Here is a 72089-nt window from a genome sequence, read left to right as displayed (position 1 = left end):
GGACTGAGATCTCTTGTCTTTAGAGTTTTATTTTTTATCATCCCACTTCTTTTTATAAGAAGTAGGTGTCTGCTTAGAAGTGTCCTTTTCGGGACTGCCCATTAGTTGAGGTTTTAAAGCTTTTCCCCCCAAACTATCCCTGCCTAATTCTGCATATGCAGTTTCAATTATTTTAGGTAGTTCATTCACCTGTTCTAGTGGAGAGAACTCCCATAGGCGTTGGCGGATTGACACTGATGCTGCTTCCCCTTTAATGTTAGATAGTATTATGGCTGATACCTGGTCGTAGTTATTTAATTACTTCATCCCTAAGTTTAGGGCAGGCTCTGCTTTGTACTCATTTTGTATTTGTCTTAATACATCTGGTATTACTGATAATGAAGGAATACCATGAGTTCTGGTATATATGGCAGCAAAGATTTTACCCCAAGAGGTACAATCCTCTAACTGTGGTGTAATTCCCATGGGCAAGCAGATTGTTAACATTCTGTGTTTTTCAAATGGTGTTATATTTGGGAATACTGCCTCTAACTGGGTTACTTTCTGAGCTACCCAAAAAGGAATTTGTTCACTTTTTGTGGGCAATTTACCCATTACCACGTGTAATGTTTGTGGAGTAATTTTAGTAGCTGTGCTCTGTGTAGGAGCTGCATTTGGTGGATTACTGTTAGTTGGACCGCTAGTGTCCTCAAGACGAAGTGTGTCATGTTTCTGTAAAGTTTTATCAACTCTTTGTGTTGAACAAGCAGTTCATCACGTGGCATTGTGTCAATGTCAGGATGTGGTGCATAGGTCGCTAATATCGGCCATGTTGCTTCTGGTCTTCCTAAAGGACCATGCCTTGCTCTTGTTCGTATGTGGGGTAGGGCGCCATTAAACCAGAAAATATGTTCCTGGTAGGTAAGCGGAATCTCAGTCTCCTCTACCGGAGTGTAGACCGCTGGAACTTCTTCATGTGAGTAATAATGAAAAGTTTTTGTTACAGCATTTGCTGCTGGGAATGTAACCCAGGAATAGAATACCTCTGTTTGGAAATCTTCGTGTGCCTCTATCACGAATATTACTACACCTTCTCTGGGTGGTAACCCATGTTTGATGAGTCTAACTGTCAGAGTGTGTCGTACTTTGGCTTCAATTTCTATTGCATTGGCATCGTCTTCTTCAGACTGATTAAGTGCCTGTGCCAGATGGTCTATTTGGTTTAATGCTCCTTCTTCGTTAGCCATTGTGTATAGAACACAGACTATCTGTCCAAGGAAATGAAGATAAGGTTCTATGCACAATTTTGGGAAAATGTCCTTCAAGCTTGATTAACCAACAGCCAATCAATAGGATATTTTGCCTACTCACCTGTGGTGGAGTTTTTGTGCCCACGCACTCCAGACGTCTCTGGTTTTTGTGAGTAGGGGTCTCTGAAAATAAGCACGACTGAGCTACTCAGATTCTACTGTTAAATAAGTACCGAACCAAACGTTGGTGGCGCCATGTATTGTAGTTCCTATAGTACCCTCATGCAGGACCTGCGCTTTTGGACAACATACACTGTGGGTCGGGTGGTAGACTGACTCTGTGCACCCCCACCTCATATGTTAGCCTAATTTGCATTAGCTAGCTCACAGTGCCACTAGAATCTCCTTTTATCAGAGAGATTAGTTTTTGGCAACCTCAGAACACAACAAACCCTGATTCCTCAGACTCGTGGAAACAATATACTACTTTTCACCCAGTCACTCGTGCTTGCTCATTTTGTCTCAGAGAGATACACAGAAGAAACAGTCGAGCGTGTTTACAATAAGAATTTATTGTACCGTTGTTCTTCTAGTGTGAAATATATGCAGTGCTACAACTGTTACACAGTAGCAGAGATATAGGATCAGCAGTACAGTGAATAAAACGGAATAGTACAGTTCTACCATTTTGCAATAGTCATGAACATATCCATGAATATAAAATGCATTTGTAAAATAAAGCACATACTACGAAGATGCCGGTCTAGATCTACCTAAATGTACCTAACATGTGAGTAGCTGTGAAAGAGCTAATAAGCCTAAGAGCCAAGAATCCTGCTAGGATTTAGACGAACCACATTACCTGAATAATGAGAGTGTGGGACCTCATCCTGGTCTCGAGTTGGACACCCCGCAAGGGATGTTCAGACCACTGTCAGCTGGAGCCACTGCATGCAGGAGTATCAGCGTCTCTGGTCAGTGTGTCGGCCTTGAAGTCTTGATTCCCTCCTGACTACTGATAGCAAGAGGTGCTGTATTTATACAGTCCATGTGTGTGTGTTAGCTATTGTTTCATATGAGGGTGATGTTGGGGATTAAACCTTGTGCGTAGATAGGAGAGGTGAAGTATACCCCCCCGGATAGTGTTCTCATAAATTATTCATATGTGCTAAGGATGACGTCTTAGCAATATTGATTGGGAAAAACCCTCCCTCTGCATGGAACTAGGTGAAAGGTTTAGTCCATAAAAGGCGTCAGTCCTTATAAGACATTCTGTACTTGTTAGGAGTGCTGTCCTTATAAGGCCCGTTCATATGAAATGAAGGGGAGATGATGTGGGGAAAGTGTACGATGTTCCCTGGACCCATATTAGGGTACCGATATGAAATATAACATCAGTTACACGTTGATCGTGAACAAAACAAAAGCACGAGGGCAAATGCCTTGAAAGCAAAGTAAGACAATGTTTGCCATTTTGCACTACATGGAACTTGCTCCTTTGGAGGCATGTTGTGGCATTTTTGTGCTATTAATACTTACCTAGGCTCGTGAAAATAGCACACAACTAAGGAATCTACCACATTTTGGCATTCAGCTGCAATGCATTATGGATATTGAAGTCCAAAAATTTTACAAATACAGACCACAAGCTAGTAACACGAATACTATCAGAGTTAAAATGCACCAGCACTATATTTTAAGGAGTACTAGACTAAAAACTGCGATCTGGTCTTATGGGCTGATGGAAATCAGGCATAGCGCTTGAACAAGGAGCATGTACTCTGTAGTCCTTCGTTTGTGATGGCAACCTACATATATATCATCCAGAATTGAAACGCGTTATGCTGCATTTGCTTTGCTGCCTGGAATACATTTCTTACTTGAAAGGTTTGGCTCAAGTGGCTTGCTTTCACACCTGTGATACTGCATGATTTTAATTTGGAAAATATATATATATATACAATAGAAAGTTTTTTATTATATAGAATCTGTAAACCATATAAATCGGAATAATGGTACTCATTATTGTAAACTTGACAGCAGTCATATTACATTATAAAAATATGAAGGATTTTACATCACGCATCGCTACTAGTTGTAATAAATGAGTCTAACCCTTACCTATCCTGGGACATTTTAAGGATTTTGGGGGCTGTGGGCTAAACTTATTTTGCAGAGCCCTGTTCAGAACAGCTCTAAATTTATGATACAGTTTCAGCTCTTTCATGCCCTCTTTGGCCAGTGCACAGGCGCACTCTTCCAAATTCTGAATGTGTTGACATCTAATATTCAGGGATAGTGATCTGTGTTTTCAATATTGTAACACAGCAGCAGCTCACTAACTTTACTGTAAATAGTCTCTATGACACCCTCACATTTCTCATATGGGAGGTCCTGTTTGATCTAAAATAAAGTTTCTTTTATGGATGTTGCATGAAACAAACACTACAGGCCCGTTTCACAAAGGCAATCTGAGACAAAAGTCTAACTTTACGACTTTTGGTATTCACAGAGGTAATTTATGAGTCGTACCTTTACGTCCGCAGTCGGGCCAGAATCTCCGGCTCAAGCCGTACTCTCAAGCTCGGGCCAGATGAAGTGTAATCAATCAGCCGGAACTCAATTTTTACAGAATTCAACATTAGGAACGTGAGATAAATGGTAGAGGAGGTCATGAAATCAGTTTGGGCAAGGAAAAGGGTGTGGCCAGACATCACATCTCAGAAAAGTTTGCTTCTTTGCATAATGGTACATGCAGTCTACAATTTGCGCTCCCCTCAGTGTTGACTGTAGTGGTACACCAAACTTTGATGTAACACTAAAGTCAACATTTACAAAAACAATTACAAAAAAACAAACATATATACATTTATATATATATATATATATTCACTGAAAAAAAACATAGGTTTCAGAGACGTTATAGTTAGAAATTAGCATTTAAAAAACCTTAGAAATTCACAGAAAAAACCATACTAGTGTATGATGTGGTGTATCGGATTGTCAAGTGGATGATGTCATCAGTGATGTCATTTGATATGTCATCAGTGATGTCATCAGTGATGTCACTGACCATGTCATGAATGATGCAATATGTGACATCATCAGCAGTGCATTGCGGGCGCGTGAGTTATAGTTAGCAGAACTAACTATAACGGAGGAATTTCTATGGTTTTGTACGAGTGAAATGGGCAGCTAACTATAACACCCCTGAAACCTATGGTTTTTTCTGTGAATTTCTAAGGTTTTTTAAATGCTAATTTCTAACTGTAACGTCTCTGAAACCTATGTTTTTTTTCAGTGAATTTCAAAGGTTTTTTAATAGCTAACTTTTAAGTGTGATAGTAGTTACATCGATTTTTTGTACTGATTTTCTACAGTTTTTTAACTGTTTATTTATAAATATTTTATTCATTAAATAACATTATATATTTTTCTGAAAATTGCAAAAAAACATTTTTTAATTAAAACTGAAATATTGATTAATTTTCTTGTTTTCATTTTTTATTTTAATATATTTATATCATTTTCTTTAAAAAAAAAAAAATCCATTTTTTTCGCAGTCGCGCACTCAAAGTGTACACATCACGATGGGTGCGCGCATTCTAGCCGCCATTTTAGAAAGGTCATGAAGGATCCGTGTATGGTGTGTGACGGCTGCGTGTTTTTAAGTTACATCATATACATTTAATATCACGTGATATGCGCGATTGGTATGCGACCAGTCTGCGACTCCTGCTCCTGCGCATTCGCGACACATGCGCATTACGGTACGAGATGTTTGCACGCTTGCGGGTCCCGCGTGACATCATATACGTGCTGGGGCGCGCTGGGTGCGCGACTCCCACAAAAAAAATGTATGTTCCAAAATGATATGTATGTGTCTTTAATATACATATTAAGGCAAGAGATTATGTAAGATATTCATCAAAATAATATATTTGTACTTATAAGAAACTTATATTATTTTTAAATATATTTTCGCGAAGTCGGGTGCGTGCGTCGTGAGTGCAGAAAACCAGGTCAGCAGAGCTGCTGTAGAGCCAGAGAACCAGGTCAGCAGAGCTGCTCTAGAGCCTAAGAACTAGGTCAGCAGAGCTGCTCTAGAGTCAGAGAACCAGGTCAGCAGAGCTGCTGTAGAGCCAGAGAAACCAGGTCAGCAGAGCTGCTTTAGAGGGAGAGAACCAGGTCAGCAGAGCTGCTTTAGAGCCAGAGAACCAGGCCAGCAGAGCTGCTTTAGAGCCAGAGAACCAGGTTAGCAGAGCTGCTTTAGAGGGAGAGAACCAGGTCAGCAGAGCTACTCTAGAGCCAGAGAACCAAATCAGCAGAGCTGCTTTAGAGCCATAGAACCAGGTCAGCAGAGCTGCTTTAGAGCCAGAGAACCAGGTCAGTAGAGCTTGTCTAGAGCCTAAGAACCAGGTCAACAGAGCTGCTCTAGAGCCAGAGAACCAGGTCAGCAGAGCTGCTGCAGAGCCAGAGAAACCAGGTCAGTAGAGCTGCTTTAGAGGGAGAGAACCAGGTCAGCAGAGCTTCTATAGAGCCAGTGAACCATGTCAGCAGAACTGCTTCAGAGCCATAGAACTGGGTCAACGGAGCTGCTTTAGAGCCAGAGAACCAGGTCTGCAGAGCTGTTGCAGAACCAGAGAACTAGATCAGCAGAGCTGCTCTGTAGCATAAGAACTAGGTCAGCAGAGCTGCTCTAGAGCCAGAGAACCAGGTCAGCAGACCTGCTGTAGAGCCAGAGAAACCAGGTCAGCAGAGCTGTTTTAGAGCCAGAGAACCAGGTCAGCAGAGCTGCTCTAGCTGACACTGACTGACTGACACTGACTGACTGACACTGACTGATTGACACTGACTGACACTGATTGACACTGACTGACACTGACTGACTGACACTGATTGACTGACACTGACTGACTGACACTGATTGACTGACACTGACAGACTGACTGACACTGACTGACTGACATTGACTGACATTGACTGACACTGACTGACTACTCTCTACTACTCTACTACTGACTCTCTACCACTCTACTACTCTCTCTCTACTACTCACTCTCTACTACTCACTCTCTACTACTCTCTACTACTCACTCTCTACTACTCTACTACTCTCTACTACTCACTCTCGCCTACTCACTCTCAACTACTCACTCTCTACTACTCTACTACTCACTCTCTACTACTCACTCGCTACTACTCTCTACTACTCACTCTCTACTACTCACTCTCTACTACTCACGCTCTACTACTCTCTACTACTCACTCTCTACTACTCTCTACTATTCACTCTCTACTACTCACTCTCTACTACTCACTCTACTACTTTCTACTACTCTCTACCACTCACTCTCTACTACTCTACTACTCACTCTCTACTACTCTCTACTACTCACTCGCTACTACTCTCTACTACTCACTCTCTACTACACTTTCTACTACTCTCTCTCTACTACTCACTCTCTACTATTCACTCTCTTCTACTCACTCTCTACTACTCTCTACTACTCACTCTACTACTCTCTGCTGCTCTCTAGCACTCACTCTCTACTACTCTACTACTCTCTCTCTACTACTCACTCTCTACTACTCTCTCTCTACTACTCTCTACTACTCTCTACTACTCTCTACTACTCACTCTCTACTACTCACTCTACTACTTTCTACTACTCACTCTCTACAACTCTCTCTCTACTACTCACTCTCTACTATTCACTCTCTACTACTCACTCTCTACTACTCGCTCTCTACTACTCACTCTCCACTACTCACTCTCTACTACTCGCTCTCTACTACTCTCTACTACTCACTCTCTGCTACTCACTTTCTACTACTCACTCTCTACTACTCTACTACTCTCTACTACTCGCTCTACTACTCACTCTCTACTATTCTCTACTACTCACTCTACTACTCTCTCCTACTCTCTACCACTCACTCTCTACTACTCTACTACTCACTCTCTACTACTCTCTCTCTACTACTTACTCTCTACTACTCACTCTACTACTCTATACTACTCACTCTGTACTGCTCTCTACTACTCACTCTGTACTACTCACTCTGTACTACTCACTCTCTACTACTCTCTACTGCTCACTCTCCAATACTGATTCTCTACTACTCGCTCTCAACTACTCTCTACTACTCACTCTCTACTACTCTACTACTCTCTCTACTTCTCACTCTCTACTACTCTCTCTACTACTCACTCTCTACTACTCACTCTCTACTACACACTCTCTACTACTTGCTCTCTGCTACTCGCTCTCTACTACTCTCTAGTACTCACTCTAATACTCACTCTCTACTACTCTCTCTACCACTCTCTACTACTCACTCTCTACTACTCTCTACTACTCACTCTCTACTACTCTCTCTCTACTACTCGCTCTACTACTCACTCTGCTACTCACTCTCTACTACTCTCTACTACTCACTCTCTACTACTCACTCTCCACTACTCTCTACTACTCACTCTCTACTACTCTCTACTACTTTCTACTACTCACTCTACTACTCACTCTCTACTACTCTCAACTACTCACTCTCTAATACTCACTCTCTACCACTCACTCTCTACTACTCACTCTACTACTCTCTACTACTCACTCTCTGATACTTTCTCTACTACTCTCTACTACTCACTCTCTACTCTCTATTACTCGCTCTCTACTCTCTACCTCTCTACCTCTCTCTCTACTACTCTCTACCTCTCTACCTCTACCTCTCTACCTCTACACCTCTACCTATACACCTCTACCTCTCTACCTCTCTGTACATGCACACATATGCACATATATATATGCATATGCATTTATATATATGTATGTGTATATATATATATATATACATATATAAACATATAAATATAATCTGCATATCTATATAAATATAAATTCATGCAAACATATACATATACATATATGCATACATATGCATGGTATGTATATGAAAGTTTGAAAAACTCTAATACAAGCAAAGCTAAAAAGCCACCTAATTACAAACAGAATTGCTTTAACTTAAACGAGGGCGAGACCTATTGCATTTTCAATGCTTGTTTACTTTGATTCCATCAAGAAGGCATTCAGATGTGTCACACATTTTCCATAAATTCTGAATGGTAGCACTCTAGTTGCTCATTCGATCACTGTAGTAAAGCTACTGCTCACCAGGGAAGTCTGCTGCTGGTATTGAAATTGCATGTTTCAGTCTGCATGGCAGAATTTTTTAATGAAATAGAACAGGATTTGAGAAGTCATTCAAAATGTGCCCTAATTTTTCTTTTTTCCTCACTAATCATAATTTCTATGGCAAAATGAACCTCCTCATTGTGTTCCTTTTAAATTAAACTACTCACTCTCTACTACTCACTCGCTACTACTTTCTACTACTCTCTCTCTACTACTCACTTTCTACGTCTCTCTAGTACTCTACTACTCTCTACTACTACTCTCTACTACTCACTCTCTACTACTCACTCTCTACTACTCACTCTACTACTCTCTACTACTCACCTACTCTCTACTACTCTCTACTACTCACTCTCTACTATTCACTCTCAACTACTCACTCTACTACTCTCTCTACTACTCACTCTCTACTACTCTCCACTACGCACTCTACTACTCTCTACCACTCACTCTCTACTACTCTCTCTCTCTACTACTCACTCTTTACTACTCACTCTACTACTCTCTACTACTCTCTCTGCTACTCACTCTCTACTACTCTCTACTACTCACTCTCTACTACTCACTCTCTACTACTCTACTACTCTCTACTACTCTCTCTACTACTCACTCTCTACTACTCACTCTCTACTACTCTCTCTCTATTACACACTCTCTACTACTTGCTCTCTACTACTCACTCTACTACTCACTCTCTACTACTCCCTACTTCTCACTCTAATACTCACTCTCTACTACCCTCTACTACTCACTCTCTACTACTCCACTACTCTCTACTAATCACTCTCTACTACTCACTCTGTACTACTCTCTACTACTCACTCTCTACTACTCTCTACTACTCACTCTCTACTACTCACTCTCTACTACTCACTCTCTACTACTCTCTCTCTACTACTCTATACTACTCACTCTCTACTACTCTCTATTACTCACTCTCTACTACTCTCCCTACTACTCTCTACTACTCGCTCTACTACTCATTCTCTACTACACATTCTCTACTACTCTCTCTCTGCTACTCAGTCTCCACTACTCACTCTCTACTACTCTCTACTACTCACACTCCAATACTTACTCTCTACTACTCTCTACTACTCACTCTCTACTACTCTCTACTACTCCCTCTACTACTCACTCTCTACTACTCTCTACTACTCTCTGCTTCTCACTCTCTACTACTCTCTACTACTCACTCTCTACTACTCACTCTAACACTCTCTCCTACTCACTCTCTGCTACTCTCTCTACTACTCTCTACTACTCTCTCTCTACTCTCTATTACTCATCCTCTACTCTCTACCTCTCTACCTTTCTCTACCTCTCTCTCTACTACTCTCTTCCTCTCTACCTCTACCTCTCTACCTCTACGTCTCTACCTCTACACCTCTACCTCTCTACCTCTCTCTACCTCTCTCTACACGCACACATATGCACATATATGCATATGCATTTATATATATGTATGTGTATATATATATACATACATATATAAACATATATATAATCTGCATATCTATATAAATACAAATATAAATGCATGCATACATATACATATATGCATGTTATGTACATGAAATTTTGAAAAACACTAATAAAAGCAAAGCTAAAAAGCCACCTAATTACAAACAGAATTGCTTTAACTTAAACGAGGGCGAGACCTATTGCATTTTCAATGCTTGTTTACTTTGGTTCCATCAAGAAGGCATTCAAATGTGACACATTTGCCATAAATTCTGAATGGTAGCACTCTAGTTCCTCATTAGATCACTGTAACAAAGCTACTGTTCACCAGGGAAGTCTGCTGCTGGTATTCAAAGTGCATGTTTCAGTCTGCATGTCAGAACTTTTTAATGAAATAGAAGAGGATTTGAGAAGTCAAAATGTGCCCTAAGTTTTCTTTCTGCAGCACTAATCATAATTTCTATGGCAAAATGAACCCCCTCATTTTGTTCCTTAGCAAATTAAATGTTTTAAATGTTACCACTTTATTCCAATCAAGATGGCTTCAGGTGTGCCATACCTTTGTCATAAGTAAGACTGTTAGCGCTTTAGTTGTTCTTTAAAACACTCTGGGATTTCTGTCATTGGGCTATACTTGGGCTACATCTCGGTGATATTTGTGCTACATTTGGGCTCTTTTGTCTCTGGTGGCCATCTTAGGAGACTTGTTATGAAGTTTCCTAATTTCCTCATTTACTGCAGTCTCCTCAGTAGGCATACTGTCAGTTTTTTACTTTGATTCAATGAAGAAGGCATTCAGATGTGTCACACATTTGCCATAAATTCAGAATGTTAGCACTCTAGTTGCTCATTAGATCACTGTAGTAAAGCTACTGCTCACCAGGGAAGTCTGCTGCTGGTATTGAAAGTGCATGTTTCAGTCTGCATGTCAGAATTCTTTAATGAAATAGAAGAGGATTTGAGAAGTCACTCAAAATGTGCCCTAATTTTTCTTTCTGCAGCACTAATCATACATTCTATGGCAAAATGAACCCTCTCATTTTGTTCCTTTTTAAATTAAATGTTTTAAATGTTACCACTTTATTCCAATCAAGATGACTTCAGGTGTGCCATACCTTTGTCATAAGTAAGACTGTTAGCGCTCTAGCTGTTCTTTGGAACACTCTGGGAAGCTGCAGTAGAACACAAAGGAATCAACTGACAGTCTCTGCCCTTGTTGGATGTACATGTTTTACTGAGAATGTCAGACTTCATTCTCACATGACTGAGAAAGATAATGTGAATTTACAGAAAATATGCTCTCAGTTTAGCTTATAGATCACCTTCCAAACCTCTGTGTGAAAAGCATGTGAAAATAGTTTTCTCTCAAAGATGATTCATGATATCCCAGCAGAAGGCTTTTTCACATGGTAAAATCACCTTAGAACATACCACAATTCCTAAAATGAGTATGGTACCATCAACAAATGATTTATAATGTAACTAAAGTCTTAAAACCTTCTATTAACTGCAATGCTTTTTAGGTGCTATCATGTATATTGGTCCCAAGATGGCTGCCAACACTTCTTGGATGAAGTGCTGACAGCCAATCAGATCTCACAATGAGATGTGTGGTTAAGCTCCGCCCAGATATGTATATGATTTTACTTTTGATTTTCTCAGGAACTACTGAACGGATTTACACCATATATGCAAAAGGCACATGCCTGACCTGAGGACTTACCTCTTTGCCAAATTTCAAGTAATTCTAAAGGTCCTATGGGAAAATGCATGGGGAAAACGTGTTTTGGGACCCCCTTTTTTCTCAGCCCCCGCTTGACGAATCACCCCGAGACTTTCAGGGTAGGAGCTGAGCGTAGCGCCCCATTAGTTTTGAAAATTTCACGAACATAAGTCCACTGGCGCCAAAGTTATTCAAAATAGAATTTTCAGATTTCCTATGGGAACTCGGTCCTAACTATAACTATCTACTGGCGACCGCCAGTAGATAATATATATATATATATATGTATATATATATATATATATATATATATATATATGTATATATATATTACCTACTGGCGGTTGCCAGTAGGTAGTTATAGTTAGGACCTATTTTCCATAGGAAATCCGCAACATTCTATTCCCAATAAGTCTGGCACCGGTTGACGAATCTTCGCAAAATTTTCGAAACTTTTGGCCAGCTCCGGTCCGCTCCTATCCTGAAAGTTTCGTGGTGATTCATCAAGCGGGGGCTGAGAAAAAAGGGGGGTCCCAAATCGTGTTTTCCCCATGCAATTTCCCATAGGACCTGTTGACGCAGCTACAGTCCGAACTGCTGAACGGAATTACAAGAGATTTGGCAAAGAGGTAGTCCTCAGTTCAGACTCGTGCCTTTTGCATAAATGGTGTAAATCCGTTCAGTAGTTCATGAGAAAATTAGAGTTATAAGTATAGATATATCTATGGCCTCGGAGGATCCGCGCACCCTATGCGCACCCTATGCGAACCGTGCGTGCACCCTCCCGATCACGCACTGAATGCTAATTGGCTGTCAAGTGTCTGTCTACATTCGAAACCAGGAATTGTTGGCAGCCATTTTGTGCCTCGGTAGAAGCGAGGCTGATTAAGTAAGGGAAAAAGATGTAAATGGGGCAGGGAAGAAATACTCTGACCCTCTAGTGTTGCTTAAGGGGTCCCAGAAGGACCCCCCGGCCCCCCTTTTTTTTTTTTTTTAAACGGCAAAATGCACGCAGGGTGCGCGGATCCGGCCGGAAAAACAAAAAATCCGAAGCGCAGGCTTCCGCGCTTCCTTAATAATTAGCCCCCGGGGGGGCCAAATCCCGGGGCAAAATCTGTAAAAATTAAAGGGGGGCTCAGGGGGCCCCCCCAGCCCCGGGGACCGCTACCCCCGGGGCTAGAAAATAGATAGGATGGGGGGGCTGAATGGCCCCCCCAAGCCCCGGGGACCACCACCCTCGGGGCTTTATTGTTTGGGGGTGGGGGCTGCGTGGCCCCTCTCCTGGAGCCCTTGATAGCCCTGGGGACCACCACCCCCCAGGGCTGGCTCCTACACTGTCCTGGGGTGCCCACCCCCAGGACACTGTTGTTTGCTATGAGAGGGCGGGAGTCTCCCACCCTCCATAGCAAACTTTGTTTGGATTTTGAAAGAGAGAGCAGGGAAACCTGCTCTCTCTTTCAAAATCTAAACAATATCTCTATTCCACACGGGGAGCTGCATGTCAGCAGCTCCCCATGTGGAAAAGCAATGCCCGCTCCCGAAGGACGCGGGGAGCCGGCTCGGACCGTGGGGCGTTGGGGCTCCCCCCACCGTCCCCAACGTGTTTTAATAAACCCCGGGGGATGGGGTCCCCGGGGATAATAAAAATTAGTGATAGGGGCTATTTTTTTTTTTTAAAGTAAAATTAGGAGTCGCCCATCCTAACGCGTTGGGCGCACGATTTCTCTCGCATAGGGTGCGCGGTTCCTAACGCGTTGGGTGCGCAACTCCAAGGGAAAAAAACTGAAATTTTTTGGAGATAAACATCAAGCTTAAGTGTTTTGTTCTTGAGTGGCTCTAAAAAGAGCCGTTGTGTTCATTGAGAGTTTTTGGTACTTATAAGTAAGTACCTATACAGAGTCTAAAGTTGTTGAGGAAGACTCTGTTTCCTTCATCAGTAAAGTGTACTCCATCTCTCCTATACATCTCTTGCATATGAAAGCGCAGATTTTTATTGTAAATGAACCCCATTCTATAGTCTCGGAGAAAGGCAGAAACAGATTTATTCACATGTTTCCTAGCTTTCTCAATCTGTGGACAAAAATGATTGGACCAGTTCCATTTCTGCCTTTGGCATATGTTAGAATACACAAAGGCAGTTTTGAGAAAAAGTTAAATCAATTCTGCAAAGGTGTCCTTCATAAGCATTTCCATACCTACCCCAGTCAAAGTGCCTAGGTCATTGCCACCACAGTGCACTATTATGAGGTCAGGGTGTTGGAGATGCATAAAGGATTTTACCAATGGCATCAATTGGTGCCACTTTAACCCTCTCTGTCCAATAAATTTAATGTCTACATTTGGCAAACCTAGGTCTTTGTGAATGCCTTTGTTTTCTGCATACCTTTGGCTCCAGAAAATATAGCTGTGTTCCACAATCCACACTCAAAGCATCTTGAAGGGAGGTCTGGATGCACTCAGATGGTCTCTGTAATTGAAATGGCAGTTTGAAAAGTAAGATTTTTCTAAAATGGTGGCTAAAATGCAGTTTTCAAAAAAGACAAAAAATCATTGGTTGTTTGACAACCTTCTATACTGAAAACTAGGGTGCATGTTTCTGTTTTTTAAACGAATGATTCTTATTGGTTAACAAAAACTGATTGAAAGGAACATTATATATGATAAGCTGATATGTTGAAAAGTCAAGCACACTTGCTATTTTGATTAGCAACATTGTGTGCTGAACTTGTGACCTGTGTGCTTAGTTAAGTGTTCCATTACCTGTTTCTATGGTAACAGGCAGAAGGCAGATTAGGGGTAGGGTTCAAATTTATGTCATTTGGAAAGGGTTTAGCAAACAAAAGAAGGAGTATGCCCTCTGAGGTCAAATGATACCTCCTAGTTTAAGAGAGGTGTACTGAAAGGGACAATCCTTTTGTTAAAGACCCCTCACTCACCAACCTAGTTGGTGACATGCTTCATCATCGGGGTCCCACCCAGAGGCCGAGTGCCATCTGGGTGTGCTGCGACACCTGATTACAGTGGAGCTGGTGTTATTTGTGTGTGCAAGTGATTGTAGTGTTTTAAAATTTGGTCAAGTATTTAACTCTGTAAAAAATATTTAATCATAGAGCACTTGATCAATGTTAAAAGAGTAAATGGGGATACCCTATAGGGTTAAATTGGCCCGTGGTATCTAGTAATAAAGTGTGAAGTGAGTGAGAAAAATATATATATATATGTAGTTGGTCATATATATAAAAAGGTTGACATGTTTAACCAATAGAAATGTGTGTTAGCTTTTGTATTAATGTGGGAAGGAATGTGATTTGATGTTTACATGTATATGTGTGCAAAATGAGAGGGAAACTTTGCCATTCTTTGGTTTTGCTGACAGGTGCACAGTGCAGAGATTCTGTATAAGAAAATCTGGTGTGTGACTAACATACTTCTTAATCTACAAAACAACTTGAAAGGTGAGTTATTTAATTGTGAGGGGATGTATGTGGTCTATTTTGATTTTAATCAGACTGATGTATTTCTCCTGCTAAAGTGCAGGGAGTACTTTTTTTTGCCTACAATCTTATTGACAGTGTGTGTGCATGTTGAAACCATTCCGTAATAAGCATTTGTGTTTTTCATGTGTTTGCAGACAGATAAGTGTGCTGTTTTTATGATTTGGTAGAATTAGAAACCAGTCATTGTTTATGTATTTGCAAAATGAGTCATGTTTCTACACTAAAATGTAGTACTTCTTCTAGATTAAGAAATGTGTTTTGGTACAGTGCAAGGGATAGTGTTGTTTGTCTAGAATCACACAGTGAGTCTGTGTGGATTTAGGAATCATTTTGAGAGAAACATTTTGGTACTAATGTGTAGTAGAACATTTTCTGCAATGTGTGCAGTCACCTTACATCTTGTAGACTAGTGAATGTATTTTGTATAAGGGATAGTTGGTTGTCTACAATCACACTGTGAGTCTGTGTGCATTTGGCCAACCATTGTGAGAGAAGCATTTGGTTATATTGTGTATTTGCTGACAGATAACTGTTTTAAAACCTGTCATGTTGTGAAGTTTTAGTAGCATTAGAAGCCAGTCATTGCTTATGAAGTCAGGCTTTGATACTAAAGTAAAGTACTGAAATATGTAGATTGTGTGCAGTCCCCTTACCACTTCCAGAGTAGTGAATGAGTTTTGGTAAGCTCCTAGGGATAGTGTTGCTTGTCTAGAATCACACTGTGAGTCTGTGTGCATTTGGGTAACCATTGTGAGAGAAGCATTTGGTAACATCATGTATTTGCTGACAGATAACTGTTTTAAAACTTGTCATGTTGTCATGTTTTAGTAGCATTAGAAGCCAGTCATTGCTTATGCATTGATAAAATGAGTCAGGTTTTGACACTAAAGTGCAGTACTGAAATATGTAGATGGTGTGCAGTCCCCTTACCCCTTCCAGAGTAGTGAATGTGTTTTGGTAAAGTCCAAGGAATAGTGCTGCTTGTCTAGAATCACACCGTGAGTCTGTGTGCATTTGGGTAACCATTGTGAGAGAAGCGTTTGGTAACATCATGTATTTGCTGACAGATAACTGTTTTAAAACCTGTCATGTTGTCAAGTTTTAGTAGCATTAGAAGCCAGTCATTGCTTATGCATTGATAAAATGAGTCAGGTTTAGACACTAAAGTGCAGTACTGATATATGTAGATTGTATGCAGTTCCCTTAATCCTTCCAGAGTAGTGAATGAGTTTTGGTAAAGTCCAAGGGATAGTGTTGCTTGTCTAGAATCACACTGTGAGTCTGTGTGCATTTGGGAACCATTGTGAGAGAAACATTTGGGTATTTCATACCTTTGCATACACATAACTGCTTAAAACCCTTTCCTGTCCTCAAGTTTTGGTAGAATTAGAAGCTAGTCATTGCTTATGTATTCACCCAGGAACTCTCCTTGCAATACTGTAAACATTCAGTTAATATCCAAGTAGTAATGGAGTGAGGCAGGCCTTAGCACATGGATTGATTCAATCGCCTATACACTATGTATGCAGTCCTTTAACCTTCTACACACTTGTCTTTCACACCTTCAATTCCCCAGTCAATATCCATACACTTCCAGGAAACACCCTGTCACTGCCCTTGCACTACTCTACTGATCCATTCAGCACCATGTACTGATCCATTCACTGTGCGAAAACCCAACCACTTATAAATTCATCCAGGCACTGTCCTTGCAATACTCTAATTATTCAGTCAGTACCCAAGTACTCATTCAGTGACCAGACCTTAGCACATGGACTACTTCAAACATCTATCCACTATGCATGCTTGCCTCTAATCACCTACACAATTGTCTTTCACACCTTCAGCTGCCCACTCAGTATCTATATACTCCAATAAACACCCTGTCACTCCCCTTGCACACCTCCAGTGATTGATCCAGCACCATGTACTAATCTATTCACTGCGCCAAAACCCAAAAACTTAAAAGATTCATCCAGGCACTCTCCTTGCAGTACTCTAATGATTCGGTCAGTACATGCAGTGACCCAGGCCTTAGATAATCGACTGCTTCAAACGCCTATCCACTATGCATGCAGTCCTCTAACCACCAACACACTTGTCTTTCACACCTTCAATTCCCCAGTTAGTATGCATATACTTCCAGCAAACACCCTGTCACTCCCCTTACACTTCTCCAGTGACCCATTCAGCACCATATACTAATCCATTTACTGCACCAAAAGCCAAACACTTATAAATTCACCGAGGCACTCTCCTTGTAGTTCTCTAATGATTCAGTCAGTACCCAGGTACTTATGTAGTGAACCCGGCTGTAGTACATGGACTACTTCAAATGTCTATCCACTGTGCATGCAGGCCTCTAACCACCTACACAATTGTCTTTCACATCTTCATTTGCCCAATCAGTATCTATATACTCCAATAAACACCCTGTCACTCCCCTTGCACACCTCCAGTGACTCATTCAGCAGCATGTACTAATCTATTCACTGCGCCAAAACCCCAAATCTTAAGATTCATCCAGGCACTCTCCTTGCAGTACTCTAATGATTCAGTCAGTACCCAGGTACTCATGCAGTGACCCACGCCTTAGCCCATGGAGAGCTTCAAAGGTCTGTCCAGTATGCATGCAGGCCTCTAGTCACCTACACACCTGTCTTTCACTTCTTCAATTAACTAGTCAGTATCTATAAACTCCAGTAAACACTCTTTCAGTCCACTTGCACACCACTACTGACTCATCTGGCACTATGTAGTAATCTATTCACTACACCAAAACACAAAAACTTAAAAAGATTAACCCAGGCACTCTCCTTGCAGTAGTGTAATGATTCAGTCAGTACCCAGGTAATCATGCAGTGTATGAGGTCTTAGCTCATGGACTGTTTAAACGTCTATTCACTATGCATGCACGCATCTAGTCACCTACACACTTGTCTTTCACTTCTTCAATTAACTAGTCAGTATCTATATACTTCAATAAACACCCTGTCACTCATCTTGCACTCCTCCAATGACTGATCCAGTACCATGTACTAATCTATTCACTGCGCCAAAACCGAAAAACTTAAAAGTTTCACCCTGGCAGTCTCCTAGCAGTAGTTTAATGATTCAGTCAGTACGCAGGTACTCATGCAGTGAACCATGCATTACCACATGGACTGCTTCGAAGGTCTATCCAGTATGCATGCAGGCTTCTAACCTACTATACACTTGTCTTTAACAGCTTAAATTCCCCAGTCAGTATCCATGTACTTCCAGCAAACACCCTGTCAGTCCCCTTGCACTCTTCCAGTGACTTATTCAGCACCATGTAGTAATGCATTCACTGCGCCAAAACTGAAACACTTATAAATTCACCCAGGCACTCTTCTTGCAATAGTATAATCATTCAGTCAGTACCTAAGTACTAATGGAGTGAGGCAGGCCTTAGCACTTGGATTGATTCAAACGTGTTTCTACTATGCAAGGACCAACACAATTGTCTTTCAGACCTTCAATTTCCCAGTCAGTATCTATAAACTCCAATAAACACTCTGTCACTTCAATTGCACACCTCCACTGACTCATTTGGCACCATGTACTAATCTATTCACTGCGCCAAAAAACAACTACTTATAAATTCATCCTGGCACTCTCCTTGCAATACTCAAAACATTCAGTCAGTATCCAAGTACTATTGGAGTGAGACTGGCCTTAACATATGGATTGATACAAACACGTATCCACTATGCATGTAGGTCTCTAATCACCTACACACTTGTCTTTCACACCATCAATATCCCAGTCAGTATCCATACACTTCTAGCAAACAGCCTGTCACTCACCCAGTGTCTCTCCTTATAGTACTGTAATCATTCAGTCAGTAAGCATGTAATCTTTGAGTGAGGCAGGCTTTAGGGCATGAACTGCTTCAAAGTAGTATGCACTATGCATGTAGTGTTTTAACCATCGTCACAGTTGTGCTTCAGGGCTATAGTTTCTTAGTCAGTATTTATATAAAATGTGTTTGTACAGTAATAGAAAAGTATACATTTTAAAGCTATTAATATACATTTATTTGTGATTATTTTTTTACAGATACTGTTTTTCACCAATAAAATAGAGAAATCATGCCAGTAAAAAAAAGAAAAAGAAAAGAACAGAGAAAGGAGAGTTACTTGAAGAAAAATCAACCACAAGTATTGAATGAACAACATAATGTGGCTAAAAAGAAAAAATCTTCTGATAAGATCACAAAGCATTGTATTAAAAATGTTTGTAGGACCAGACAGAATGTACAGAATGCTGAAACCTCTGAGAATGCTTCAACTAGAAACAAAATTCTAAATAATAGGAAAAGCAAAAAAGCAAATGGACAGTCAAAGGAGACGAAGTATGGTAAAAGAAGGCAAAATCAGTATAAGGAAAGTACATAATTTGCTGAAAGATGTGAAGAAATATAAAAAGAGAGCTCTATTTTATAAAAAGAAGAAGCATTTTGAAACCATTGTTGAAAAGGCTTTTGAAGTAAAAAGGAAACTATTTATTTTAGTATTAAACAGAATTCGATCACTAGATAAACCAATCCATTTAATAAAGGCCAAAAGTAGGAGGAAAAGAGTAATTAATAGAACACATTTTTGTGATTTTTTTGGGGAGAATGGAAATACAGTTCCAGTTCAGAGCCTTTCTTTAATGAGGAGAGTTATTTACAGAGCAATCATTTATTGCATGCAGTTGACACCAGTGGTCGAGGTTATGAGGTTATAGATGGTTTTCCAATTGACAAAGAGAAAATGGTTGAAAGAAATGCAGAAGAAGTGATAGCTGATGAAGTTCTAGGGAGACGTCCTAAACACCCTGTGTATACTTGGGATTGCAGTAGTATTTGTAGTGTACGAGAAGAATCTATTGATAAATTATGTAGTTTTTTACGAGCATATAGTAAAAAAGTGTTAAACGAAAGATTAAGGTGTTGCAAGGACTAGACCCTTGCAGAGTGAGAAAAAATACTGGTTTGCAAGGTCATTCTCTGGCTTGTCTTTCTAGGAAAGTTTGTCAAAGTGTTTTTCACCATTTCAGGATGTTGGCAGTACATCATACTCAAATGCGGAAGTTAGTGAGAAGATTGTATTATGCAAAAAGTCCAGCACTAAAGTTAAATAAGTTGAACAGTGCTCTTTTGCGTGGATCAGTATCAGATGTGAAGAAGGTTTGTGATGATATTGAGTTTTGTTACTTTGGTCCTCAGCATGAGAGTGCAGAAACTTACACATTAGTAGAACAAAATGTTGAAGACAATGTAGAACCCGTGATTACAAAAAATTTTGAAGATCAAATCACAAAGTTTAAGGTAATTTCAGGTGAAAGACCAAATGTTTTTTGTATTTGTTGTCGGCGAAGTCACTATAAAAATCAGACTAGGAGTGTTAATCTGTATTTAAAAAGTGAAACAGAAAATAATGATAAGTGGAAGGAATTTGCAACTTATTTGTTGGTAGAGGATTGTTTTGATTTGGGATCTGAGCAGCGTATTTGCAAATATTGCTATAACAAATTAGATGAGAATAAAATGCCTGCTAGAGCTGTTCATAATAATCTAGAGTTTGTTGCTATTCCTCCAGAGCTGATAGATTTAAATACGTATGAGTCTATTCTCATTCATTGTGTGCACCCGTTTCAGGCTATTGTTCGTATGGAGCCTAAAACAGGTAAATTACCTCCATCAGAGTTACAAATGGGATTGAAAGGAAGAGTTGTGTATTTACCGTTAGATTTAAAGAAAAAACATTGAAACTATTGGTGTAGACCATGCAGAAAATGAACCACTAGTCATTCTAGTTAATGGTGTTCCTACTAAGAATAATGTTATGTTATGTTATGTTATTTATATTTTTATTGCGCACAGCTGCCCCAGCAAAGGGGCGTCCTGGCGCTATGACAGACACTATAACATAACACACAATAAAAGAAAAAGAAATTAAACAGACACGGGAAACAGGAAAGTTTTAATCGCCTGCCTGAAGGCGAGCAGGTCTTCAAGAGCTCGGATGTGTACCGGAAGCGAGTTCCATAAACCTGCCGCGAGCACCCTAAAGGAGCGGCCACCCATTCTGCTCAATTTAAAGCGTGGACAGACAGCCAGGTGAAGCCCCTCCGATCTCAAGGATCTCAAAGGAGTATAGGGCGTGAGTAGGTTGGCAAGTGCCGGCGGCGAAGAAGATTTCAAAATTTTAAAGGTCAGGCACAGCGCTTTGAACTGGATTCGCTGTCTGACCGGGAGCCAGTGTAAGGCCGTGATGGTACCAGACACTGAGCAATGTCTAGGGAGGCCCACAATGGCCCGTGCCGCGGCATTTTGTACCATTTGGAGCCTAGAGGCCTCTGCTTGATTCACCCCTAACAGCAGTGAACTGCCGTAGTCCAGCCGAGATAGTATAGAGGCCTGGACCACAAGCTGTCTGGTAGGGGGATCAAAATACTTTAAAACCGGCCTTATTCCCCGCAGAATGCCATAGCACGTGGCAGCCACCTTCTTAGTGTGGTCCCTGAAGGTGAGCGCAGAGTCCAACCAGATGCCTAAATTTCTCACTCCAGAAGCTGGAATGGGAATGACACCCAACTCTGAAGGCCACCACTGGTTACCCCATAGCTCAGCGTGCTTCCCTAGTACCAACACCTCTGTTTTGGTGGCATTTAACTGAAGGCAGTTGGTGCGAAGCCAGCTTGCTACTGCCATCAGACCCGCTCGGAATCTGGGGGCCTCCACCTCAGGGTCTCCACTAAGTGTCACCGCTAGCTGTGTGTCGTCCGCATATGAGGCCATCGTAAGACCCCACTGTTTGACGACACCAGCCAACGGTTTCACATAGAGGTTGAACATTGTAGGGCTCAACGAGGATCCCTGTGGTACCCCCAGCTCCAGGGGATAAGTGGCGGATTGGCCAGGTGGTATAGCCACTTTAAAGGATCGATCCGATAAAAAAGACCGAAACCACTGGAGGGCGAGATCAGTCACTCCCGCCTCCTGTAAGCGTTGGATCAGTATATGGTGGGACACAGTATCGAAGGCAGCGCTTAGATCTAATAGTAAAAGCGCTGCAGTACGGCCTGAGTCCAGTACCTGGCGAAGATGTTCCGTGATGTAGAGTAATGCCGTCTCGGTACTGTGTCCCGACCGGAAGCCGTTCTGACTGGGATCCAATATCTGGTTGCGAGCCAGATGCTCAGACAGAACAGAGTTGACGTGGGCTTCTGTGACTTTGGCAATCCAAGGCAACAGGGATATGGGTCTATAATTTTCTGGCAACCGGGGGTCAGAGTTGGCTTTTTTTAGTATAGGAGTGACCACTGCCTGTTTCCATGCCGTGGGTACTGTTCCGTTGGACAATGACATATTGATAAGATTCAATAAGGGGTCACGGCACAGTGGGGAAAGTGTGTTGATAAAGGCTGGCTTTAACGGGTCCAAGGGAGAACCTGACTTGACCCTGAGGCTAAGCCTGTCAAAGGTCTCAATAGTCAGTTCAGGTAGCATAGCAAGGGTCTCATATCCCATCGTATCGGGGACAGTAACCTCTCGGTTCTGGTGGAGTGTGTCAAAACCTTGGTAGATTTTTTTCACTTTCTCCACAAAAAAGGAGGCCAGCTTATCACAGTGGGAATCTGTGCAAATCACCTCTGAGGTGGATCTGTTTTTCATAAGATCCTTCAGTACCTTGAAGATCAGTTTTGATGGGTTAGGGCTGGTAGCAAATTCTTGAACGTAAAATGCGGCTCGTGTTCTGCAAATAGCTCTATGGTAGAACTTCAGCTCAGTAAAGTACCGAGTTTTCAGAGCAGGGTCATAGGATCTTCTCCATTCCCTCTCTGTTTTTCGGCAAGCTTTTTTCAGTTCTGCGAGTGACTCATTATACCAAGGACTAGGTGTTTTTGTCCGGCCTTTCGACCACCGTAGAGGTATAAGAGAGTCCAGGGCATCGGTGATCCAAGCGCAGAACTGTTGGTAACCTTGTTCCGCATTAATAAAGGTGCTCAGAGGTTTCTGTTCCAGTATGCTATAAAACTCTTCAAGCCTAAGCTTGTGCCAAAGCCTTTTTAGAATAGGTCTGTCCACAGCTATAAAAGGCTTATCGTGGACCGGACAAAAGGCTTCTACCAGCAGATGATCAGTCCACCCCATCAGCCTCGGATCTGACAACCTCACCCCATCAAGTGTGGAAAAGAAGGGGTCCAAAATATGGCCCTCTGAGTGGGTTGGAAGGGTGACGAGCTGATTGAGTTGAAGAGCTTCAAGGTTCGCCAGCAGAGTGCTCACAGTAGTGGATGACCCATTATCAAAATGGATGTTAAGGTCCCCCACAATGTTGAAGTTGGCACAACCAAGTGCTATAGGACTGACCATATCGGCCAGTGCGGACCTGAAGACAGAATCATTGCCGGGAGGACGGTAAATGAGCATACCACTGAAAGTGAATTGATGGGAAAAAGCGACTTTGAAAATAGCACTTTCACATGCAGGTAGTCCCGACGGTTTCCATTCAGCTGGAAAACAGGATTTGACTGCCATAGCAATACCACCTCCTCTTGTGGTCCTATTGGAAGTGAATGCAAGATTCAATATGGCAGAATCCGAATCCTGAAGCCAGGTTTCTGTCATTAGAAAGACATCGGGGTCCTCTTTCTCAAGCAAATCATAAATGGACAGGTGATGTTTTACCAGCGATCTAATGTTTAGACACCAAATACGAAGATCTCGAGATGCAACACACGTTCGCGTGACAGGAATAGCATCTTCCAAGGAACGAATTTTAGTGGGGCTCTTAAGTGACCAGCCTTTGCATGCACAGCTGTAAGGGCCGACTAAAGGGTCCACAGGCTTACAAACACATCCTCTGTACCTTTGCCCTATGTACAGCAGCTCGGACCGTGTGTAAGACAACATACCTGCCAGAAGCGGCGACGCAACACCGCGACGAGAACCAGAGCCTAATAAGAAAATCTGGCAAGAGTTAGTGGATGTTAGAAAAGTGCAAAATGCATCATTGTATCTGATAAAAAATAGTGAGTACTATAGAAATGTGTTTGTAGGAGAAGAAGAAATAGATTTAGCAGAAGATACTGAAATATTAAGTGGACAAATTGAAAAAGTGGACATGTCCAGATGTGAAGAAATCTATGAACATTACAGTGTACATCCACTTCATTCCAAAGAGGTGATGGGGAATACGATTGAGTTGTTCCAAATGAAAAAAGCAAGATGAAGTCCCATGAGTGTATGGGAAGAGAGTTTGGAAGCTCGTTGTTTCCCGCAGTTGTTTCCAACAGGAAAAGGTGGACGATATGATGAACGTCCTGTGCAGATTCCTGCATCTGAATATCGGACAACAAGATTATATGCAGAAGATCCAAGATTTTGACAATGTATCCCTTATATGTTTCATCTTCTGTTTGAAAGTGACTTGTCTGCACTTTCATATGCAGTAAATCACATTTTAAAAACTGGAATGCATCTGCAAAATGTAACTGCAAAGGATTTTATGGATAAAGTGCATCAGAGAGATGATCATTTAGAATCTCAGTTGATTAATCTGATGGCATGCCAGCGTGGGACTAATGAATATTGGTACCGTCGTCATGGAGAACTGAAATGTATGCTACGGAACTTGGGAACTCCTACATGGTTTGTTACATTGTGCTGAATATGCTTGGGATGATTTACTTGAATTTCTTCGAGAGGCAAATTCCAATATAAAAAATATTGAATACAAGACACCTGGAGAATTGTGCTCTTTGGATCCTGTTAATGTATGCAGATATTTCAATCATAGATTTGAAGCTATGATGTCTTTCATCTGCAATAAAAAGAATCCTCCTCTTGGAGAAGTTGTGTATTTCTTTTGGAGAAAGGAGTATCAAGCAAGAGGTGCTCCTCATATACATATGTTGTTATGGATCAAGGACGCCCCCAAATTTGGAACAGATTCAGATGAAACTGTTTTGTCTTTCATTGAAGATTATGCCACATGTGCTGTACCTAATAGCAGAGAAGATCAAAACTTAAAACAACAAGTCTTATGATTTCAAAGCCAGAGGTGTGGAAAATACTGTCAACGAAAGTACAAGTCAAAGGATAAGTTCTATACCAAATGTCGTTTTGGATTTCCATGTCCTGTATTATCCAAAGGAAGAGTGAACAGTTTTATGTCAGCTATGCGACAGACCATTACAAGAAAGTGTCCAAAAAATAACTACAACTTAAGAAGAAGCGAAGAGTCAAAATACATAAATGACTACAATTCAGTTATTTTATCCATGTGGAACGCTAACATGGATATTCAGTATGTTGCGGACAATTCCATTGCTGTTGCTCGATATGTAACGTCCTACATTACTAAATCAGAAAAGACGGAATTGAAAGAAATGTGGGAAGAGATTTCTCACGAGAAGACTCTAAGTAAGAAATTATACAGTTTCAGTTTGAAGATGTTATCGCATCATGAAAATAGAGCATATGAATGCTCAGATCGGTTATCATCTGCAAGTCTATACTCCAAAACTAGAAGAATCATTTGGGTGAGTCTAGGTCTTGCAGCAATGCGAAATCAGGTACTGAAATCTATTCAAGAAATTGAATATTTAGAAGAAAAAGAACCAGATAGTACAGATATTTTGAAAACGAATATGTTGGACACATATTACCCAAACAGAAGTCATCATCTTGAGAACATGTGTCTCTATGAAGTGCTGCAAAACTACACTTTTAAACGGAATACTACAGAGAACATCAATGATGGAAAATATGCAGTGATTGGTTCCGAAGGATGTCGGGTGAAACAAAGGAAAGGAAGTGTAATTAATCACAGGAAACTGAGTTGCGACACTGCTGACAAAAGGGAATTTTACTATTTAGCCCTTTTGCAAATGTTCAAACCGTGGCGTTCAGAACTGGAATTACTTGGAGATTTTTAGAGCTATGAAGATTCATTTAATGCTTGTAAAGATACCATACAATGCAGTGCTTTTGCAAATTATGTGAAAATGTTGAATGATGAAATTGATCAAGAAGCTACAATTGCAGCTGAGATTGCTAGAGACAGTTCTCAAGACAGTCAAAGTTCCTGCTGCACTGAGTCAAGATCCACTAGGACAACCAATTGTTGAAAATGAAGCAGCAATTGCCATGAATGAGGTGGAAACAGCAATGTATCAAGCTCAAGATGATGTATTACAGTTAGGAAACTTGGAAGAACAACTAAATGTTGAACAGAAACAAATATATCAACAAGTGAAAGAACAGATTGACCATGGATTACTTCATGAAAAGAAAGGGTGCTCATGTACATAATTTCAACCTATCCGAATGTATGTGAGTGGTCAAGCTGGAACAGGAAAAAGTTTCTTAATTAAAGTAATTACAAGTTATCTGCAGACAACAACTGAGTCACATTTGTCTTGTGTTGTCACTGCTCCAACTGGGTTGGCAGCACATAACATTAAAGGAATTACTTTACATCGTTTACTAAGGCTACCAGTAGAGCATGAGAACAAATTGGAATACCACAAGCTATCTGGAGAAGCTTGTTGTGAGGTTTCAAGAGTCCTGAAGAAAATGAAACTTCTCATTATTGATGAGGTAAGCATGGTCTCAAACTTGATGCTTGCCTTTGTGCATTTAAGAATGCAGCAAATTCTTAAAAAAGAGTATGACGTTTTATTTGGAGGAAAACACGTCATTGTTATTGGAGATCTACTGCAACTGACTCCGGTAAAAGGACAACCGGTATTTAAAACACTTGCACATGAAGATACCAGAAAGTCTCTTGCTAGTGTTGGTAACGTGAACATTTGGACATATTTTGAATACAAAGAACTGACAACAAATATGCGACAGACAAATGATGCTGAATATGAAAGTATTCTTCAAGATATAAGAATTGGACTTCTGACAGAACATGGCAAACAAGCTTTGGAGAGTCGATTACTTTCCAATTTGTTTCCAAATGAAAATGTAGTTCCTGAGAAAGTGTACATGAAAATTGCAGAAAATAATTCAGTGATCAGCTTAATGCCAACACTGCGCGAGTGTTCTATATTCAACGAAGAACTATTGAAACTGGAAAATGAAGAAATTATAAAAATGGAAGCCATTGATAAAATAGAGCATGAAGGAATCACTATTATTTTGACGGGAAAGTTGAAAACAAAACTGGATTCTTTAGAAAAAAAAATCTAAAACAGCTGGTTTAGAAAAGACACTATATGCATGTGTAAACTGTCAGGTAATTTTAAGGCGTAATTTGGATGTAGAAAAAGGTTTAGTTAATGGAGCAATGGGTAAAGTGGTGGATTTTGTTAATTATCAGAAAAAAGAAGGAATTGAATTTTTAAAAATTAAATTTGATCAGATTGAAGAAGTTAAAGGAATTGGTCGTTGTTCAGTTCGTTTTTTGCTTGTTAAAGATTTATATGTCCGTAGGAAACAATTTCCATTTTCTCTGGCATTTGCAGTGACTATTCATAAATCTCAAGGATTAAGTGTAGACAGTACATTGGTGAACATTGGATCTACCGTATTTAAAGAGGGTATGGCATATGTTGCTTTGCCGCGAGTCAGAACATTATCTGGTTTGGTTTTGATTGATTTTGATGAGACAAAGGTTACTGCAGATGCAATCTATGTAAAAGAGTATAATAGGTTAAGAAGGGCGTATGCACCCAATTTAGGTCAATATCCTGTATTTGAGAAGCGTGTGGTTGGTCGAAAAAGAAGGTTTGAGAATATCTGTAGTGAAGGAGTAGAGAAGGGAAAAGAACAAGATAATGTTGTGATAGCAAGTAAAAAGAAAAAGGACACTATTGGAGAGATTGTTGGTTATAAATTTGAAAATAGTTCTGGTATCAACTGCTATGCTAATGTAGTGGTCAATGCTGTTTTATATCTTGAAGGTTTGCAAGAACAAATTATACAGAATCGGGAAAAAAGATTTTGTTCTTTTGCATTCTGTTTATGAAAAATTGACAACAGATACAAGTAAAATACAAACTGTTTCAAATGTTCGTAATCTTTTGGATGTGTGTTCTGGTTCTACACAATTTACACAAAATATCCAACAAGATGCTCAGGAATATTTAATGTATATGCTTACCATTTTTGAAAATGGAGGTGTAGAAATAGAAAATATTTTTGTCCTTTCTTACAAATGGGAACACCTTTTTGTGAAAATTGCATGTATACATCTAGCACTAATGTAGACACTGAAAGATTTCTGTGTTTAACATTACCAGACTGTAAATCAGTGTCTTTCAATAAATTAGTTAAAGGTGCAAATCAAAACATGGAGTGTAGCCAATGTAAATCAGAAATGTTATCCACATTATTAAAAAAAAAATATGGACAATACATAATTTTAATGATGCAACGTTGTACAGCTGATGGAAGAAAATTGGATACTTTAATAAAGCGATTTGTAGCAACACAACTATTAATATCATGAAGGACTTTTGTAGCAATTGCAATAATTTTCCATGATGGTCCTTAAACACCATCTGGACATTACACTGCCTATCTAAAATGTGACAAAGGCTGGACACTTTGTAATGATGCCCAGTTGGTTTTCAAACAACATTTGCCTAGGGAATTACCAAATTCCTACCTAATATTTTTAAAGTCAACGTTTTAGGAAGATAATTCACTCTCTGAGGAATTTATTATTATAATTTAATAGGATTACCATTGGACAATTTACATAATAAGGAGTGCAAAAATACCATTTGGCCTCAAGGAAAGGTATATGTTTGAATTATGGACTTTTTCATGCTCATTGACTCGGTGAATATTTTAAAGCGACAACAATTACAGTTTTTATAAGTTATAGTTATACAAATTTTGTTAGCCATAAGCATTTCATATATGTGTGATTTGTATTTTCTGGTATTTTACTGCGAATAGCATGTAGGGTTTTTTTAAACAATCTTTTTGATTGTTTTTTTTTGCCCACTGTTATGTGATGAGTACGATTGAAATCACTATTTCTAGTGAAATTCAATATATTCTGAGAACAGCAAAAAAGGCAAACAAATTACTTTGTTTAAATTATGCTGTGTTGTTAAAAATGTATTATTACATGTTATAACTATTTTTTCTTTTCTTTCACAGATCCTAATTCTAAAATAAGCAATTTACCCCAATTTACATTACAAAAAACATCTGAAAAAAATGTGTACCATTTTATATTTCTATTACTGTGAAGGTCAGTTTAACTAAGTATTAATATGCAGAATGGGCAGATCTGCAAGAAGCAACAAAGTTTGAATACGTTTTTAAAACACTCTGTTTATACCTATGTAGTTTTGGAATCTCTCTGTCATAGGATATCATGTGACCTCCAAAAAAACAGATTTGAGTGGTTCATATTTTTTCCCATTGTACCTATTGAAGGACCGCAATTATTTCAATCATTCTTCTTTGAGCATCTTTGCAGACAAAACTCTGTGCTTACCTTCTATCATTCGCAAGCAATTTTCCAAACAGAAATATGTCACTTTTTGTAACATAGTTATTGCACAGAACACTCTTTCATATTTACAAAGAGAGGAAAATGCACTCTGTGTACCTTTTCTACTCCATGTAAATACGGCCTTATCATACACACCACTCTGCTTTGAAAGGGCGTTCTATAAGTGTTGGTGTGTGTGATTGCACAGAATACTCATAGAACAAGACACATCTCCAGATTGATCATAAATCTCTATATGTGTGTGAATGCTGCACCATTCTCCAATTGGTATAGCAAAGCACAACAAGGATAATTGTTTTCATTTTTCCTCATGTTTTATCTTTCAGTGCATGCTACAATGCTCAGCGTACATTGAAGGAGAAAAATGCGTTTACTGATTGTTTTTGTGCAGGAAGCTGTGTCTTCCTGCACAAAAACAAACTCCACATGACACAGATATCCTTGCACCATGGTGCAAGGGTGCCTGTGTCACCACATGGCTGCAGTTTAAGCAGCCGTGCAGAGAGAAACATAGACTTGCAACATATTTATGTACATATGTTGCATCTCTGTGCTTCGGAAGTACTACAGCACACTGCAGTGAAAGAGGTTACTGTGTGATGCTGCAGCACTTCCTTATAGTTCTGCATTTATACATTCATCATACGCTACTAATGCATTCGTTCAGTCAATAACGCAGTATACATACATTCATCTAAACTTTCACACACTAACATATAATTATAGCTCTTTTTTAAACAGAGAAGTTAGTTCTGACAAGAACTTTTTTTTTCTTCTTTTTTCTTTTATATTTTTTTGTGCTTTTTTCAACGATTTTGTGATTATTTTTTTTAAAGTAAAAAAGGGAACAGGATGAACAAAATAGTGAACTAGGATGAACAAAATAGTGAAATTTAGGAAAAAAAAAAAATTAACACTGATGGTTTCTCTGTGCCCTGCAGATAAGCTCAATGGACTGCTCACCATAACAGAGCAGTTTGTTGCATTTAATGCAACTAATTTTAAGTTGTCCAAATTCCGGACGTATGCCCGGGTGAACAACAGATGGCGGTGCTGTAGATGTACTTGCCACTGCTAGCGGAGGGTTGTGACGCATTCTTCTGCATTATTCCCTTGCCAGGTTGACGGGGTGGAGAGTCCTGAGGTGCTTCATCATACTTGCGGTCCCGCAAGCGTATTTTTTAGTTGGATCTCCTCTCGATAGGACTCTCTGGCAAATTTTGCACGTCACCTTAGTTGCATTTGTTTTTGCTTGTCCATCAGGAAAGGAAATTTTTTTCCATACCACTGAAGTGTATCGCTCAGGGCGTGGAGGTTCAGGAAGAAACCCATCAACTGAAGAATGTTCTGAATCAGATGGTGCTTGCTGTCCAGAAGCCATTTTCTTCAGAATTAAATGAATGGCAGCTGTGGAAATCTCCCCAAAAAAGTTCTTTTCTGCAGAGAGATGCTCCTCCAAAGAAGGTCAAAGAAGAATGATTGAAATGGGTGGGGTCTTTCAATAGTTAGAATAGGAAGTGTAATGAACCAATCAAATCTCTTTTTTTCAGCTCACATGGGATCCGCGCACCGTGCGCATAGGCAGCACGCACCGAGCGCGAATCCGCGAAATTGCATTTGAAAGGAATATAGGATTAGAAGTAAAAATATATTAATTTTATGAGTAGTTTAGATTATGTCTTCAATTAATATTTACATGAAATACATATATATATGTTTTTTGACATTTAATATATTTCGCGGGATTCGCACACCCACCGCGTCAAACACGCACATGACGTTTCGCGGAAGCGTGCAAGCGTCGCGTGACGTACTTCGTACGTGTCGCGTATGGGCTTGGAGTCGCGTACCGGTCGCATAGCAATCACGCACAAAAATACGTACCCAATGCATACAATACACGGATCCTACACTAGAATCGAGAAATGGCGACTATGTTCCACGCAGGGATCGAGAAAGGTGCGCATAGGGTGCGCAAATCCCAAAAAAATTGTTAAAAAAAGTATTAAAAATATTGTTTAAAAAATATTTAACAAATATATAAAAAATAGTTTACAAAAATTTACAAATTAAAAAAAAATCATTAAAAACAAATAATATTTTTTAATTTTTAAAATAAGTAATTGAAAAAAAAAACTTTAAAAAATGGTGAGAAACAATATAAAAAACATAATTAAAGGAATTGACACACTGAAATATAGAGATTTAGAAATCCTTTGAAAATCATTGAACATCATAGCTTTAGAGATAAGTTATAGATAGGAATTAGCATTTAAAAAACCTTTGAAATTCACTGAAAAAAACATAGGTTTCAGGTATGTTATAGTTAGGAATTAGCATTTAAAAAACCTTAGAAATTCACTGAAAAAACCATAGGTTTCAGGGGCGTTATAGTTAGCTGGACACTTCCCTCGTACAAAACCCTAGAAATTCCCCCGTTATAGTTAGTTCAGCTAACTATAACTCGTGCCACCGCAATGCACTGCTGATGACGTCACATATTACATCACTCATGACATGGTCAGTGACATCACTGATGACATCTCAAATGACATCACTCATGACATCATCCAGTGACTGTGTGTTTCTGTAAAGTTTAAATATGTTTAATATATATAGGGAAAGGCCTATGGAAGAAGAGTGTGAATGGATGATTTAGTAGGTGCGTGACTGACCCTATAAGTGAGTCATTAAACGTATCTTACTGCAGACTAGTGACAAAACTGTGTGAATGTCTGTATCTGTCTGTCTGTTGGTGTGTAAGCGGCTGCATGGTTTTGTGAAAAGCTACATGAGTGTCCATATGGCTTATTGATTGGTTGTCTGAGTATCTGTATGGGTACCTGAGTGTTTGTGTGGGTGGTGTGTGTGACTCTGTGCATTGATGTGTAAGTGGGTGATTCTATGGGTGCATGGTTTTAAGAGTGCATCTGTGATGGACTGTATGGTTGGGTGAGTGTATGTATGGGTGTGTTAGTGATTGAATGTATATCTCAGTGGTACATGTGTGAGTAACTACATATGTGAAAGGCAGTATATATGTGTGTAAGAGTATATAACTGGGTATATGTGAGAGTGTGTGATTGTGAGAGGGGCTGTATGGATGAGTGTGTGCTTGTATCAGTAATTGTATAAGAGCATAAGAATTTGGTAGTATTTTAATGAGTAAGTGAACTTGTGTGTGTATAACTGTATAGATGAGTAAATGGGAGTGTGATTAATTATTTGCATGACTGAGTAGGTGTGTGAGTATGTCTATGGATGATTGGTGGTGTGTGAGTGTCTATATAGGTGTATAAATGCAAATGATAGTCCTGTACTGAGTGACTCTAAGTATGAGTGACTGTACAGGTGAGTGAGTGGATGTGTGTGTAGACCTAAGAGTCAATGAGTGGGTATGTAGTTATTGGTATTGGAGTATCTATGGTTTTGAGAATGGCCGTCTGAAATTTTGAGTGGGTGTATCAAAGGTTATATTAGGTTGCGAGAAGATGCACTCATTTATCACATAGATGATGTCATCAGTGATGTCATCAGTGATGTCATTTGAGTTGTCATCAGTGATGTCACTGACCTTGTCATGAGTGATGTAATATGTGACGTCATCAGCAGTGCATTGCGGGGGCGCGAGTTATAGTTAGCTAAACTAACTATAACAGGGGAATTTCTAGGGTTTTGTACGAGGGAAATGTCCAGCTAACTATAACGCCCCTGAAACCTATGGTTTTTTCAGTGAATTTCTAAGGTTTTTTAAATGCTAATTCCTAACTATAATGTGCATGAAACCTATGTTTTTTTCAGTGAACATATATAGATATTTATATATATATATATATATATATATTATCTACTGGCGGTCGCCAGTAGATAGTTATAGTTAGGACCGTGTTTCCATAGGAAATCCGCAACATTCTATTTGGAATAACTTTGGCGCCGGTTGACGAATCCTCGCGAATTTTTCAAAACTAATGGGGCGCTACGCTCTGCTCCTACCCTGAAAGTCTCAGGGGGATTCGTCAAGCGGGGGCTGAGAAAAAAGGGGGGTCCCAAAACGCGTTTTCCCCATGCATTTTCCCATAGGACCTTTAGTCCGAGCTACAGCCCGAACGGCTGAACAGAATTACTTGAAATTGGGCAGAGAGGTAGTCCTCAGGTCAGGGATGTGCCTTTTGCAGGTCTGGTGTAAATCTGTTCAGTAGGTCCTGAGAAAATAGCATTTAAATCAATATATATATCTGTAAGCGCGCTCCGTGCGCTTACGGTAAGCTTACCGTACGCGTACGGTGCCGTGCGCGAGCTCAATTCTGATTGGTGGTTACATGACTGTAAACATTCGAATCGGTCAAAATCAGAAAGTATCGGCCACCATTTTCTGTCTCTCGCACTGAAAAATAAAGGTTGATAACATGAAAAGGGGGCAACGAAGAGAGTTGCAGACCCCCTAGCGTTTGTCAGGGGGTTCACGGAGGACCAAAAAGTATGAAAAATAAATGTAATAATTTAAAAAAAAAATCGCGGAGTGCGCGTACGGTAAGCTTACCGTACGCGTACGGTAAAAAAAATAAAATAAAAAAAAAGAAATAACAATCAAATTTAATATATAAATCTAAGGACCCCCAAGGGAGAAAAAAACAATTGATATTTTGTAAAAAATGGTGAGGCGTGCACGGTACGAAATGCGCAACGTGGGCACTCGGTGCGCGAAGCGCACCGTGTGCCCACAGAGCGTGTACGGTGCACGAAGCGCACCGTGTGCCCACAGAGCGCGTACGGTGCGCGAAGCGCACCGTGCGCGCAAAAATTAAAAAATAAATACATAACTTAGCATTTAAAAAAACATACAAATTCACTGAAAAAACCATAGGTTTCACACACGTTATAGTTAGGAATTAGCATTTAAAAAACCTTGCAAATTCACTTAAAAAACCATAGGTTTCACACAAGTTATAGTTAGCTGTACATTTCACTCGTAAAAAACCAATGAAATTCCACGTTATAGTTAGATCAGGTAACTATAGCTTGCGCGACCGCAATGCACAGTGATGTCACTGACCATGTCATAAGTGATGTAATATGTGACGTCATCAGCAGTTTATTGTGGGCGCGCAAGTTATAGTTACCTGATCTAACTATAACGTGGAATTTCATTGGTTTTTTACGAGTGAAATGTACAGCTAACTATAACAATTTTAAGTGAATTTGCAAGGTTTTTTAAATGCTAATTCCTAACTATAACGTGTGTGAAACCTATGGTTTTTTCAGTGAATATATATATATATATATTCACTGAAAAAACCATAGGTTTCACACATGTTATAGTTAGCTGGACATTTTACTGATAAAAAACCAATGAAATTCCCCCATTATAGTTACTGTAGGCAACTATAACTCACGCGACCGCAATCCTCTGCTGATGCTAATACTGTATTTAGACACTTATTTGCCCATGTCTTCTTCCATTAAATTTTAGCTATACATATGTTACAAATATTTTTTTTTCATAAAGACACATATGTCATCAGCAGAGGATTACGGTCGCGTGAGTTATAGTTGCCTACAGTAACTATAACGGGGGAATTTCATTGGTTTTTTATCAGTAAAATGTCCAGCTAACTATAACATGTGTGAAACCTCTGGTTTTTTCAGTGAATTTGCAAGGTTTTTTAAATGCTAATTCCTAACTATAACGTGTGTGAAACCTATGGTTTTTTCAGTGAATTTGTACGTTTTTTTAAATGCTAAGTTACTCTACGCCATTTGTGGCGTGCGCGCCCACTTAACGCAGTTCGTTCCGTGCGCGCACGGTGCGCGCACAGTGAGCACGTGGTGTGCTTCGCGCACCGCGTGCCCACGTTACGCTAGATGGGCCATGAACGCACGATGCGCTTCCGCACCGTAAGCGCACCGTATGCTGCCACAGATATATATATTGATTTAAAGGCTATTTTCTCAGAATCTACTGAACAGATTTACACCAAACCTACAAAAGGCACTTCCTTGACCTGAGGACTAATTCTGTTCAGCCGTTCGGGATGTAGCTGTGTCTAAAGGTCCTATGGAAAAATGCATGGGAAAAACGCGTTTTGGGACCCCCCTTTTATCTCAGCCCCCGCTTGACGAATCCCCCCGAGACTTTCAGGGTAGGAGCGGAGCGTAGCGCCCCACCTATTTTGAAACATTCGCGAGGATTCGTCAACCGGCGCCAAAGTTATTCAAAATAGAATGTTGCGGATTTCCTATGGAAACGTGGTCCTAACTATAACTACCTACTGGCGACCGCCAGTAGGTAATATATATATATATATATATATATATATATTTGAAGAAAAAGGTTGCCCCTAGGTAGACCAGCACTCGCACAGGGCATCCGCTCATCAACGCAGGCAGCATCAGTGCGACTCACAGCCCCTCTCAATTCGCTGCTCGACGCGTTTCGGGCTTGGTCGCCCTTCCTCATGAGCATTTAAAATCCCAAAGACAAACGGCACAAACACTACCAGTGAAGTCCCCTCTTTTATTTCTGGCATAACATAGCACTGAGCATTCTGGGACTGGTAGTGAACATAGTTACCCATGTGGGTTGCCGTAATCCATGGAACATCACGATTTTCCAGGAGTTTCAGTGCCGCAAAGACACCCCTGCACTTAAACAAGAGCACCTCGTGCGCCGATCAACGCTGTCCATTACAAACAGCACCGGCCCCGCTGACAGTCCCGCGGTGGTGCTAGTCCGTGACCGGGCAGGCCACTAATATTTGAAGAAAAAGGTTGCCCCTAGGTAGACCAGCACTCGCACAGGGCATCCGCTCATCAACGCAGGCAGCATCAGTGCGACTCACAGCCCCTCTCAATTCGCTGCTCGACGCGTTTCGGGCTTGGTCGCCCTTCCTCATGAGCATTTAAAATCCCAAAGACAAACGGCACAAACACTACCAGTGAAGTCCCCTCTTTTATTTCTGGCATAACATAGCACTGAGCATTCTGGGACTGGTAGTGAACATAGTTACCCATGTGGGTTGCCGTAATCCATGGAACATCACGATTTTCCAGGAGTTTCAGTGCCGCAAAGACACCCCTGCACTTAAACAAGAGCACCTCGTGCGCCGATCAACGCTGTCCATTACAAACAGCACCGGCCCCGCTGACAGTCCCGCGGTGGTGCTAGTCCGTGACCGGGCAGGCCACTAATATTTGAAGAAAAAGGTTGCCCCTAGGTAGACCAGCACTCGCACAGGGCATCCGCTCATCAACGCAGGCAGCATCAGTGCGACTCACAGCCCCTCTCAATTCGCTGCTCGACGCGTTTCGGGCTTGGTCGCCCTTCCTCATGAGCATTTAAAATCCCAAAGACAAACGGCACAAACACTACCAGTGAAGTCCCCTCTTTTATTTCTGGCATAACATAGCACTGAGCATTCTGGGACTGGTAGTGAACATAGTTACCCATGTGGGTTGCCGTAATCCATGGAACATCACGATTTTCCAGGAGTTTCAGTGCCGCAAAGACACCCCTGCACTTAAACAAGAGCACCTCGTGCGCCGATCAACGCTGTCCATTACAAACAGCACCGGCCCCGCTGACAGTCCCGCGGTGGTGCTAGTCCGTGACCGGGCAGGCCACTAATATTTGAAGAAAAAGGTTGCCCCTAGGTAGACCAGCACTCGCACAGGGCATCCGCTCATCAACGCAATGCCCTGTGCGAGTGCTGGTCTACCTAGGGGCAACCTTTTTCTTCAAATATATATATATATATATATCAGAAACCGCAAGACAGCGCTGGCGCACTGTGAGAACCTTTCCCTTACTTCACTTACGATGGTGGTCCGCGGTGAGGTGGCAATCCTCTACACATGAACGGAGCGCTGTATTATTCACAGACGCCGACCAACTCCTAAGGAGTTGGTCGGCGTCTTTGTTTTGAATAAAACCACAGCCTGGAAAGCATAAAGTTGTCTGCGGTTTGCTGCTTTGGAAATGATGAATAATACAGCGCTCCGTTCATATATATATCTACATATATATAGAAGAGGTTGTCGCTCCGGTGGCACGCACTCGCTGGAGGTAGGCCATAAGCAGGGCTCAACACCAACAACATCTCCCCATTTTGATGCTGCCAACACGTTTCGGGATTGCTCCCTTCCTCTGAGCAAGTAAAACAGGAAATAAAAGGCAAGCAGTTCAAAAGCATAGTCCCTTCTTTAATATGCGTGATGCATTACCTCGATCAAAATCAGGTGAGTAATGAGCTTTGCATGATGGGACTAGTAGTTCAAAATTTACATATCCAAGTGGATGCTGCCTTTAACTTGTTTGAAATGTTTCTCACATGGGCCCAACAATGCTGCAAGTGTCGCGCCGATAATAGTCAAGACCCCTCCAGCTCCGCATCGCAGAGCCAGTGCACAGCGGCGGACCCACTCGGGTCTTGTGGTGGTGCGAGCCGTGGCCTGGACCTGGCCACACAAATTCAAATAGAAGAGGTTGTTGCTCCGGTGGCACGCACTCGCTGGAGGTAGGCCATAAGCAGGGCTCAACACCAACAACATCTCCCCATTTTGATGCTGCCAACGCGTTTCGGGATTGCTCCCTTCCTCTGGGCAAGTAAAACAGGAAATAAAAGGCAAGCAGTTCAAAAGCATAGTCCCTTCTTTAATATGCGTGATGCATTACCTCGATCAAAATCAGGTGAGTAATGAGCTTTGCATGATGGGACTAGTAGTTCAAAATTTACATATCCAAGTGGATGCTGCCTTTAACTTGTTTGAAATGTTTCTCACATGGGCCCAACAATGCTGCAAGTGTCGCGCCGATAATAGTCAAGACCCCTCCAGCTCCGCATCGCAGAGCCAGTGCACAGCGGCGGACCCACTCGGGTCTTGTGGTGGTGCGAGCCGTGGCCTGGACCTGGCCACACAAATTCAAATAGAAGAGGTTTTCGCTCCGGTGGCACGCACTCGCTGGAGGTAGGCCATAAGCAGGGCTCAACACCAACAACATCTCCCCATTTTGAAGCTGCCAACGCGTTTCGGGATTGCTCCCTTCCTCTGGGCAAGTAAAACAGGAAATAAAAGGCAAGCAGTTCAAAAGCATAGTCCCTTCTTTAATATGCGTGATGCATTACCTCGATCAAAATCAGGTGAGTAATGAGCTTTCCATGATGGGACTAGTAGTTCAAAATTTACATATCCAAGTGGATGCTGCCTTTAACTTGTTTGAAATGTTTCTCACAAGGGCCCAACAATGCTGCAAGTGTCGCGCCGATAATAGTCAAGACCCCTCCAGCTCCGCATCGCAGAGCCAGTGCACAGCGGCGGACCCACTCGGGTCTTGTGGTGGTGCGAGCCGTGGCCTGGACCTGGCCACACAAATTCAAATAGAAGAGGTTTTCGCTCCGGTGGCACGCACTCGCTGGAGGTAGGCCATAAGCAGGGCTCAACACCAACAACATCTCCCCATTTTGATGCTGCCAACGCGTTTCGGGATTGCTCCCTTCCTCTGGGCAAGTAAAACAGGAAATAAAAGGCAAGCAGTTCAAAAGCATAGTCCCTTCTTTAATATGCGTGATGCATTACCTCGATCAAAATCAGGTGAGTAATGAGCTTTCCATGATGGGACTAGTAGTTCAAAATTTACATATCCAAGTGGATGCTGCCTTATCTTGTTTGAAATGTTTCCCACAAGGGCCCAACAATGCTGCAAGTGTCGCGCCGATAATAGTCAAGACCCCTCCAGCTCCGCATTGCAGAGCCAGTGCACAGCGGCGGACCCACTCGGGTCTTGTGGTGGTGCGAGCCGTGGCCTGGACCTGGCCACACAAATTCAAATAGAAGAGGTTGTCGCTCCGGTGGCACGCACTCGCTGGAGGTAGGCCATAAGCAGGGCTCAACACCAACAACATCTCCCCATTTTGATGCTGCCAACGCGTTTCGGGATTGCTCCCTTCCTCTGGGCAAGTAAAACAGGAAATAAAAGGCAAGCAGTTCAAAAGCATAGTCCCTTCTTTAATATGCGTGATGCATTACCTCGATCAAAATCAGGTGAGTAATGAGCTTTGCATGATGGGACTAGTAGTTCAAAATTTACATATCCAAGTGGATGCTGCCTTTAACTTGTTTGAAATGTTTCTCACATGGGCCCAACAATGCTGCAAGTGTCGCGCCGATAATAGTCAAGACCCCTCCAGCTCCGCATCGCAGAGCCAGTGCACAGCGGCGGACCCACTCGGGTCTTGTGGTGGTGCGAGCCGTGGCCTGGACCTGGCCACACAAATTCAAATAGAAGAGGTTGTCGCTCCGGTGGCACGCACTCGCTGGAGGTAGGCCATAAGCAGGGCTCAACACCAACAACATCTCCCCATTTTGATGCTGCCAACGCGTTTCGGGATTGCTCCCTTCCTCTGGGCAAGTAAAACAGGAAATAAAAGGCAAGCAGTTCAAAAGCATAGTCCCTTCTTTAATATGCGTGATGCATTACCTCGATTAAAATCAGGTGAGTAATGAGCTTTGCATGATGGGACTAGTAGTTCAAAATTTACATATCCAAGTGGATGCTGCCTTTAACTTGTTTGAAATGTTTCTCACATGGGCCCAACAATGCTGCAAGTGTCGCGCCGATAATAGTCAAGACCCCTCCAGCTCCGCATCGCAGAGCCAGTGCACAGCGGCGGACCCACTCGCGTCTTGTGGTGGTGCGAGCCGTGGCCTGGACCTGGCCACACATATTCAAATAGAAGAGGTTGTCGCTCCGGTGGCACGCACTCGCTGGAGGTAGCATATCCTTCAGAGCCTGCTCCCTCTTTACTTGGTCCTTGGCCGGGTACCCCCTGTCGGGTAACGTGACCACAGCTCTCGCTGAAGTCTCCCGGGGCGAGCATTAAACTATACCGACCACAGGGAGGCTCTCCCTGTCCCCTCTCTCCACCTACCTCAGCTCCAGCAGGTTAAACATTTGCCCGCTTCTGCGTGCGGAGAGTTGGGGGAGATTTGGCCGCAATTCAGAGCTGAAAAGGTTGAGGGGAAGGGGGAGACCGGGAGGAATACAAATGAGTCAAAGGGGAGGGAAAGGGGACAGAAGTTCACGTCTGGGAAAAAAAAACACACGTTGATCAGTGACAGCAGCGAGGGCATCGCGTGAGAAGGCAGCAGGGAGAGTTCAAAACACTGTGAATCTGGGCATGCCCTCAGGGCACCAGGGAGGTCTGCGGGGGGGGGGGGGTCCCGCCACGGGGCGGCCACAGATAAGGACAGAACAATGCAGAGCTTTGGGAAATTCACATAGGGGTGTAGGGGCAGTGGGCGGAGTGGGAGCTGGAGGCTTGTGTGAGCGTGTCTGGGGCAAGGGGTCTGGGGCAGGTGTGGGACTCACAGGGGCTCTGTTGGGGCCATGGTGAGATGTTTTCTTTTTATTCATTCTGTTTGAAGTTTTTATACAGCGCGAACTCGACCCGAAGGTCTGAGACCACGTTACATAAGCACCAGTTACATTACAGAAGGACACATTCGTTTTTTGTAGGCACGTGGAGATTAAGTGATGTTCCCAGAATCACAAGATGTTGGGCAGACTATTAGCTGTGCCTCCCAATTCTCATCACTGAGAAATGGGAGTCACAGCTAATAGCAAAGGAATCCTTTATAAATGGGACAGGCTACAATGGGAGAGGGGCCACAGTCACGAGCAAACTGTTTACAAGAAAAAAAAGATCTAACCAAGATGGAAAAAATAGCAATAATCGTGAAAAAAGGCAAAAGACGGATTGCGAAAGTGAGAAACGGACATACGAGTAAAAAACACACATTCACTGGATGATGTCATCTGTGATGTCATCAGTGATGTCATTTGAGATGTCATCAGTGATGTCATGAGTGATGTCATTTGAGATGTCATCAGTGATGTCATGAGTGATGTCACTGACCATGTCATGAGTGATGTAATATGTGACGTCATCAGCAGTGCATTGCGGGCGCGCGAGTTATAGTTAGCTGAACTAACTATAACGGGGGAATTTCAATGGTTTTGTACGAGTGAAAAGTCCAGCTAACTATAACGCCCCTGAAACCTATGGTTTTTTAATTGAATTTGTAAGGTTTTTTAAATGCTAATTCCTAACTATAACGTGCCTGAAACATATGGTTTTTTCAGTGAATTTCAAAGGTTTTTTTAATGCTAATTTCTAACTATGCCTACAGAGATAGGACATGTGAATGAAAGAAGAAAAAATGCACAGAAAGAAAAAAAAGAAATGCAGAAAGAAGCAACAGAAGTCCTCAAAGACGAAGAAAAGTGCAGGAAGAAGGATTACATGCAGAAAGAACAAACAGAAGAGCAGAAAGAAGCCTTGTTGCAAAATCATCCTGTACCCTCAACTTTTTCAGACGGATACTGGCGGTAACTGAGTCTGACTAACCAGTCCTAGAGCCAGTGCTATGTTAAAACACACTTAGAATACAGTGAAAACACCCACATACACTAGGGAACACTATGCGTTGGGGTCCCCCTGTGATTAGCATGACCTCCTCTGTCAGCCCCTAGTATATAATAGGGCAGGGGGATTAAAACTACCTCTTAAAATGCGCCACAGGGCGTGTTTGCGCACGTCACCTAGGGGCAAAATAGCCCATTAGGTACGTCCAGTAAGTGCCATTGCAGAGAGGTGTGAAAAGGGGCACGGCCTGCACCACCTCTCTGCAACACAGCGCAGTGGTGCTTACTGGAAGCACCTGATGGGCTAGTTGGCCCCCAGGGTCCCTCAGGATTGAAAGGGAATTATTTCCCCAACTTAAAACGCGCCACAGGGCGTGTTTGCACACGTCACCTCAGGCCCCGTCCCCTCTCTTTACCACTGTGTAAACGTGCCCTGTGCCGTTCTAAGTTGAGAGATTAAGTCCCCTTGAATCCTAAGGGTCCCTAGGGTCAAACTAGCCCACTAGGTACCTCCAGTAAGCGCCACAGAGCTGCGTTGCAGAGAGGTGTAAAAAGGGGCGTGGCCTCAGAACACCTGTCTGCAACGCAGCTCCCTGGCGCATACTGGAGATACCTGTTGGGCTAGTTGGCCCTCAGGGACCCTCAGTATTGAAGGGGAATTAATTCCCCAACTTACAACTCGCCAGGGGGCGCGTTTGCAAAGTGCTGCAAGGAGGGGGCGTGGCCTCCCGGCGCGATGCCGGTCTTTTATTTATTTTATTTTTTAAGAAGGGGGGCTCTGTGGCCCCCCTTCTTTTTCTAATTTATTGGCCCTGGGGACCCCATCCCCTCAGGGCCTGCCTCCTAATTTTTTTGGGGGGAAAGAAAAATTTGGAAGGGGGCCACGTGGCCCCCCTCCCAAGGCCTTAATCGGCTCCAGGGTCCCCAACCCCAGGGTCATGGCCTTTTTTTGTTTTATTCTTTAGGAGGGGGAGCTGCGTTACCCCCCTCCTCAGGCCACTTATGGCCCCGGGGACCCCGTCCCCCGGGGCCGGCCATTGTTTTTTATTATTTATTTTTTAAATATATTTATAGACACACCTAGGACATGCTGGACAAACCGTACATACCTATCACCATGACGATTTGCGTGCTATTCATTAAAAGGCGACTATGCATACAATGAATCCACATGGAATGTATTTACACCGCTAGTGAAGCTCTGACGTGTCTGATGCCCTACCGTGCCTAATCTCGTCACCCCCGCCGGTGGGTACTCTCCAAGTAGACACCCTTGTCGTTAATTTATACAAACATTGGTAGCTATTGACGGGCACATTTAATACACACGCACACCAAGCCATTCAAAGGGGATTCGACAAAAATTCGACCAAAACTATGCAAGAAACCCCCCTCACGATTAATAAAACACACATCCACCGCCGGATGTGTAATACTTTTTATTTTACTCTCTGGAAAGGAGACAAACCTCACTTGAGAGTCACAGCGCGCTCCTGGCTGAGCCCAATGCTGTGTTACACCCACCAGTGCCCACCGAGTGCCACACACATCTGTGTTGTATGTTATGTTAAAATATTTTTATAGCGCGCAGTAGTTACTCCGAAGAGTGTCCCAGCGCGAGCCCAAGAGGAGGAAGAGCCTAGGTAGGAGCAAAAACAGAAGAGTTTATGGAAACAAATAAGTTTTAAGGAGGCGCTTAAAACCGCCAGGATCCTGGGTATTGCACAAGAAAAAAAGGGAGAGAGTTCCAAGCAGCGGCAGCTTTGACAGCAAGAGAGCTGCCCCCAATCCTAGACCGGGAAAAGCGTGGAACCCTCGCAAGTAAAAGAGCTGATGACCGGAGGGTTCTGGCCGGCACATAAAAGGCGAACCGCCTCTGAAGATAGATGGGCCCCAAGTTATGAAGGGCGTTGTGGGCAATGACCAGAGCCTTGAACTTAACCCTCTCAATCAGGGGCAGCCAGTGCAAGGCCTGAAGATGAGAGCGGACACTGCACCTTCTAGAAATACCAAGAATGAGCCTAGCGGCCGCATTCTGGATCACTTGAAGTTTGTTCAAGGAGTAGCCAGGCAGGCCAACATAGAGGGCATTGGCGTAGTCCAAGCGGGACAGAACCAAAGCCCGAACAACCGTTTCCTTCGCCGGTCTAGGGAGAAGTGGGAGAAAACTCCTGAGGACCTTAAGAAGGCCAAAACAGACACCCGAGACCTTCTTCACCTGGGTCGCAAAAGACAGATTGTCCTCGAACCACACTCCAAGATTTTTTACGGAGCTCCCCTTAGAGGAGGGGGGGGAAAGGTCAGGGGGCCAGATCCTATCTCTGAAATCCGCGGGAAAGTTGCCAAAAAGAAGAATCTCCGATTTGTCCTCATTGCATTTGAGTTGAGCCCTGGCAAGCCAACCAAATACCGAGGACAAGCACTTCTGAACAGGCAGCACGGAATCATCCCCCTTGTTCCATGTGAAAAGAAACTGGGTGTCGTCGGCATAGGCTATCACCTTAGCCCCCAGCTTCTCAGCCAAAAAGACCAGCGGTGTAACATAAATGTTAAAAAGAAGGGGGCTAAGTGAAGAGCCCTGGGGGACGCCGGTAGAGACCTCCTGTAGCAGAGAGGCAGTGGGAGGCAGCCAAACCTGTTGGAAACGGCCCTCCAGAAAGGACCTCAGCCAGGCTAAAGCCAGGCCAGAGACACCAATCTCAGAGAGGCGGGAAAGCAATCTGGCATGAGGCACCGTATCAAATGCGGCGGATAGATCAAGCATCACCAGAGCTGCTCTGCCGCCCGCATCTAAACAGTCCCGAATAGCCTCTGAGATCTCCACCAGTGCCGACTCCGTGCTATAAGAAGCGCGAAAGCCAGACTGGGCTGGGTGCAAGGCCTCAGAACTTTCCACAAACTCGGAAAGTTGCCTAGTCACTGCCTTCTCACATACCTTAGCAAGGCTAGGGAGAAGGGAGATAGGACGGTAGTTGCAAGGCAGAGAGGGGTCAAGGGTCGGTTTCTTCAATAAAGGAAGAATTTTGGCCTGCTTCCATTCCGGTGGGACCCAAGCGCCCTCAAGAGAGAGGTTGATAATGACGTTAACCTCTGGATTAATGGTCTCTGCGACCGCTGCCAACAGCCTAGCTGGACAGCAATCAGTGGGGGAGCCGGACTTGAGGCCCTTAAGCAGTTTGAGAGTGCTGGCGGCATCAACTGGCGAGAAGACCGACAGGACATGCTTGGAGGCACCTTGAAGAGGCACCGTCTGTCCGTCATCCAGCCATGGAGCCGCACAAGCCGTTAGGGACTGCTGTATCAACCGGATTTTATCCGCGAAGAAACCCGAAAGGGTGTTGCACCAATCCACAGAGACCGGGCCCGAACACTTGAGAGCGACAGGGGCAGTGAAGCTCTGGACTATATGGAAAATCTCCTTGGAGTTATTACCAGCCTGCTCGATGCGGTCGGTAAAGTATTGTTTTTTAGCCAGGAAGATGGCAGAGTAATAGGTCTTTTGCCTGGCCCTCAGAGTGGCCTTGGCAAAAGGACAGTACTTTGAACGACGCCACGCCCGCTCAAGCTTCTTGCACTCTTGTTTGAGTAGGCGTAAATCCTGCGAAAACCAGGGTTTAGATGGCGAAAGTCTCGAAGACCGGTAGGAAGTGGGAGTAGCGAGTGAAGACATAGATTTGTCGATCCAATTAGTAAAGGTCGCCAAACTCTCTGCAAGATCACCCGTAAGGGACGGCCTAGAAGCCGCCAAGGCCCCAGCCAGAGAGGCGGGAACTACCCTTTTAAGGGTTGGTTTCCGCGAGATGGATTCTGCAGCAAGGGGAGGGCCAGCCTTCCAGGAGAAAAAAGTAATAAGATGGTCCGACCACACTAGGGGAAGGGGATTCTCTGCCAGAATGTTAAAGTTAGAGCAGATCGGATCGAGGATGTGTCCAGCCTGGTGGGTAGGGAGAAGAACCCATTGGGATAGCTGGGCTAGCTGCAGCATGTCTTTAAGAAGCATAGCATCAGTGTCCGACCCCTGATCCAAATGAATATTCAAGTCGCCGAGGAATAGAAAATGGTGTATTCCACCAGCTAGTGCGTATGCTATGACACTCTCTAGCCCATGTGCACTGTAACACCACCCCGTGAATATGTCATGTCACACTTGCCTTCGCACGGGTTATATTGCCCCATCTAACGTGCCTTCCTCGATGCCTATGTTATAACGCACAACGCTATGCCATTCATATTACAATCTGGGATCCATATCTTTGTCACAGTGCATATGCAACGTTACACTCCCCAGCACATATTTTATATTACAACTTTAGAGACTAGTTAGGTTACACAACACTGCCCTGTGCATATTACACTCCAAGGCGCATATCGCATAGCACGTGCTAGTGCCTGTGCTATCTCGCGCTCTCCAATGAATCTGTCACTGCGCACAATGTATTGCATATTATATTTCACGCCCAGTTCATCTTATATCACACTTTTTGGTGCATAGTTTATACCATACACTATATCTAGTTTTCATTTTCAATCGTGCTCTCAGGACTATGTTCTATATAACACTGCGTTCACCTACCCTTTTCATGGGCATTACATTTTGCGATGGGGGGGTGGAGGGTCAGGGGGTGTTTCTGCCAAGTCACAGTCACAAACGTCCTCTTCTTCCTGAATAAAAGTGAGATTATGCTGCATACTTGTTCATATTTTAAGTAGTTTGCACAGACACACATTTTAAAAACAATAAAGTTCCTAATACCCGCCTTCTCTGAACAGTTAGCTTGCTGCCCCATCCCCCTCCTCCCTATCCTCTGTTGTGTGAATCCATAGACTAGCCTCCTCCCTCCTGCCATGCATGGTCTGATGTGCTGCCACTGCCCTCCATTTAGCATGATGTACCAGTCCACTCCTCCTGCCCACCATTGCCCAATTCTATGCCCCATCATTGACCTCCTGCTTAGCCTCTGTGCTTAGTTTGCTGACCCTATTCTCCTTCCCCCTGCCCTCCGATGTTTTGTGCATGCCCCTGCTCCATCCTTTTTGCCCACCATGTTCCATGGGCCTGCCACTCCTATCTAATCTGAGTGTTCTGTTGAGCTGCCACTCCGCTCCCACCTGCCTAGCATTGTCAGTTGACTGTAACCTGTCCCTGTCACCTCCACCCTGCCTGTCCACATTCCATGCCAATATCCCCTTCCTCCTGTCCTCCATGCTCCATTTTACTGCCACACCCTTCTGCACTCCCTGGTCTGTTGTGCTGCAACTGCTCCTCCTGCCTGCCCCGCGCGGTCTGTTGTGAGGCCCCTTCCCCTGAACTCTGTCTGTGCCCAGGTCCTGACCCTCCCTTCTATCCTCCATGGTCCTTTGTGCATGCCCCTGCACCCTCCTTCTTGCCCATCATAGCCATTGTGCTGCCACTAACCCTCCGCTTGCCATGCATGGTCTTCTGTGCTGCCACGGCCCCTCCCCCCTTCCCTGTGTGGTCAGCTAGCTGCCCCTGACCCCCTCCCACCTTCCCTCCATGGTCTGTGTGTATGCCATCATAGTCTCACTGTTGCTCTCCATGGTGTGTCTTGCTTCTAGTGCCCATCCTGCCTGACCTCCATGGTCATCTTACTGCTCCTGCCCCCTTGCCCCCAGCCCTCTGTTTCCATGTGCGGACCCCTATTCCCTCCCTCCTGGCGTGTCTGTTCCATTTTAATGTCCCTGATCCGTCCCTCCTGCCCTTTATGGTCTGTTATGCTGAAGGTTTCTCTCCTGTCTGTCCATTATGGTCAGCTAGCTACCATTGCCTCTTTCCCCTCTGTTCTCTGTTGTCCATGTGCATGGTCCTGTCCCCTCCCTCTTGCTTTCTATGGATTGTTGTGCTGCACTCCCGTCCCACATGCCCTGTGTGGTGTATTGTGCTGCTGCAAACCCTGATGCCTGCCCTGCAGGGTCAGTTTGGTGCACCTCTCCATGTCCCTCCTGTCCTCTGTTATCCAAGTCCATGTCCCTACCCCAATTCCTCCTGCCTTCCATGATCCAATGTACCATACTTGTGAACATTTTGAACTTAGTAAGAGGGAGATTTTGAAAAAAAACTGGGGTATTGATTTTCCCCTTTGAGTTACATTGAAAAAGAGGAGACAGATCAAATAAAGCCCATTTGAGCTTAAAAACATTGGACGTTTCCTGGCTGAATCAGGTCTGTTGGCATGTATGGTTGTACTACCACTGCCTCTTCCTTCTGCCCACAATGGTCTATTATATTGCCACAGCCTCTCTTGCCAGACCTGTATTGTTGGTTTGTTGCCCCTGCCCCCCTTTCCACTGCCCTCCATAGTCTGTTGTGCTGCCACTGCCCTTCCTAATTGCCCAGTGTGGTCAAATTGTTGCCTCTGCACCCTCCTACCTGCCTTCAATTTTCAGAGTCCATGCCCCTGGCCTCTGCCTCTCAACAGTATCCTAATGAACAACTAGATTGCTAACATTCTATATATATTACAAAAGTGTGGAGAGCCTGACGTCATCTTGATGTAATCAAAACTGTAATACCTAGAGCATTTCCTTTAGAAATTACATATATGAGAGGGTCTTATTTGCATCAAAATTATGGTTAGTGCTCTAAAAAACTAAAATGAGGACATATTTTCTGAGTTTTCAAATAGCGACAAAGCACTTTTAAATTATTTGGTATCTTTATGTTTTTCTATCCAGTTGACCACTTGATTAATTGTTGCACTTAGGGGAGAGAATGTGGTGTTACTTCCAGAGCTGCAGACTTTGCAACTGGGGAACCAGGTTGGAGTTTCTGCTTCAGCTCGACATTCTGTGATTCTGGGCAAATCACTTAATCTCCCCATGTCTACAACCAAATTGAATTTGTTCTTGTGTGATGTAACTAATGCTCATGTAAAGCACTCCAATACCTGACAAGTCTGCACTATATAAAACTTCAAAAACACAAAACATAAGTGTTTTGCACACTTCTGTCATTGGGCTATACTTGGGCTACATCTGGGTGATATTTGGGCTACATTTGGGCTCTTTTGTCTCTGGTGGCAATCTTGGGAGATTTATTTGTTATGAAGTTTCCTAATTTCCTCACTTACTGCAGACTCCTCAGTAGGAAATGCTTTCGGTTTTTTACTTTGATTCCATCAAGAAGGTATTCAGATATGTCACACATTTGCCATAAATTCTGAATGTTCGCACTCTAGTTGCTCATTAGATCACTGTAGTAAAGCTACTGCTCACCACGGAAGTCTGCTGCTGGTATTAAAAGTGCATGTTTCAGTCTGCATGTCAGAATTTTTTAATGAAATAGAAGAGGATTTGAGAAGTCACTCAAAATGTGCCCTAATTTTTCTTTCTTCAGCACTAATCATAATTTCTATGGCAAAATGAACCCCCTCATTGTGTTCCTTTTTAAATTAAAGGTTTTAAGTGTTACCAGTTTATTACAATAAAGATGGCTTCAGGTGTGCCATACTTTTATCATAAGTAAGACGGTAAGCACTCTAGTTGTTCTTAAGAACACTTTGGGACATTCTGTCATTGGGCTATACTTGGGCTACATCTGGGTGTTATTTGGGCTACATTTGGGCTCTTTTGTCTCTGGTTGCCATCTTGGGAGACTTATTTGTTATGAAGTTTCCTAATTTCCTCATTTACCGCGGTCTCCTCAGTAGGAAATACTTTCAGTTTTTTACTTTGGTTCCATCAAGAAGGCATTCGGATGTGTCACACATTTGCCATACATTCTGAATGGTAGCACTCTAGTTCCTCATTAGATCACTGTAGTAAAGCTACAGCTCACCAGGGAAGCCTGCTGCTGGTATTCAAAGTGCATGTTTAAGTCTGCATGTCAGAATATTTTAATGAAATAGAAGAGGATTTGAGAAGTCAAAATATGCCCCAATTTTTCTTTTCTGCAGCACTAATCATAATTTCTATGGCAAAATGAACCCCTCATTTTGTTCCATTGCAAACTAAATGTTTTAAGTGTTACCACTTTATTCCAATCAAGATGGCTTCAGGTGTGCCATACCTTTGTCATAAGTTAGCACTCCAGTTGTTCTTTAAAACACTCTGGGACATTCTGTCATTGGGCTATACTTGGGCTACATCTGGGTGATATTTGTGCTACATTTGGGCTCTTTTGTCTCTGGTGGCCATCTTGGGAGACTTATTTGTTATGAAGTTTCCTAATTTCCTCATTTACTACAGTCTCCTCAGTAGGGATACTTTCAGTTTTTTACTTTGATTCCATCAAGGAGGCTTTCAGATGTGTCACACATTTGCCATAAATTCAGAATGTTAGCACTCTAGTTGCTCATTAGATCACTGTAGTAAAGCTACTGCTCACTAGGGAAGTCTGCTGCTGGTATTGAAAGTGCATGTTTCAGTCTGCATGTCAGAATTTTTTTATGAAATAGAAGAGGATTTGAGAAGTCACTCAAAATGTGCCCTAATTTTTCTTTCTGCAGCACTACTCATACTTTAAATGGCAAAATGAACCCCCTCATTTTGTTCTTTTTTAAATTAAAGGTTTTAAGAGTTACCACCTTATTCCAATCAAGATGGCTTCAGGTGTGCCATACGTTTATCATAAGTAGGACTGTTAGCGCTCTAGTTGTTCTTTGGAACACTCTGGGAAGCTGCAGTAGAACACAAAGGAATCAACTGACAGTCTCTGCCCTTGTTGGATGTACATGTTTTACTGAGAATGTCAGACTTCATTCTCACATGACTGAGAAAGATAATGTGAATTTATAGAAAATATGCTCTCAGTTTAGCTTATAGATCACCTTCCAAACCTCTGTGGGAAAAGCATGAAAAAATAGTTTTCTCTCAAACATGATTCATGATATTCCAGCAGAAGGCTTTTTCACATGGTAAAATCACCTTAGAACATACCACAATTCCTAAAATGAGTATGGTACCATCAACAAATGATTTATAATGTAATTAAAGTCTTAAAACCTTCTATTAACTGCAATGCTTTTTAATGAGGTGCTATCATGTATGTTGGTCCCAAGATGGCTGCCAACACTTCTTGGATGAAGTGCTGACAGCCAATCAGATCTCACGATGAGATGTGTGGTTAGGCTCCGCCCAGATATATATGTGATTTTACTTTTGATTTTCTCAGGAACTACTGAACAGATTTACACCATTTGAGCAAAAGGCACGACTCTGAACCAAGGTCTACCTTTCTGCCAAATTTGGTGTAATTCCGTTCAGCAGTTCGGGCTGTAGCTGCGGCTAAAGGTCCTATGGGAAATTGCATGGGAAAAACACGTTTTGGGACCCCCCCTTTTTTCTCAGCCCTCGCTACACGAATCATCCCGAGACTTTCAGGATAGGAGCGGACCGGAGCTGGCCAAAAGTTTTGAAAATTTCGCAAAGATTTGCCAACGGGTTCCAAAGTTATTCCAAATAGAATGTTGCGGATTTCCTATGGAAAATAGGTCCTAACTATAACTACCTACTGGCAACCACCAGTAGGTAATATATATACATATATATATACACACATATGTATTTATTTAAAGAAAGGAGATATCCTTACCTGTGATGGCGTCTCTATAGCAGGGCATCCTGGAGTTTGTATTTTATAGCGGCGCGCCTCGCCGCAGAGACGCCCTGCCGCCATCCCAGCGGGCCAGGCACAGAAGTTAAAGTGTGCTACACGGAGGTGAGGAGCCACGTTTGTGGGACTTACATATGAGCAGTGACCGTAATTTTCCCCCTCTTGAGGTCCCACGAAGGGGAATGAAATCAAGCCCGTTTTTAATATTCACACAGCATCCACTATGGAAAAGATAAAGGACTTCAAGACCCAGAATGCATACTTTCAAGGAAATCCCAAGAGGGTGGGGTCAAGTGTTGAAATAGTCCTCCCAGCTGCAGTGACTTTTTGCATACGGCCAGTGATCAAGGGCTTATGAGCCCGAAACATGTTTGGCAGCGTTACCGATGGAGGGTGTATTTTGCTGTGACTGCAACCCGCAATAAAGAAAGGAGATATCCTTACCTGTGATGGCGTCTCTATAGCAGGGCATCCTGGAGATTGTTTATATATATATATCTGCTGAATTTACCATCGAGTACACCCCTTGATCCCCCGAAGCTGGATCAAGCTCTAAACCCTATCCACATGGTGTTTCTCTTAAGGCCACTGCTATACCGGGTGTGGGTATGGTCAACCACAGAGATGACTCCCTGTAGGGACTCTTCAGCAGATCTAATCTCCTGTGATAAACCAGTCTGCACCCCATGGCTGAAAAATTTTAAGAAGCAGTGTTAACAGCTGAAATGGGAGAACTATGGAATTCACTGGCAAAGTTGCCAACGGCGTCAACCAGAAACTGATAAAAGGCGTACTGGGAAAACACTATGCCGCAGGTCTGGTCTGACAATATAGATGGGAGCCTGACTGGGCAGTTCTTGAACTACAAATGTTCACCTATTTTTGAGGTTTACATGGATAGAATTTATCCTCTGCTTGCAAAACGTCTGTATGTGCAGTTTAGATTTGGTACATTACCCCTAGGATAATTAATATCCAATTGGGACAAAATAGGCTGCTCCTCAGAACACTGCCCTTATTGTCCGCTGGAAAAAAGAATCTGTAGACCATTTTCTCCTGTTTTGCCCCAGCTACTCACTGCCGCGTAAGAAATGAATAATTGCAGTCTGTAAGCTGGAGGGGATAAGGCACAACTGGGAGGCTTGAAGAATTCTAGAAAGTGACCTGAAGGAATTGATGGGCTTCTCAGTGGCACGTTTCCTACACAGGCATGGAATATTAGACCGAAAGAGCTGCCTTCAGGAAACCCGTAAATGTCTATGAACATCTAAGGTCTAAATTGTATACATGTATTTATTTCAAACTTGTGCATAAGTGGGTTGAGATGGCTGATTGAGTAGTTTCTAATGCTTAGAATTCATAGAACAATCTATCCTCATCAGGAGGCTAAAATCCATCATGTGTATTTGTGCTCTTGTACTTATGCATTTAAAATTATGTAGCATGAAGCCCTGTATGTACAATGCTGCTATTTTGGTTCCCAGAGTTTTAGATCTACTGTGTTTCTATGAGGCAGTAATGATATTTTATTATGTCTTAGTTCATAGAACAAGCTTATAGTGACATATAAAAGATACTAGAGCTCCCATTATCTCCTGCTGGTCTGGAGAACATAGACAACATAACGGACCCACTCTTAAGTCTTCTTAGAGGTTTTAGTTGCTATTGGTTTTAGTTGTTTAATTGGGATTGATAATGTGGGCTAATACTTGGTATTAGCCTAATCCTCAACAATTGTTCTTGTGTTTTGTAATATGTATTTTAAATTATTTTATCTTGTATTGTATTGAATGTTGCACTTGTATGGTCATTCAACTGAAATAAAGTCTATTGATGATGACTGTTGACAAAGGCCACAAAGGCTGAAACATACTTGTCAGCTATGGTGGTGGAATAAAATATAATTGAATCAGACTCCGGAATGCGCTACATTCTTTTCCTGTTCAGGATTGTTTGCAATTTTGGGCTGAGTTAGCAGCACCCTTCATATGAGTGAGTGCTATTCTCAGCGTTGGAGAAAACGTGTATATATATATATATATATATAAATATATATATATTCACTGAAAAAACCATAGGTTTCAGGCCTGATATAGTTAGGAATTAGCATTTAAAAAACCTTAGAAATTCACTGAAAAAACAATAGGTTTTAGGGGTGTTATAGCTAGCTGGACATTTCACTCGAACAAAACCATTGAAATTCCCCCGATGTAGTTAGTTGTACTAACTACATCTCGCGCACCCACAATCCACTGCTGATGATGTCACATATTACATCCTTCATGACATGGTCTGTGGCACGTTTTAAGTTGGGGAATTAATTCCTCTTCAATCCAGAGGTCCCCTGGGGGCCAACTAGCCCACCAGGTACCTCCAGTATGCGCCAGGGAGCTGCGTTGCAGAGAGGTGTTCAGAGGCCATGCCCCTTTTTACAACACTCTGCAGCGCAGCTCCGTGGCGATTACTGGAGGTACCTGGTGGGCTAGTTGGCCCCTAGGGGACCTCTGGATTGAAGCAGAATTAATTCCTCAACTTAAAACGCGCCACAGGGCCAATCCCCCCACGTTCGGGCTGTACCTTCGATAAAGGTCTTATGGGAAAATGCATGGGAAAAACGCGTTTTGGGACCCCCCCTTTTTTCTCAGCCCCCGCTTGACGAATCACCCCGAGACTTTCCGGGTAGGAGCTGAGCAGAGCGCCCCATTAGTTTTGAAAATTTCACGAGGATTCGTCAACCGGCGCCAAAGTTATTCAAAATAGAATTTTCAGATTTCCTATGGGAACTCGGTCCTGACTATAACTATCTACTGGCGACCGCCAGTAGATAATATATATATATCCAAACTTTTGTCCAGCTCCGGTCCGCTCCTATCCTGAAACTTTCACGGTGATTCGTCAAGCGGGGGCCGAGAAAAAAGGGGGGACCCAAAACACGTTTTACCCATGCATTTTCCCATAGGACCTTTTTACGCAGCTACAGCCCGAACGGCTGAACAGAATTACTTGAAATTTGGCAAAGAGGTAGTCCTCGGGTCAGGCTTGTGCGCGCACGGTGCCGTGTGCAAGCATAATTCTGATTGGTGGTTAGATGTCAGTCAACATTCGAATCGGTCGAAATCAGGAAGTGTCGGACGCCATTTTGTGTGTGGCAGTGAAAAAGAAAGGTGGAGAATGTGAAAAGGGGGCAGGGTAGAGAGTTCCTGACCCCCTAGCCTTTGTCAGGGGGTCCCTGAAGGACCCCGAAGGGTGACATTTTTTTTTATTGAAAAACCCTTAAAAAAGAAAAAACATTTTAAACTGTTTATAAGTTTATAGAAGATATTAACTATGCTATTAACTATGCTGTTCAACTTTATCTAAATTCAATAAAAAAAATCTGAGCCATTCCATATTACAGGATACAGTCAATCTATAACTATATACATAGGTAGTTTATTGTAAAATAAATATATAACAACTATAATAATACATACATAAATTAGCATTTAAAAAACCTTGCAAATTCATTAAAAAAAACATAGGTTTCACACACGTTATAGTTAGAAATTAGCATTTAAAAAACCTTGCAAATTCACTTAAAAAACCATAGGTTTCACGCACGTTATAGTTAGGAATTAGCATTTAAAAAACCTTGCAAATTCACTGAAAAAACCATAGGTTTCACACATGTTATAGTTAGCTGGACATTTCACTCGTAAAAAACCATTGAAATTCCCCCGTTATAGTTAGTTCAGGTAACTATAACTCGCGCGACCGCAATCCACTGCTGATGACGTCACATATTACATCACTGATGACATCATCCAGTGAATATGTGTCTTTCTGTAAAATAAATATTTTTTATATATGTATATCTAAAGGTTAATGGAAGAATAAATGGGTAAATAAGTGTCTAAATGGATGGTTTTTTTGGTAAAATTAATTGTATAACTGACTTATTAACAGTATCTTAGTGAATACAGTGATGTAATATGTGACGTCATCAGCAGTGGATTGCGGTCGCGCGAGTGGATGTGTGTTTTATTAACCGTGAGGGGGGTTTCTTGCATAGTTTGGTCGAATTTTTGTAGAATCCCCTGTGAATGGCTTGGTGTGCGTGTATATTAAATGTGCCCGTCAATAGCTACCCATGTTTGTATAAATAAACGCCAAGGGTGTCTACTTGGAGAGTACCCACCGGCGGGGGCACCGGGATTAGGCACCGTAGGGTGTCAGACACGTCAGAGCTTCACTAGCGGTGTAAATACATTCCATGTGGATTCATTCTATGCACAGTCGCCTTTTAATGAATATCACGCAATTCGTCATGGTGATAGGTACATACGGTTTGTCCAGCATGTCCTAGGTGTTTCTATAAATATATATTTTTTTTAAATAATAAAAAACAAAGGCCGGCACCGGGGGATGGTGTCCCCGGGGCCATAAGTGGCCTGAGGAGGGGGGCAACGCAGCCCCCTCCTAAATACTTTTTTTTTTAAAAAGGCCATGTCCCGGGGGTTGGGGTCCCCGGGGCCGATTAAGGCCTTGGGAGAACCAAATTAATTTTTTTCAACAAAAAAAGTTAGGGTGCAGGCCCTGGGGGATGGGGTCTCCAGGGCCAGTAAATTAGAAAAAGAAGGGGGGGCCACACAGCCCTCCTTCTTAAAAAAATAAAATAAATAAAAGACCGGCATCGCGCCGGAGGTCACGCCCCCTCCTTGCAGCACTCTGCAAACGTGCCCCCTGGTCAGTTGTAAGTTGGGGAATTAATTCCCCTTCAATACTGAGGGTCCCTGAGGGCCAACTAGCCCAACAGGTATCTCCAGTATGCGCCAGGGAGCTGTGTTGCAGACAGGTGTTCTGAGGCCACGCCCCTTTTTTCACCTCTATGCAACGCAGCTCTGTGGCGCTTACTGGAGGTACCTAGTGGGCTAGTTTGACCCTAGGGACCCTTAGGATTCAAGGGGACTTAATCTTTCAACCTAGAACGGCCACAGGGCGCGTTTACACAGTGGTGAAGGGAGGGGATGGGGGCCTGAGGTGACGTTTGCAAACACGCCCTGTGGTGCATTTTAAGTTGGGGAAAAAATTCCCTTTCAATCCTGAGGGACCCTGGGGGCCAACTAGCCCACTAGGTGCTTCCAGTAAGCGCCACTGCTCTGCGTTGGAGAGAGGTGGTGCAGGCTGTGCCCCTTTTTACACCTCTCTGCAATGGCGCTTACTGGACGTACCTAGTGGGCTATTTTGCCCCTAGGGATCCTCAGGATTCAAGGGGACTTAATCTCCCAACTTAAAAAACGGCCACAGGGCGTGTTTACACAGTGGGGAAGGGAGGGGACGGGGTCTGAGGTGACGTGTGCAAACACGCCCTATGGCACGTTTTAAGTTGGGGAAATAATTCCCCTTCAATCCTGAGGGCCCCTGGGGGCTAACTAGCCCACCAGGTGCTTCCAGTAAGCGCCACTGAGCTGCGTTGCAGAGAGGTGGTCCAGGCCGTGCCACTTTTTACACCTCTCTGCAACGCAGCTCTGTGGCGCTTACTGGAGGTACCTAGTGGGCTGGTTGGACCCTAGGGACCCTCAGGATTCAAATGAACTTAATCTCCCAACAAAAAACGGCCACAGGGTGTGTTTACACAGTGGTGAAGGGAGGGGACGGGGCCTGAGTTAACTTGTGCAAACTAGCCCTGTCGTGCGTTTTAAGTTGGGGAAATAATTCCCCTTCAATCCTGAGGGACCTTGGGGGCCAACTAGCCCACCAGGTGCTTCCAGTAAGCGCCACTGCGCTGCATTGCAGAGAGGTGGTCTAGGCCGTGCCCCTTTTTACATCTCTCTGCAACGCAGCTCTGTGGCGCTTACTGGAGGTACCTAGTGGTCTAGTTGGACCCTAGGGACCCTCAGGATTCAAGGGGACTTAATCTCCCAACTTAAAACGGCCACAGGGTGTGTTTACACAGTGGGGAAGTGAGGGGATGAGGCCTGAGGTGACGTGTGCAAACACGCCCTGTGGCGCGTTTTAAGAGGTAGATTTAATCCTCTGCCCTATTATATACCAGGGGCTTACAGAGGAGGTCATGCTGATCACAGGGGGACCCCAACGCATAGTGTTCCCTAGTGTATGTAGGTGTTCTCACTGTATTCTGAGTGTCTTTTAACATAGCACTGGCTCTAGGACTGGTTAGTCAGACTCAGTTACCACCAGTATCCGTCTGAAAAAGTTGAGGGTACAGGATGATTTTGCAACAAGGCTTCTTTCTGCTCTTCTGTTTGTTCTTTCTGCACGTTATCCTTCTTCCTGCACTTTTCTTCGTCTTTGAGGACTTCTGTTGCTTCTTTCTGCATTTCTTTTTTTTCTTTCTGTGCGTTTTTTCTTCTTTCTTCACATGTCCTAACTCTGTAGGCATAGTTAGAAATTAGCATTTAAAAAACCTTTATAATTCACTGAAAAAAACATAGGTTTCAGGCACGTTATAGTTAGGAATTAGCATTTAAAAAAACCTTAGAAATTCACTGAAAAAACCATAGGTTTCAGGGGCGTTATAGTTAGCTGGACTTTTCACTTGTACAAAACCATTGAAATTCCCCCGTTATAGTTAGTTCAGCTAACTATAACTCGCGCGCCCACAATGCACTGCTGATGACGTCACATATTACATTACTCATGACATGGTCAGTGACATCACTCATGACATCACTGATGACATCCCAAACGACATCACTGATGACATCATCCTTGCTGATAGAGTGGCAGACCTCCTCTCCCCCTAATATAACCTTTGATACACACATTCAAAAATAGAAACTAAAATTTTAAAAACAATGGACATACCAATACCAGTTATAACAACCTATTCAGTAATTCTAAGATCCACATACACATCCACTCATTCACCAACAGTCCTATACAGTCACTCATACATGTACTCACTCATCATATGTACTCATACACCTATACATCCAGTTACACAATGCCACTCATCCATAGAGTTACTCACACACATAGTCACTCATGCTAATAAAGAATCAAACATCCATTTACTTGCATATACAGTTATATACACACCACCACACTTACTTCTACAGAAACTTACACATACTTAGTCTTTTAAACAATCACTTATAGAAACACATACTTATTCATACAGGAACTCTTTCAATCTCTCACTCTCACATATACTCACTTATATACACCAATAGTCACATATACTAGTTTAAAACATATGTAGTTACTCATAAAGACACTATTGAGACAGTGATTCACTCACTAACACACCCATGCACACACTCATCCGCCCATACAGTCCTGCACACATGCTGTCTTCAACACAAACAGTGAATCACTCATTCATGCACCTATGCACTACGTAATACCCCCCACCGAACCATACAGACACTCAGACACTCATACTGATACTCAAAAAACCAACTAATAACCTATATAGACACTCATGTAGCTACTCACCAACCCATGCAGCCACTTATACACAAAGTGAGAGACTGATACAGATATTTACATATTTAAACATTACTCACTAAGCAATGTATTCACTAAGATACACTTAATCAGTCAGTTATACAATCAATTTTTCAAAAACAAATCATCCATTTAGACACTTATATACCCATGTATTCTACCATCGACCTTGAGATATACATATATAAAACATATGTAATTTTCTGAAAAAAAACACATTCACTGGATGATGTCATCAGTGATGTCATGAGTGATGTCACTGACCATGTCATAAGTGATGTAATATGTGACGTCTTCAGCAGTAGATTGTGGGCGCGCGAGTTATAGTTAGCTGAACTAACTATAACGGGGGAATTTCAATGGTTTTGTACGAGTGAAAAGTCCAGCTAACTATAACGCCCCTGACACCTATGGTTTTTCAGTGAATTTCTAAGGTTTTTTTAAATGCTAATTCCTAACTATAACGTGCCTGAAACCTATGGTTTTTTCAGTGAATATATATATGTATATATATATAAATATATTCCATATGAAAGGTGCTCAGCATTGGAGGGCCACACACGGCATGTTAAAATCCTTTATTGTCTGTAGGACCGCATGGCTCACAACATCATAGTTCCAGCATAATACAGTTTAAATACACCAGACGCGTTTCGGGCGTTCCTTTGCCCTTAATCATTGGCTAGGCTTTGTGGAGTAAAGGCAGCAAACAGTATCACTGCTCTTGCGGTGAATTTATTAGTCCCGCCCCAGTGGGCGTATGCACTCTGTGCATTGTGGTCTCAGTAGTTCCAATATTTATAATCCCTCAGTGGGTGCCACCATTATCTCCTTCTATGGACTTAAATCCCTCAGTGGGTTGCTGCAATACCACAAGGTCGGTCCCATGAAGTCTTTATGTCCTTGCAGACAGGCACGCCGTTCCATTAGCGCTATATTAGTGACAGCGCTCGAACCGCTATATCAGCAGCGGGGCCCTCCGCGACCAGAGCAGGCCGCTATACATTCCATATGAAAGGTGCTCAGCATTGGAGGGCCACACACGGCGTGTTAAAATCCTTTATTGTCTGTAGGACCGCATGGCTCACAACATCGTAGTTCTAGCATAATACAGCTTAAATACACCAGACGCGTTTCGGGCGTTCCTTCGCCCTTAATCATTGGCTAGGCTTTGTGGAGTAAAGGCAGCAAACAGTATCACTGCTCTCACTGTGAATTTATTAGTCCCGCCCCAGTGGGCGTATGCACTCTGTGCATTGTGGTCTCAGTAGTTCCAATATTTATTATCCCTCAGTGGGTGCCACCATTATCTCCTTCTATGGACTTAAATCCCTCAGTAGGTTGCTGCAATACCACAAGGTCGGTCCCATGAAGTCTTTATGTCCTTGCAGACAGGCACGCCGTTCCATTAGCGCTATATTAGTGACAGCGCTCGAACCGCTATATCAGCAGCGGGGCCCTCCGCGACCAGAGCAGGCCGCTATACATTCCATATGAAAGGTGCTCAGCATTGGAGGGCCACACACGGCGTGTTAAAATCCTTTATTGTCTGTAGGACCGCATGGCTCACAACATCGTAGTTCCAGCATAATACAGCTTAAATACACCAGACGCGTTTCGGGCATTCCTTCGCCCTTAATCATTGGCTAGGCTTTGTGGAGTAAAGGCAGCAAACAGTATCACTGCTCTCGCGGTGAATTTATTAGTCCCGCCCCAGTGGGCGTATGTACTCTGTGCATTGTGGTCTCAGTAGTTCCAATATTTATAATCCCTCAGTGGGTGCCACCATTATCTCCTTCTATGGACTTACATCCCTCAGTAGGTTGCTGCAATACCACAAGGTCGGTCCCATGAAGTCTTTATGTCCTGTGGGCGCACTGTGCGCTTCGCGCACCGCGCGCCCTCGTTACGCAGTTCGCTGAATTTTTCCATTTCTACCATACGCGCACGCTACGCGTACTTCGTGAATTTTCGCAAAAAAATTAAAGGAAATTTTAGCCCTTGGGGGTCCTTCTGGGACCCCCTGACAAAGGCTAAGGGGTCAGGAACTGTCCACCCTGCCCCCTTTTCACGTTCTCCACCTTTGTTTTTCACCCCCACAGACTGCGAGAGACAAAATGGCGACTGACACTTCCTGGTTTCGACCGATTCGAATGTTTACTAAGATCTAACAACCAATCAGAATCGCGCTCGCGCACGGCAGCATGCGCGTACGGTAAGTTTTACTGTACGCGCACGGTGCGCGCTTATAGATATATATATGCTTTTAAATGCTATTTTCTCAGGAAATACTGAACAGATTTACACCAGACCTGCAAAAGGCACATCCCTGACCTGAGGACTACCTCTCTGCCAAATTTCAAGGTTTTCTGTTCAGCCGTTCGGGCTGTAGCGCGGACTAAAGGTTCTATGGGAAAATGCATGGGGAAAACACGTTTTGGGACCCCCCCCTTTTTCTCAGCCCCCGCTTGACGAATCCCCCCGAGACTTTCAGGGAAGGAGCGGAGCGGAGCGCCCCACCTATTTTGAAAATTTCGCGAGGATTCGTCAATCGACGCAAAAGTTATTCCAAATAGAATGTTGCGGATTTCCTATGGAAACACGGTCCTAACTATAACTATCTACTCGAGACCGCCAGTAGATAATATATATATATATATATATATATATATATATATATATATATATATATATATATATATATATATATATACATGTTTGTATTTTTGTAATTGTTTTTGTAAATGTTGATTTTATTGTTACATCAAAGTTTGGTGTAACACTACAGTCAACACTGAGGGGAGCGCAAATTGTGGACTGCATGTACCATTATGCATAGAAGCAAACTTTTCTGAGATGTGATGTATGGCCACACCCTTTTCCTTGCCCAAACTGATTTCATGACCTCCTCTACCATTTATCTCACGTTCCTAATGTTGAATTCTGTAAAAATTGAGTTCCGGCTGATTGATTAAACTTCATCTGGCCCGAGCTTGAGAGTACGGCTTGAGCCGGAGATTCTGGCCCGACTGCGGACGACTCATAAATTACCTCTGTGAATACCAAAAGTCATAAAGTTAGACTTTTGTCTCAGATTGCCTTTGTGAAACGGGCCTGTAGTGTTTGTTTCATGCAACATCCATAAAAGAAACTTTATTTTAGATCGAACAGGACCTCCCATATGAGAAATGTGAGGGTGTCATAGAGACTATTTACAGTAAAGTTAGTGAGCTGCTGCTGTGTTACAATACTGAAAACACAGATCACTATCCCTGAATATTAGATGTCAACACATTCAGAATTTGGAAGAGTGCGCCTGTGCACTGGCCTAAGAGGGCATGAAAGAGCTGAAACTGGATCATAAATTTAAAGCTGTTCCGAACAGGGCTCTGCAAAATAAGTTTAGCCCAGAGCCCCCCAAAATCCTTAAAATGTCCCAGGATAGGTAAGGGTTAGACTCATTTATTACAACTAGTAGCGATGTGTGATATAAAATCCTTCATATTTTTATAATGTAACATGATTGCTGTCAAGTTTACAATAATGAGTACCATTATTCCGATATATATGGTTTACAGATTTTATATAATAAAAACTTTCTATTGTAAAATAGCAACATCTGTGTGTGTCTACTATTTCTGGGGTCTGAGATGAGGGTTCAAAGTGCTTCAAATACCCTCTGCAAAAAAGAGTTTATCTTGCAGGGTTGTCTGACTCATAACATTCTAAATCTGTATGAGCCTAATTCGTCATAGGGAAGAGTGAGAGACATCTTTTCTCCTTTTCTCCAAAGGGAGTGTGATACGCATTACCCATTGGGGCGAAGGAGATCTAACCGGGTGTACCCCTCAAATGAAGGAGGTTAATGACACACTTTTGAATCTTCAGTGATGGCTGCTGCTGAATGGTATCAAATGTAATATCTACAGATAATCCATTAGTATAAGAGATAGCACTTCAGAGAAGTCCAGGTTATTCTGCATTATATCAATGTCTGGAAATCTTTACGGAAAGATTTTGCCAGACAAGTTGCATAAACACAATCCCTCAAATTGGATACCAGGTAGTCCTTTTTTAAAGTAGTGTCCACTTTCTGGCCCACACAGTCTTTCAGGATCATATCTTCCCTAGCCATTGACACCCTGACAGCCATTAAAGTCATCACTGATTCTATAGTTACAGCATCCACTAAACACAGATACATTTGGGCCAAAAACTTGAGCATCTCTCACTGTGCAGTGTTCTTCCAATGACATAGAATGGCACTCCTTATGGAATTATTCACAGGAAGTTGAGAGGTAGAGGAAAGATCATATTTATCAAGCAAGTCCACACTAGTATCAGTTACTGAGGCTTCCCCACATTGTCCCAAACATGAACCAACTGTTCAGAGCAGGGCACTTACCAATAATACAGATCTGGGTCTTCCACTGTCCAAGGTAAGGTTGAATGTTTTTGGGAACTATGATGTTACCACACACTAGAATATGTGGTAGGTATGTGACCTCAAAACATTGCCACCCTCTCAAGAGGTAAAAGCCAAAGGCTTCAAAATACTCCTTGCTGATGAAGTTCTCAGAGGGTTGGAGAAACCAATGAGTCAGGAAAGAAAGCAAAGAAGTCTCAAGTGCAAAGAATCAGGATCAGCAAGTGGATGGAGAGAGAGAAAAAGTAACATAACACAGCTTTGTTGCAAAGCACCTTACAACAAGACTGAGGCCTTTAAATGGTAAAAGAATAGAAAAGAAAATATCATCAAACACCACATGACAGAAGACATGATGGATTGGTATAGTCAGGAAATAATTAAGGGAGGAACAGCCACGATGGAAAGGGAAACGAAAAGGAAATGAAAAGCTAAAGTGAACTAGCTGCTCTGTCGCCTTAAAAGGCAGCTGCAAACCCTCAGGCAGGTGATAGCCATTTGGAGTTGATAAGGAAAGGAGCAGCAGCCAGGGGACCAGGAGCACAAGAGGACACAGGCCAAGGTGAGAAACACTTCCAAGCCACTGCCATGGGCTTCATATGTCGGTTTCTGAGTCCCTGGATCAGTGGGCCCTACAAAGCACCACAGTTCTTGGATGCCCAGGTGGCCAATAAGCATCAGCCATATCAGGCAGGGTGCTTTGGAGGCCTTCTGGGAGGCAGCATGCCTTATATTAACAAGAAGAGAACAAGGATCACAGGATGTGGCAGTATTGTCAATTCTGAATAATGCAGTGCACTCTGCTGTGGAATGGTAGCCATCCACATGTAGCAATAAAGAAACTTTGTAGATGTGTATAGGATGTGGGTATCAGGCTGCCAAGTTACAAACATATTATTGGGCATCCCAGCTGGTGATGGAGAACAATTAGAAACTTAAGCCACAGGAGGAGCCCTCCTCAATAGTGGACGGAAATGCACTGGGAAAAATGGGGCACATGTAAGCCCTGTGTAGTAAACAAAAACCTTTGAGAATGCCATCACTTATTGTGACAGTGACCAGGGTCTGGCATCAAGCAACAGACAGTTTGTAGTGAATCAACATTACACCACTGTAGTGGATTTATAGTCTGAAGGAATTAAAAAAAAATAGTTTCCAAAAATGGTCATGATTGGTATGTCAACCTTAAATGATCTATAGGGAACAAAAGGGTTTAACATTTTGAATAACCACATCATGAATATACCTGGCATGGACAGAACTTTCTTCTGATATACTGAGACAAAAAGGTTTAAAGAGTTTTGAACAGCTACATCATGAATGGGCCTGGCATGGGAGGAAGCTTTTTTCTTCTAGAGTCTAAGGCATACGCTCACTGTAAATATGCAGAGTACAGAACAGGTTCAGGAACATACACCAATAGAAGACGGATTTTGCACACAGCAGTTGTACAATAAAGCAATATTGTTGGTTTACTCATCACTGACTCACAATATCCCTGACAATCTGGCAGCAATAAAGACAAAGTGGAAAGAGGGCCACAGCACCTTGGATGACTCAGACCAGGAGTAAGATCTACAATACCCAAGAGAAAAGGCAATATGAGCAGCGTTCCACCTAGTAAAATGAAAACAGTAGTATGGAATGCATTATACAAGCTGTTGAAGATGGACGAGACTACGAATGATCTTTGTAGTAGCTGGTGCCTTTGTACCGGAAACTTCCTGTATACCTTTTAGACATGCCCAAAGTCCTGTTCCTTCAATGTGGGAGTTAAGACTCAACTTTCAACAGCGAGCAAGCACACTTCATCTAAACGTTATTGTAAGAAAGTGGATTATTACTTGGGGTGGGCAGTCCGGAATAAATGGCACTAACCTGCCAGGGTAAAACTTCAGAGTCACTAAATTACCTGAGCTATCCCTGGTAGCTATTGCAGAAAACAGATAGGCACAACAAAGGAAAATGCGTTAGGAATTTATGGTGTAAATGAGTATTGGAGATATGCATTTCTAAGGTGTTAAGTAAAAATAGTGCCAAAAAGCATGAAGCACCAATGATTTCAGGCAAACCGTGATGGAGCAAGGGTCAGATACTCTGAATGGGAATTGACTAGACACCTTTGTCATGAAATCACCCTAATAGTTCCAGAGGTCTTGTAATTCCCAAAAATTTCAGGGTTTCTGGAGTAGCTCCTCTGGATCACTTCTCAGGTTCCCAGGACCTCAGGAACAGCATTTAAAGGCCAGGACTCAGTCCATCTGGGCCCACCAGACTCTGATGGTCCAGGGAAATGAGCAGTCCTCTCCTCAGTGGTCAATTTAAACCGGTTCTGGGGATAGCAACCTGGCTGAAAGGACAAAGGATTGCCGTCTCCAGGTCTCATCTTACATTTACTTGTAAAAGGACAGGTCCATTTACAAGTTAATGAAGTTCCTGAGTCAACTCTAACTGTTCTTCCTGCATAGATAAAAATAAATATCTGATCACTACTAGGACATCCTTATTCCTCTAGGAGACGTTTTCACACCTCATTAAGGTCCATTACTTGCTGGACAGCTGCTATAGAGCTAATGCACATTAACCTCCAGGGGCTCCAGGCAGGGTAAATGTAACTTTCGAAAAGCAACTTTACCTAAATATTTATTCAAAATCTAACTTCACATTAGATTGGATTTTTAACGAATATTAAAAACAGTCTCTTACTGACATTTGTAGCTATTTCATGTCAGACATTGCGATTAAAGTTTATTATCTGTACTTTGACATTTTATAGCATTCAACTAGGGCCCTGAAAGTGAAAATAACATTTGATATGGATTTTATCTGGAAGTTCTAATTAAATGTCAGAGCCATGCAATTCCAAAAGTCGATTGATGCCATCTTTAGATTTAACAAGACATTAGGTCATAAGCCAATCAAAGAAATCTTATGTGTTTTTAAGAGTAAAAGCCTCTCTGTAGTAACTTTTAGGGCTGGCATCTGGGGATATGTAAACTGTAATTCGCTTCAAGTAGTAGAAAATAAGTTTATAAGAAGACTGCTTGCAGTGCCCCAGACTACCTCTGTCTCCTTTTTCTCATGAGGAAGTTGGATTGAGTTTTTTAAAAGATTATAAAAAACTGCAGCCATTATTGCTCTGGGTAAGAATCTGGAAAAACCCAGAGGCACATTTCTGAAGATCAATATTAACAGATTGTAAGAATCTGGATAACTGTTTAGATATACCCTTTTTTAGATTCATCAAAACGAGCTATGCAAGGATGGGTACCCCGGAATATTTTACAAACCCTGATACTTTGAGAAATGTCTCATCTGACATAATGAAAACACTTTTTTATCAATGCTCTGAGCGACACAGTGCAGTGTGCAATGTCACTGGACAATCGGAGCTTCATCGACGTCCCAAACACAGCCCGCCCTCTATTTGCAAATAAACCTGAGTGAGAGGCAAAACTTTCTGTTGACCAGGTTCTGATTAAAAACGATACACTTCCTGGCTGCTTTTCCAACCTGGAGCACATGGTTTTCCTCACTCCCTGTTTGTCCTTGCGACAGTCTCACATTCCAAAGCACTAAGCACTTTACTTTGCAAATTTTACACTCCCCAGAGGAGGCAGTTTATTCATCTGTTATTACTAGCAACGGAGATTAGAGCTCATGAGTTGGTGATGGTTCATATTCTCTCTTTGGGGAATATAGACATTTTATATGGAGCTTTAAACTATATTTTTACAGTGTTTATGATTTGTAGTAAATATTAGTCAGTGTTTTTTTTATTTTAAAAGCCTTATATGAACTTGTATTATTATTGTTTTAATTAGGGGCGGCTCCTCCACTGGGGCAGAGGAGCGTCACCCCACTGCTTTCTCGCAGTGCAAGAAAGCCAAAACATAAAATGGCGATAACCAAAATTATTACCATTTTATGTTTGCTTTGCGCATTGCGAGCGTGCAGGCGGGTGGGTGGGGGTGCACTCCTCTTTCAGTAGGGCAATGGAGGAATGGTTTGCCCACTCCTTAGTGCGCACAGACTGGTCAGCCTTCTTGGGCCACCCAAACCAGTCATGCACACTCTGTCCTTCTCCATGCAGGCTGCTATGAAGCCTGCATGGAGAACATGGCCACCCCATTAGCTCCTGGCTGGGCGGCATTCAGACCAATCACAAAGCTGCTTGCAGCGTTGTGATTCGCTTAGGGGAGGGAGCCTGGCTGCTTGCTTCCTGTTCCTGTCAGAGACAGGAGAGCAGGAGAGCAGGAGCCGAGAAGACACGTGACCCGGCAAAGATCCCCCTTCTGCGACCCCTGACGCCTGCCCCCCCACCCGTGAACAATGCCGGCCGCAACTAGTTTTAATGTCTATTTGTTAATATCTCATGAAAATGTGCATGATATATGTAAAATACTATGGCACTCTTGAGTCGAATAAAGTATTTTGATGATGATGATGAGCTTTTGGGCCCTAGTTACCGGAGAAAGCTGGCAATTTCAATTTCATACATGTTTCATTTTAAAATATGAGGCACCCTACCTTGTTGGCAATAAAGAGTAATTTGGGATGACTTATTCATATTTAAAAGCAATGTTCCCGCTTGTCAAAAAGGGTTATTTTTTCAGGTTTGACAGCAGGCTTTTAGGCTGCTGCAGTCAGGCTACATATGGTAGGCCTGAAGCCATGTTTTACAAGTCCACTCTGTGGGTGGCACAATAAGTACTGCATTCCACAGGTGGCTTTTAACTTCCAGACCCTGGGTACATTTTGTTTACCACATACTAGGGACTTATAGGGAAGGTAAAGAAGTCAATTGGGGTAAACCAATGTAATCCTATTTAAACGGGAGCACAGGTACTTTAACCCTGTTAAGCAGGGGTAAAGCGCACAGTGTTCAAAGTCCAGCAACAATAGGGTCCAGAAAAAGGTGGTAAATCTGGGGTGACCATGAAGAAAAGACAGATTTCCTACACTAATGATTCTGGGACTTTGAGAAAAATGTGCCCAGTGAGATATATCGAACTGTTTTGTAAATTTGCGACTGTAGCGACTTGCCATGTTGTAGCTAGACTATGGGGTGGTACAGAAGCTCCAACAGTCAGGAAATGAGGCTTAAATATGGATTGGTGTATGACAGCAGAAACAACTTTAGTCAAAGGCAGAGGATGTCCAAAAATGCTCTGGGAGATTTGGAAAGCATAGCTGGAGTTCCAGGGACTGGTTGGATGAATGTATGAGGCAATGCATGATACTGATTACTTTGTATATCTGTGCATCTTGAATGTAGACAATGTTTAATTGTAAATGATATAGCTTTCAATGTGCTGTGATAATAGGATGTAACAGGATGATAATGTTTTCCCTAATATTGGCAGGAAGAATGGGCTGGCTATCTCCTGGTGGTGATTGTTATGCTGATAAGTATATTTCTTTTTATTGGAGGAAAAAGTAATAAACATTGATTTTGCAATGGTCCTTTGTCTGTAATGGAACACATATGCACAAAATTAACAGTGTAGCCCAGGTCATATGAGCAACTTCTCAAACACCCAATGCTGTCTGCCAGAATACGACAGACTACGCATTTGATGATGCAAGAATGAGTACAAACCCTCAGATTCACAGTGAAGTGCACCTTCCCTTTGGTTGACCTTAGTCACAAGCACTCATTTGGTGGTGAAACAGTCACCTTCCCTTTTGTGTATTCCAGGTAGACAGTTTCTGCTTTCTGCAGAAAATACAGGCTACAGGATGTAGTCAGGGTGCTCCTATCTTTCTACGAGGGATATGCCCAAGACCATGCTTTCACGCTACAATCATTGTCCAAATATTGCTCTCTGGTCATGCCACGCGTTGACTTGCTGGAACTGGTTCAGTTTCAATTACTGGTAACAAAGCTTTCTTATACTGTATGGAGATTTCTACCTACTGCATTTGGCTTCACAGATCAAATTTAGTGGGAGAGAGAATATAAGTGGCATCCCTGTGAGATATGCAACGAGAGCAGAGACAGCTAACTCTGGCTACCACAAACATTATGGAGCACCATACAATTTTAGGGGCTATATACAGACTGACCCCAACACAGGTACACTACCTTATATGTTAAGTTCTTGCATACTCCACAAGTAATGGGGGTGCGCAGTCATGACATACAAAGCAGATTTACCAGAGAAAGCAGAAGGCTGTCTTCCCAAATGCGGTTCAGATAATACATTCCTGTACCATTTGCTATAATCAGCTCGCAGCAACTATCAGTAGTGTCATGGCCTGGTCAGGAGATTGAAGCCACCCATGTCAAAGTAGTACCATGGTTGTGGACCTGAACACACCAGCAGAGTCTAGCACTCTTTAAGTGAGCAATACACCATATTTCTTTTAATCAGTAAGGAACAGAGCAGCCAAACTGCACTGCTTCAAAAATAGTGAGGTCAGCTGCACACATCAAAACAGACTGTGTTGAATTGAAATATTTAGAGCTTTTTGAACAAATTGGCTGTTTTTATTCACACTTTGTGAGGAACTTCAAAAATGTGCATTCTTTTGGAAATAGGCATGATGGATAGAAATTGCATATAATTTCAGGATGGCTTGAAAAACAGAAGACTCGTAGCACTAAAATCAATATTTACTGAGCTCTCAGATATAAGCTACAGACTGTGCATTCCTGGCAGCAGGAACATTACAAAATTACAAAAAAAAATTAGCAAGACCAGTCTCTGGTCCTTCAAAGGTAGACTATAGTGTGCATGTGGCACATAAGCTGTTTAGTCATCATAAGGGCTGAGATGCTAGTTGGAATCACCATCAACAGACTTATGGTGGTCGTGAAACATCGGGATTGGATGACCATCAGTAGCCTAAACGCAGTTGATATCATCCTCGCAAAGCTGGCCTTCATGTATTTTTTTTTTCAGAGCACAATATGTCTCTTTAATTTCTTTGTCTTGCAGTGTTCCAGATTTCAATGCCAGTTCAAAGTTGTTCAGGCTTTCACTGGTCTTCTGAACTCTATAGGACAAACCATGGTTTGGTTTGCAACCTCCCTAGCATTTTTCTGCTGCCTGAAGATTGTGGACTTCAAGTACCCTCTCCTTATCCGGTTTAAGATGAGATTGCTAATAGTAGTTCAGCACATGCAAAAGGTGGTAGTGGTGGTGTCTCTCTTCATGAGTACTCCTGCATTCTAATTTTCAAAATATGGTGAATATCTAGAAGGAGTAATAAGCAATCTCACAGGAAACCAAACCCCTCAGGAGATGCACCAGAGGGTACTTAGTACTACATAGCCATTTCCACCATCACAGGCTTTGCTTCTCATTTGTCCCTTGAGTGGCCTCTTCGGTGCTGATTATCAGATCCCTCTGCAGACACAAGCATAACATGGAGCAGATCTCTCTTGTTCCAGCAAGCCTCAGCTGGTAGCTTACTTCTAGGCTAGGCCACCAAGACAGTGTTGTGCCAGAGCTTCCTCTACATGTTTTCTTTGTGGTCACAATAGTGATTCGGCTGCAAATCTTTCAGACTGCCACTGTGGAGGTCATGATCTGCTGGATGGTACTCCTTTTCACTGTTACCATATCATCCATTTTCCTAATCAAGGGAAACACCAAATTGAGGGATGCTTGGGAATGGATTCTCCCCACCTTCAAGAACTAATTGAGATAGTTGTGAAAACATGCAAACCAACAATCTATTAATTTGTGATTTTCATCTCCCAATGGCAGAGGGCAAAGCAAAGAGCCAGTACCTCATACATAATTGAACTACTTTTTATCTTCTTCTTTAGCCTTGCATTGTTTTTATTCTTTAGGTAACATCAAATGTTTTAGAAGTCAAGAAGGGGGGGGGGGGCAAAAAATATGCGTTTCTCATGCAATTTCCGTAGTGATATTGAACACGACTACAGCCCGACCTACTAGACATGCTGAAATCTGATCGGCTGCCAATACTTCAACCAGGACTCAGCCGAATCACCAAAGAAAAGTAGAGAAATAAGAGAAGAGGACAGGGTAGGAATACACTGACCACTAGCCCTGGTGGTGGGATCCCACAGGGACCCCACCAGGGACAAAAAGTATTTTTTTTCAATTTTGCCATAAACTTGCAAGTGGAACCACATACTCATGACAAAATTGGAGAAAAAAAACACGCGGTCTCCCGCACTTGTTTCCAGTTGAGCCCCCGTGTGGCCAGATCCCGGGGGCATATATAAATATATACTTTGAAGAGGGTGATGCATGTGGCCTCCCTCCCTCTGGCTGAAATCAGGGCGGGTTTTAACAATGGTGGCACCCTGTGTGATAATGTTTATTGGTGCCCCCACAATGACCACCTCTGTCACAGATTCTCTCACTTGCACCCTTTAACAGTGCCCCTCAAGTCTCAAAAACCACTGTCTCTCAGAATTGTTTCAGAATCATTTAGTTTAATAGTGCCACTCGTACCAGTGTAAGGTGTCAGAGCACTTTACATCACACACACATTGCACAGAGACAATCATATATGTGTAAACCGGTGTATAGGAAATGTTACATTAGACAGGACTACAAGGTGTAATGTAGGGGTGACATCAATAGGTAAGAAAAATGTAGCAAGCTATGATTTAAAAAGTA

Source organism: Triturus cristatus, chromosome 7 (assembly GCF_964204655.1).
Source record: "Triturus cristatus chromosome 7, aTriCri1.1, whole genome shotgun sequence".
Classification (NCBI taxonomy): domain Eukaryota; kingdom Metazoa; phylum Chordata; class Amphibia; order Caudata; family Salamandridae; genus Triturus; species Triturus cristatus.
The sequence above is the reverse complement of the archived record's forward strand: the minus strand, read 5'-3'. Positions refer to the sequence as shown.